The 58202-nt window shown below is 42.3% G+C and overlaps 2 protein-coding genes across 5 annotated transcripts; both read left to right on the forward strand.

The window, feature by feature from the left end:
• Positions 1–8133: 8133 nt before the first annotated feature.
• On the forward strand, positions 8134–10124 carry LOC308078443 (P2Y purinoceptor 1-like; the record flags this gene model as incomplete). The annotated part of the gene is made up of 1 exon (XM_080419606.1): positions 8134–10124. One exon carries the CDS (start codon positions 8134–8136, stop codon positions 9142–9144), a length of 1011 nt encoding a protein of 336 aa, XP_080275732.1. The 3' UTR covers positions 9145–10124.
• An 11748-nt stretch (positions 10125–21872) lies between these two features.
• On the forward strand, positions 21873–55302 carry marveld2a (MARVEL domain containing 2a). 4 transcript variants are annotated; one of them, XM_080418942.1, is made up of 11 exons: positions 21873–21937; positions 25176–25299; positions 28257–28523; positions 29859–30217; positions 31725–32217; positions 40282–40502; positions 42670–42708; positions 44445–44614; positions 47317–47488; positions 50540–50590; positions 53842–55302. In XM_080418942.1, exons 3-11 carry the CDS (start codon positions 28274–28276, stop codon positions 53959–53961), a joined length of 1875 nt encoding a protein of 624 aa, XP_080275068.1. In that variant the 5' UTR covers positions 21873–21937; positions 25176–25299; positions 28257–28273; the 3' UTR covers positions 53962–55302. The 4 variants fall into 4 exon arrangements, with proteins under 4 accessions (XP_080275068.1, XP_080275067.1, XP_080275066.1 ...); XM_080418941.1 differs by having other exon boundaries at positions 25176–25275; XM_080418940.1 differs by having other exon boundaries at positions 21878–21937; positions 25176–25228.
• Positions 55303–58202: the final 2900 nt, after the last annotated feature.

Below are 58202 nucleotides of genomic sequence, written 5' to 3' on the forward strand. Positions count from 1 at the left end.
GAGAGACATACCTGCGCTGATGCGCGATGCAGACACAGACAGGCCAGCCTGGACTGGTAACAGACCAGTGTGGAGAGACAGACAGCTAACTGTGTTTGGAGGTGCATTGCTTTAATACTGTTGCCAATCAGCCCACTGATGAGTGGGCGGAGGATGGGCAGAATGGGAGCCAACGCCCATCCTGCTACACATGCATATATCTATCTATATCTGCCCATCCAGCTAGCCATCATCCATCCATCTGTCAATCATTGATCAGTAGGCTTACTTACAAAGACTGTTGCTGTGTGTGTGTCCCTCCCAGGTTCACTATAAACACTGGCTACTATGGCCTGTCCCTGAACACGTCCCGTCTTCACGGCGACCGCTTTCTCAACTGTTTCATCTCAGCAGCCGTGGGGTTGCCGGCGTCCTTCTCCAGCTTGCTGGCGCTGCAGTATCTTCCCAGGCGGCTGACTGTGGTCCTCTGTCTGACTCTCGGAGGAGGAATGCTGTACTGCATTCAGCTGGTGCCACAAGGTGACTGTAGGGACTTTATCATAGGAACCTAATGAATGTTGGAAGTTACAAGACAACTCCTTCTCAGTCTAAAGATGAAACAAAATGTCATCCTTAACAGCATTCCATACAGCTTTGGGACGTAATCTTATCAATAGAGGAAGGCCAGGCTCCAAGAGCGGCTAACTTGGCATTAATGCCAAATAAAACCAATGCCAGTCAGAAGTGCGTGCGTGCGTGCGTGCGTGCGTGCGTGCGTGCGTGCGTGCGTGCGTGCGTGCGTGCATGCGTGCGTGCGTGCGTGTGTGTGTGTGTGCGTGCGTGTGTACTAATCATTGCAAATTTTGGATATACTGTACATTCAGTAATGTGAAGCACTTGCATGCACATATGTACACAAATACATACATGCATAAATATATACACACATACAGCATATCTAAATAGACACATGCATCTATTCTACTTTATTCTCTTCTATTCTTCTGTTTGCTTAGGTCTACCTAACCTGTCCATAGCACTGGAGATGCTGGGTAAATTGTGCATTTCCACCAGTTTCCAAGTGATTTTTGCCTACACCGAGGAGCTGTACCCAACAGTCCTCAGAAACACAGCTGTTGGCACCTGTGCCATGGTTGCCAAAGTGGGCGGTATCCTTGCTCCTTATGCCATGCAACTGAGTACGTTTATGTCCTTATACAGTGGTTCACTATTGACTTCGTCAGCCTAGGCGACCAGTATAGCCCAAATCATTCCCTGAGGGGTTGAAAGGTAGGGGTGTGGCTATGTCGTGAGGGGAGTGTTTTGTTTCATTTTTGTAATACAGTAAGTGGACAGTAGGTGGCAGAGGAGAGCAGAGGTGAGCAACTAGCCTACTGTAGATGCAGTTTTATTTCTTAAAAGCAGAAGTCATTAGAGAACCTATGAATGCAGACAATTTATAATTTAATTAATAAAACAAACTTATTTAAAACATTTGTTTGATTGAAACTTACAAGTAGCTCCTTATCAGTGGTGGAAAAAGTACTCAAATGTCTTACTTAAGTAAAAGTATCAATACTGCAATGTAGAAAAACTGTTACAAGTAAAAGCCCAGAATTCAAAATTGACTTGAGTAAAAGTACAATTTTTTTAAAATTTGAATATGAAGAAGAATAGCTACTTTAATTATTGACATTAAAAACAAACAATGCAATTTCTAATTACATTTACTCAAGTACCGTACTTAAGTAAAGATTTTAGGTATTTTTTACTTTACTAGAGTATTTCCAATTTCCAGTACCTTTACTTAATTGTATACATAGGCTAAAATGGCTGATCTACAAGCCCACAATTTTCACAATGCTATTTTCAAACATGTTACAGTGGTGTAAAGTAACTTGTGAATTTCCACCAGTTTCCAAACTATTTTTGCCTACACCGGAGTTACTGGCACAGAAAAGTGTAACAATTTGACACAGTACTTGGCAAATGGTCTTGCATTTCTATAGCCTTTATCCAAATAGCTTTACAAAGTGCGTTACATTCACCCATTCACACATCGATGGTGCAGACAACCATCAAATGACACAGGTCTACGGTTGGGATTTTTAAGATCTACATAGATGAATAGTTTGACTTATAGGCCTACTTGATGGCAGCGAAGCTTATCCCATCGTTCCTGACCCATCAAATCTACTGTTGCTGCTGCTGCTGCTACTATGGGAAAAGATCTCCCCCGACTCCAGCCTCCAGCTTTGTAGATTCTGCTCTATCTCGTGGGGGGTTCTGCTCTATCCCGGTGTGTGTGTGTGTGTGTGTGTGTGTGTGTGTGTGTGGGGGGGGAGGGGGGGGGGTTAGAAAATGTATTGATATAAATGTGTGGGAACCCTGTGCAGTGCTGCTGCAGGGAGAATCCCCAAGAATAGAAGCGTACCACCAAGTCAAACTATAATTTCTATCTCCATATGCAATAATTAGTTAATTAATTAGAAGTTTCCTGACAGAAGTATGGTACTTCAACACTTGTGAACTCCCATGCACATGCTGCATACTAAACTATTAAGTCATTAAAATGTGCTCTTCTCCATATGCAGGTATATACTACAAGTATATACCATATCTATTGCTGGGTTCTCTGGCTCTTCTGTCTGCCCTGGCCACTCTCTTCCTTCCAGAGACCTTTGGTCGACCTTTGCCTGAAACTATCCAGCAGATGCCTGTGAGAGAAAGGTATGCTCCTGGGAGAATTACCAGTCGTGATCTTGGAGATAAAGATAGAACATTTGTCCTACTTTTTGGTTCATGTTTTTAGGACGGGAATTATTTTTTTCCTAAATGTAAAAAAAAATAGCAAGAATAGCCAATCTACAAGCTTGTACATCTGCAAGTTATGCAATTTTTCCTACGAGGAAGTATATAGGGCTTTAGTGGTTATCTACATTTATACACAACACTAATCCTATGCCTTTTCTTTGCCAGGATAAAGTGTGCATGTTTAACGCCCGGGATTCGAACTCCGGTCTCCCGCGTGGAAAGCCAACATCTTAACCACCAAGCCAAAGGGAAATCCCCATGTCTCGGGGGAGATAGTAGACTTTCAGGCCATCAGGCTGAGGTTGTGAACCACTCTGTTATATTCACCCCCTTTTGACCTCCTGGGTCAAATGATCTTACTCCCTGAACCACATGAACCCTAGATTCCCTATTCTGGGGGGCGAACATTCGGTGAAAGCAGATCTACAAGTTCACAACGCATTGTGTTGCGTAGCGTTGTGAGCTTGTAGAACGGTTATTTTAGGTAAAGAGATCTGGTGTAGCGGGGAAAAAAGGAGGGGGCCTGGTATAGACCCTGGGGGACTCTGGTCAACGAAGTACATCAGGCTTAAGTGGTTAATGTAAATCGGCCCGGTTGCAATAGAGTTGAAAGGAAATCATGGAGAATGATCGGATTACCGGTAATTGTCAGGTTAAGATAACCTTTAGGAGTAGTTACAGAGGCTATATGCATCGCAATAAATACCAAGCAATGATTATAGCCTCTTTTTATTAAATAGAAACATGTTCACAGTTTTTGTGTGAATTACACTTTTGTACTATGGTGGATAAAATTCATATAACAGTCATTGTGGTATTTATTAATTGAATGTATTAGTAGATGCAACAATCATCACCTGTTCTTCCCAGTCAAACTCCTCTCCCTCGACAAACTCCTTACAAAAAGCAGACTCATGCATACCTATTTCAAACGTGCCGACTCTGTGTGAGTCAGTTATAGAATAAAGATGGTAAGGGATGACCATCTGATGTTATACCTCTGTGTATCATCATCCTGCCAGTATAAATGTGTGTAAGACTTTGGTGTCGGGGGGTTGGGGGAAGCTCTGGAGGGAGACTCCAGAACTCATTTTAAACAAGCTTAGTGCTTTACGAGTTATCCAATGTAGTAGACCTTGTATTGTGAATTGTACTTCCCTGTATGTACTGTTTCTCATGTCTTACTACATAAAGTACATCAATCAAGACACTAGTCTCTCTCTGCTGTGATGAGATCTACAATAAAGTATGGAGTTTGATTCCTGACATTGCAGTCCTGCATCTTCCTGATCTGTTTAACTTACTTAAAGTAACGTCCAAAAGCTGTCATTATACAGAAGGAGCGAGTGCATTTTCCGTACTCTGGGTATAGAGTCAAACTGATGCTGCTGAGTAAGAGCAGAGTGCAGGATTTTTGTTCATGCTTGCTTCATTTGTCACTGTCCAACCCACCTGTATCTGAACAAAGTGGATGTGTGAATATTTTGTATACATTGTTTAAAGGTCCAAAAATATTTTGTTCTTACACTTTTTGTTCTTACACAAAATAACGGATAATTCCGTTATTTTGCTTGTGTCACATGTATTTGAAAGTGAAACAATAAACTAATAAATAGAAAATATACTGTATTCAGTGTAAACATAATATGTTTAAACTGAACACTTAGTAAAAGAGGAGATTGTCATTCAGATCAAATTGAACTAAATCTATTTTTTAAATGTCTTTCTGTCAGGAAAGTCAAGCTCTTATTTTTACCCCATTTACACAAAAGATACTGTATCTTCCAGTCATTACCAGTACTATTTTACCCCGGTGTTAAGAATACGACATGACAGAGAAATACAGCCTCACCCAGGGAAGAGCTGCATGTGAGCGATGGTGTCAGGGAGCAGGAGGCTTAGACACACAGACACAGCTGTGAGACTCCCTATAGACCCCTTAACAGACGACGTCACACTGGCTCCAAATGAAACCCATTCTGTCAGGTCTCGCTAGGACGCGCCTCACTAGCCAACACACAAGAGGGGGTTGGGGTTAGAGGTTAGAGGGGGTTGGGGTGTGCCGAAACAACAGGTTGAGAATTGATTGCATGAAACAATCACCTGTGCATCCAGTCTCAATGTTGGTAAACAAATAATTGGTCTATTGTACATTATGATACAACTGAGATGTAGGTTATTGTTTAAAACCATCTGTTAGAACTTTTTTACAAATCAAAACCAAGGAAGTATTGTACCTGGCTCAAATGTTTCATTGAAGAGCGTGCAAGAGAAGGCTAAGTAATTACCATATAGTTGTCACAAATATTTTCTGTGTGACTGTGGTGCAGGAGATATGGCAGGATTTGATATGTAGAAAGTCCCTGGTTCCAATCAACCTTTTGGAACATTTTCACTCTGTATCTGAATGCTAAGTAATCAGTTGTCACAATGACCCTTGCATGTGTAGCAGGATGGGTGTCTCCCACTCCGCCCATGGCCCATCCTCCTCCCACTAATCAGTGGGCTGATTGCCTGCAGTATTTAGGCAGCGCTCCTTCTGCTCCTCTTGTTTGGTGTGAGTGTCTTCAGACTGGTCTCCTCGACCAAAGCTGGCCCGGTGGGCTTCAGCTAAGCCACGCTTGCCCACGCCGTGTGTGTGGGTCCTTCTGACGTGTTTCCTCCAAAAGCTGACGTGTTGGGCTTCAGTATTTGTTTGCTCACGATGCATCAGCGCAGTCCCTGTGTGCGGCTGTCTGTCTCCCCACGGAGAGCACGTCCCCTGCCCCCCCCCCCCTGGCTGGGTGTGTGTGTGACTGAGCCACACAGAGGTGTGCGCTTTGCCCTTGAATGCCATGGGCTTGGTGAAGAGGAACACGCTGCTGTTTCGCCGCCTTTGCCTACTTCACCACTGACCGACACCCCATGTGTAGCTGCTGCCATAATAGTTATTTTAGATATAATTGTTATTTCTTTATTGCTTGCTTGTTTGTTTCATGAGTATTATTTTTGTTTTAATTATTATTGGGAACATTTCGACCGGAAGTGTCTGTTTATTCATTGCCCGGAACTCTTTATATGGTCTTGTGTCAGTGGAACACCCAAGTGGTTGCACTAGTGCACTTCCTCCCATGCAGGTGGAGTCACGGGAGAAAGGTTCGTTACTTTGTTTGTTCATTGTCTCCGCCAGGCCGAAAGGCATGGCGAGAGAGTATGTTTTACCCTCCGTCCGTCCGTGTGTCCGTCCGTCCGTGTGTCCGTCCGTCCGTCCGTGTGTCCGTCTGTCACCAGCTAATCTCCGCCACCGTTGGCTTGATCGCAGCGAAACTGTGCACACACACTCCCTGGATGCCAATTCCGAACTTCTGCCCCAAATTTTTCACATGGGCCTTTTATAGCGCCACCAGGAGGCCGATTTGTGCAAAACATATTTTTTGACAGTACTCCTACAGATTTTGTCCAAAAATCTCGCAAATCGGTACACAGTATCTCTATAGTCATTAAACAAAACTTGTCTTTCAGATTTTTCATATTCCATCCTGATTGGCTAAAAATGTCTTCCACAGTTTGCAGGAGTGCTCCATTTTCAACAAAATGCCTCAAATCATGAACACAGCATGCAATTTCGGTGAAATTTTGCACGCGTATTTCCACTATGCCGAGGAAGAAATGCCACTTGAAATTTTCAAATCAGCCTCATGGTGGCGCTATAACAGGCCGATTCATGTTTTTACCTATAACTGCACCGATCTGTGTAAAACTTTGTATGCACACTCCCTAGAGGTCAAGGAAAAACCTTTGCCCTGCATTTTTCCCATCTGCCTTTTATAGCGCCACCAGGAGGCCGACTTATGTAAAACACATTTTTTTATATTACTCCTTCCGATTTTATCCAAATTTCACGCAAATCGGTACACATGATCTCCATAGTCATGTGATCAAGTCGGTTTTATTTTTCATATTCCATCCTCATTGGCTAAGATTGACATCTAAAGTTTGCAGTAGTGGCTTGTTTTGAACAAAATTCCGCAAATCATGAACGCACCGTCCGATTGCGGTCAAACTTTGCACGCACATTCACACTATGTTGAGGAACAAATGCCATCCTTTTAACATTGGCCTGTTATAGCACCACCAGCAGGTCTAATTTATCAAAAATAAATGTTGCACAAAATGCCTCAAACCATGAATGCAGTGTCCGATTGCCGTGCAAGGCCTAAGAACAAATGGTACCCTTTAAACATTGGCCTATTATAGCGCCACCAGGAGGCCACAATAACCTACCTGACCTGGCGGAGACCTCTAGTTTGTCCATGAATTTGGTTCTCAAGTCAATATTGTGTAGTGTGAACGTTTGGTTGATTTATTGATTTTATTGCAGTTTGTATGTTGCTGTACGTCTCTAAAACCTAAACCTACCAGTATGCAGAACAACCTGTGTCGTCTTTGGGACTAGAGGGAGTGACACCATGTTGTGGGCTTATTTTAATGATTATATTCTAATGTTGCGTGAAGCCCCCGGTCACACTGTTACAATGTGAATTGTTTTAATATTGTGTTGTAAGAGTCCTCACTAACTTTATACTGTTCTCCTTTTAGGCCTGGTGCTGGGGACCCAAGGTGGGAACAGCTGATGGCCGCTCCACCCCTTTTTACTTTTGCTGCTAATTCATTTTTGTTTGGTTCTATGCGTGCTGTGGTTTATCGGGGTGCCGCTGCCCTGGACGGTCAGTAGCCTATGAGAGAGAGAGAGAGAGAGAGAGAGAGAGAGAGAGAGAGAGAGAGAGAGAGAGAGAGAGAGAGAGAGAGAGAGAGAGAGAGAGAGAGAGAGAGAGAGAGAGAGAGAGAGAGAGAGAGAGAGAGAGAGAGAGAGAGAATTATTAGACAATCACCCAATTAGACATCAATGTGAAGACAATCACCCAATTAGACATCAATGTGAAGGATAGGAGAGAGAGAAGAGAGACAGATAAGAGGCCCATCACACAGTGCCATTGTTATTTATGAATAAAATGTGACAGATTTACTTACCATACGTTTCATTCTCAAACGTAACTTCAAATCTAACATTCATCCCACATGGCCGTAGGATGAACTCATACATCAAATCGTTCACACAACAGACACAGGAGATAGGCTCCTGTAACCCCATCGGCCACATGGCTCGGCAAGGCTTATTGGGTTATTTCAGGTCATGTCCGGTAGCATTTCCTGCTAACTGAAGTGTGGTGGCAATATTGAGAACAGGAAACTATTGAAAACCACATTTCTGTTCCTCACATGACTCATAACGCCACACAGCCTCTACAGAGACTTTCACTGCATCAACCCGTTGATCATTCTGTCTCGTCGGGAGGCAGAATGAACACCACCTCGTGTCAGGTTAGCCTCGGCTTTCCACATCAGTTCTTACCTGTTGTTTACATTGCAGTATTAATCGTTGGTCTGATTGCAAACGGCTGGGGTTTGAAATCCTTGTTCCACAACTGGAAGAAACTGGGGAACATCAACATTTTCGTCTTCAACCTGGGAATAGCGGATGTGTTGTATTTGCTCACACTCCCGTTTCTGGTGGTCTACAATGCTTTGGGGAACGATTGGATCTTTGGAGACGTGCTCTGCAAGATAACAAGATTCTGCTTCAACTTGAACCTGTACGGCAGCATCGGTTTCCTCACTTGCATAAGTGTTTATCGTTACCTGGCTGTTGTCCATCCAATGAGAGTCATGGGAAGAATTACTCAGACCCACTCTGTGATTATAACTGTAATGGTCTGGGTCTTGGTGTGTGTTCAGATTGTTCCAGACATGATGTTCTTCACTAAAACATCTATTACAAACGAAAAAAGGAAATGTTATCAAACTACTTCTAAAGATCAGGTCTCAGACTACCTGACGTACAGTCTTGGACGAACACTGACCGGCTTCTGCATCCCGTTACTCATCATACTGGGCTGCTATGGACACGTGATCGTAGTTCTCTGCACCAGGCCTAACATCGACAAGGTGCTGAAACAGAGATGCCTCAGACTGCTGTTCATTTTGATCGTGCTTTTCTCGGTGTGCTACATCCCCTATCACGTGCTTATGAACCTCAACATGAAGGCAAGGATTTTGGAGAAAGAAAGTCTGTGTCGGGAGTGGTTTGATGGAGTCTACATCGCTCATCAGACGAGTCGTGGACTTGTGTGTCTGAACAGTGCCATCAACCCCCTGATTTACCTCCACGTGAACGAAGGGCTCCACCATCGGCTCAGGCAACTGAGACTCTTCAGGCGGGTCCGGCTCTGTCGGGGTGTCGAGGACGCACCCGTCACCCCAACCCGGGAAATTCTTCTCACCACGGGTCTTGAAGTTGAACACTTACAGTGACTATTACTTCTCTGATGTTTCTGCTGTCTGTGTTTTTGTAATATACTGTGCGTTAAGTGAGAACAGTTTAGCAAAAGTAAAAGAAAAAAAATCTTTATTTTATTTTTTATTATTTGGAGCTTGGTAGATTATCTACATACAGTGTATATAGCATGTCAAATTAAAGCTTGGGAATGTGCTTTTGTGACACATTTGTGTATTTTGTTACTGGGACGATACTTGCTGTGTTTTTGGTGTGTAGAGAGCATCGTATGCAACCCCCTTAACATGAAGAGCCATGTTTTTATTTCCTTGATAGTCAGTGTGCCATATCAACATTAAGTTGATTATGACACCACATCAAAATAGAATATCTCCAACTGATTGTTCATAAATATAACAACCTTTTTTTTTCATCTCCCGGACTCCCTCCCCAGTCAGAGTTTGAATGGATGTAGAATTATTTGCAGGATGTCATTTGTACATAGATGTGAGGGGACTTAATTGCATTTAAAAATGTATATATTTGACTTTAAACCAAACATCCTCTCTCTCACACTTATGCCAGTGTGCCAGTGAGTACCCTCCCCTGTGCCAATGTTGGCACCTGTGCCTAAGGTTGCCTTATGGCATAGTCTAATACTGTACTGTACATAATGCTACCAGTTCAAGTACAGGAGTGAGAAAGTCATGAAAACTCTAGCAATTATTATATGACTATACAGGGTGTACTGTAATGTTTCATGTGGTTATCAGGCTATGAATTTTAGCTGTAACTTTTTAGCTAGAGACCCAAAAGAGACATTTTATGTCTCCCCAGGACCCAAGGGAGTGAAAATAGCCGATCTACAAGCTCACAACGCGTTGGTGATCAACGCGTTGTAGATCAGCTATTTTCACTTCACAAATTTTATTTATTAAATTATTTTAAAAAATGATACAATTTGTTTGTAATTTATGGGGAAAAAAAGTATTTAAAAAAATATTTTGAAAAAATAATATTTTTTTAAAATAAACAAAAAGGGGGGAGGGGGGAGATATTTACTCGCGACCCACACAAATGGGTCTGTGACCCGCAAATGGGTCCTGACCCACTGTTTGGGGAACAGTGATCTAAATATCTGAGAGACTGAGAAAAGAGAAGTATAACCCATAGTTATGCTTCACTGTATTTGCTGACACATTTCTGTCGGGTATGGCACAACCATTATGCTCACACTCACACATTGCATTGTGGCAAGCTGTTAACACTGGGCCCAAATAAAAATGATATACTTGGTTTGCCGTCTTATTTTTTTAAGAGAGATTTTCAAGAGAGATGATGTAACTTATTAGGCTACTCTCTGCAAACGATAACTGGTCTGCAACAGGTCTTAGAATAGATCACTAGAAACATACTTTCATACTGTGTAGACTCTAGTAGCAACCTATACATTTTCCAGGTCTTTTGTCTAATTTAGAAATGTTTAGTTAAAGTTGTTAGTAGCCTAGATGTATAGTTTAAAAACATCTACCAATATTTAGCATTGATTGATGATACTCATTATTTTATTCATTCCTTTTACGAATATAATTGATCGTAGCCCTGCATATGCATGGTATTGTAAGCTATTGGAATGTGATAAATCGGGTTGTTTTGTGCAAAGGCAATGCCAGACATAAGGGTTTTAGGGACTTTTTTCAAATTGAACTTGTATTGTCTGCAGTAAGCAAAGAGTGTGTGTGTCTCTAAACCGTTTAGAGTGCAGCTGACACACTAACACGTTTCAGTTGGGTGTGTATGGCTCAACCACAGCACTTCCTGCTGATGGTGATGAAAACCTGTTGTCATACCGTGTGACTTCTTCAATGAACCCATTAAAGGAGTAGTTCACCCAAAATATTGCTTATTTTCTATCGACTGCACACCGCATGAAGCCTTGAATTCTTTGAGATTTTTTTTGTTTTTGTAGCATTCCTGAGCCAATAATTTGATGACCGGGTGTATTTCCGGTACGAGACACAAAGAGTCTACTTTGAGTCTCCTACCGGATACATTGGCATCTTTCCGCCGTTCATCAAATTATTGGCTTAGGAATGCGACAAAAACAAAAATAAATCCATGAATTGAAGGCCTCATGGGGTGTGTAATTGATAGTAAAATAAGTATGTTTTTGGGTGAACTATTCCTTTAAGACAGGGAACGAATGTGTCATTTTTAGATTTCTTTGGCAATTCAAAAATAGTCGATATACAAGCTCATATAGCGCGGCACCGAGTGCCACACTATATGAGCTTGTAGATCTGCAATTTTTCAAAAAGCGTGAAAATGTGTGCAAATCTTTGAATATGTGTATTTTTTTTAAAGCGAACATTTGTAACTCAAATATATTCAAACTAAGGATTTGCACATATTTTAACGATTCCCCCCCCAAAGAAATTGCAGATATTACAAGCTCATAGTGCAGCACTCGGTGCCGCGCTATGAGCTTGTAGATCGTTCCCAGTCTTAATGGGTTAAACAAAAGTTATTTATAATATAATGTTTCAACTGGTGGCATCTATTTTTATATATATTTTTTTTTCTAAATACCATTTTAGTCACGAGTGTCTGCGCCTCGACAAAATGACACGGGTATCGGAGATGTACCGGAAATGTATTTAATTAATGTATTTTAAAGTTTAAAAGCATCATTTTGGGGTTCCTTGGCACAAAGAAAGTTTGAGAACCACTGGTTTAGAAGACATCATTGTGTAGAATTGGCCGCAGGTCTTAATGGGTTAAATAGTGCCAGCAGTCTAGCCACGCTACAGCGATAACATCGTCTAGTCTTATCAATACAAGTTTCAAACAAACTGCAAACTAGACATCCTCCACAAACTAGATCACAACTCATCATACTGGGCTGCTATGGACACGTGATCGTAGTTCTCCGCACCAGGCCTAACATCGACAAGGTGCTGAAACAGAGATGCCTCAGACTGCTGTTCATTTTGATCGTGCTTTTCTCGGTGTGTTACATCCCCTATCACGTGCTCAAGAACCTCAACCTGAAGGCAAGGATTTTGACAAAGGAACGTCTGTGTCAGGAGTGGTTTGATGGAGTCTACATCGCTCATCAGACGAGTCGTGGACTTGTGTGTCTGAACAGTGCCATCAACCCCCTGATTTACCTCCACGTGAACGAAGGGCTCAACCATCGTCTCAGGCAACTGAGACTCTTCAGGCGGGTCCGGCTCTGTCGAGGACGCACCCATCACCCCAACCCGGGAAATTGTTCTCACCGCGGGTCTGGAAGTTGAACACTTACATTGACCATTTGAATTCTCTGATGTTTTTTTTGTATTTAACCCATTAAGACCTGAGGCCGATTCTACAAATGTCTTCTAAATCCTACAGTTTTCTGAAAAACGTATGTTGCTATATCAGTGGTTGTCAAGCTTTATGATGTCAAGGACCCCCAAAATGATATATATTTGGCTGCCGACCCCCATTTTAAAATAGTTTGTTCCAGGGACCCCCCAGAAGCAAAGATTTGAGTTAAAATTGTTCGCTGTAAAAAAAAAACACATATTCAAAGAATTTGCAAAGATTTCCACAATTTTTCAAAAATAGCAGATCGACAAGCTCACTGTGCGGCACGAAGTGAAGCGCTGTGAGCTTGTATATCTGCTATTTTTGAATAGCCAGCGGTAAAATCTAAAATGATACAGATGCCTTCCCAGTTTTAATGGGTTAAGTAGCAAAATGATAGATGCAATGTCTTTCTTTTTAGAATATAGAGCAAAGATGTTGTGAGAATCACATGATCTATACATATCTGAGACCAGAGAGGACCCATAGATATGCTACTGTATTCACTGGTGTTGCTGTTTAGTCAGTGGTGGTGGTACTCAAGTACTGTACTTAAGTACCTTTTCGAGGTATTTGTAATTTACTTGAGCATTTTCAATTTTCAATACTTATACTTCTTCTCCACTACATCTCAGAGGCAAATATTGTACTTTGACGCCATTACAATTATGTTATTTAACTTTAGTTACTAGTTACTTTGTAGATTTAGATTATTACAAAACGTACATTAACCACTTCAGCCCTATATACATTTGGCCATTTGAAAATAGCCGATCTACAAGTTCATACTTGTAGATGGGACATTCTGCATAATGAGTACTTTCTACTTTTGGTACTTTAAGTACATTTTGATAACAATACGTTTGTACTTTTACTCAAATAAATGTTGAATACAGGACTTTTACTTCTACATTGTGGTATTGATACTTGTACTTAAGTAAATGAATTGAGTACTGACACATTAACCCATTTCAGTTGGGTGTATGACTCAACCACAGCACATCCTGCTGATGGTGATGAAAACATGTTCTCACACTGTGTAACCTTTTCAATGAAACAAAAGTGATTTTTAATATAATCTTTCAACTGGTATATTTTTCACAATAATTGTTCCACATAAATATGTATTTTTTTTTTTGACAGCTTCTCTAAATACCATTTTAGTCACGGAAATGTATTTAATTCATGTATGTTAAAGTTTAAACATAATATGTTTCAAATGTCATCAAGTAGAATATGGAGCAAAGACGCTTGAGAATAAAAGGGATTAAATCTTTGAGAGAAATATAGCTTTGACCCATAACTGTAGTTATTTACACCTACTGTACTCTCACTTTCAGATTACTATGGTGAAATTAACCTTCAATGTTTCAGAAATCTTTCATGTTTTCTAGTTGTTGATTAAAATGCTGAGCCTCTCACCCGTCACAATACAGGAAACTGAAACTAATGCCAGCTCACTTGCAGTGGTGTAAAGTAACTAAGTACATTTACTTACTTACAGTAAGTATACATTTGAGGTATTTTTACTTTAGTGGAGCATTGCCAATTTTCAATACTTTTACTTCTACTCCGCTACATCTCTGAGGACAATATTGTACTTTTACTTTTACTAGTTACTTTGCAGATATAAATTATTATTATAAAACATACATTAACCACTTTAGCCCTATTGTATACATAGGCTATTTGAAAATAGCAGATATACAGACTCACAACGTGTCGCATCGCGGCGGGTTGTGAGCTTGTAGATCGGCTATTTTCAAACATTTTAGTACTTTTAGTTTTGTATATTTACTTGAACTTTATGTATATTAAGTATATGTTTTTTAGGTGGTATTGATACTTGCACTCAAGTAAAAACAAAATTAGTACTTTTTCCACCACTGCTTACTTGTCTTCAGACACTTCTTTGCATCATTATTATTAAAAAATGATGCTACAGCCACTTAAACCATATATATGTTGTTGAACAGGGGTCCCCAAGGGATATATACTTGGACCCTGCCTTTATTCCCTCTACAGCAAATCTACAAGCTCACAACGTGTTGTGCAGCAATGCCGTTTTGAGCTTGTAGATCTGTTATTTTCTCTGAATGTTTGCCTATTATGACATGGCCAGAAGGTTGAGATGCTGCTGTGGTTTACACTTGAACAAAATGCTGATTAACTTTGTTTTCTTTGAGTTATTTTATTGACCAGATCCAAAACGATATGTAATAATAAACAATGTTATAAAATAATATAAATGTACAATATTTACAACATATATTTACAATATGAATCTCTGAGGTATAGAGTCTATAAGCCATTATGGAGGAGAAACGCCATGTGCACGACAGACAAGCTTCAAGTACTGCAGCCTCTCAAGCAGCTGCTGCTTGTCTGCCTCCAGCGCCTTGAGACGGCTCTCCAGAGCCTTCACAAAGACCTTCTTCTTCTGTCGGGAGTTTCTGGCAGCTTCCTTGTTGACCTCCAGGCGGAGCTTCCTCTTCTGCTTGGCGTCCATGACAGGCTGCTGCTGGCCCCGCCCTCTCTTCTTCAGCATGATGGCCTTCTGAGGAAGACGTGAGCCAGGGCTAGTGGCGGTGGCCATCATGTTCCCCTGAGAAAGGAGTGAGGAGCGAGGGCTCTGTGCGTTGGCCATCTGAGGAAGGTGCTGAGTAGTGGTGGTGGTGTCCATCATCGTTGTCCCCTGACGGAGGCTTGACCCGGGGCAAAGCAGTTCATATAACGCAGACATGCCTTCATCGACGTCGTCTTCTTCTCCTGCCGTGGCAGCTGGCGGAGTCATGTCACACCCTCTGGTGGTCACCTGAGGAACACTGGAGCCGGGGCTGTGTGCGGTGGACATCATTGTCGTCCCCTGATGAGGAGGGCCGGAGTCTGGGTAAAACAGCAGGTCATAATATGAGGCAGACACAGACAGGTCTTCATGGTGTCCTGAGCCAGCCTGCAGAGTCCTGATGTCACTACAGGGTTGCAGGTCATAATACTGCAAGGCAGCAGCATCATCCTGCTCCTCCATGGTGGTGTAAGTAGGACATACAGGTGACGACATGGATGGACCTGTGGTGGCATCAAGGACATGACGAGGTGTGGGAGCGATGAGCATCTTCACTGATGTTTCAGACGATGCTGCTGCTGCTATAGTGAGCTTTGAATAAAGCCTTAAAGTGTAACAGAATGGTAGTCTCTGAATCTCCTCCCTTTGGACTGTCCTGGACAAAGATAAAGTGTGACTGGCATCTTGAATTTGACTTTCACCTTTTTATGGGGAGGAACTGGCCAATCACAGCACAAGGCTCCTTCCATCAACAGCCCAGAGCCATCGTCCCATCGGGCAAACGAACCGTTGCCAGGGCAACGCTGGAGCGGACGCTCGTGCAGAGATCAACAAAAGGCTAACGCCTTTAATGGTGAAGCACTGCCATCTGCTGGTGGATTTATCTACTGTTTTCTTTCCCATGTGAACAAACCGTTTGGATCAATAATACTTCAAAACCAAAAGGATTCAATGAGACGTCGTCGTACCGTACGACGGTGTAGCTCGGTGTTGCTTGCTGACAAAAGACAGCTAGTTGGATCTGCATCTGATCTGCAGTGGTGGGCAAAGTACTCAAATGTTTTACTTAAGTAAAAGTATCATTGTCTGTAATAGCCTTCAATACTCTGTTACAAGTAAAAGTCTGAAATTCAACATTTACTTGAGTAAAAGTACAAAAGTATTGGTATCAAAATGTACTTAAAGTACCAAAAGTAAAAGTACTCGTTATGCAGAATGTCCCATTTCACAAGTTATCATTATGTCTAAAATGTATTTAAAAAATGAAAAAATGAAAATAGCAGATTTACAAGCTCACAATGATGCGACGCGTTGTGAGCTTTTTTCAAATAGCCAAAGTTTAAATAGGGCTGAAGTGGTTAATCTATGTTTTGTAATAATTATCAAAATCTACAAAGTAACTAGTAACTAAAGTTTTCAAATAATTGTAATGGAGTAAAACGTTCAATATTTGTCTCTGAGATGTAGTAGAGTAGAAGTAAAAGTACAGAAAATTGGAAATACTCTAGTAAAGTAAACATACCTCAACATTGTATATTAAGTACAGTAACTTAACGCTGAACTCTATGGTCATGTCTCTCTGCCTGCCCGTCCCTGACCACCAGGGGGCACTGCACTGCAAAGTACATGACAAACTACAGTACAGATCGGCTATTTGGTTATTATTCGGCTAAAGTGGTTAATCAATGTATGTTTTATAATAATATAATTTATATATGCAAAGTAACTAGTAAATAAAGTTTTCAAATAATTGTAGTGGAGTAAAAAGTACAATAATTGTCTCTGAAATGTAGTGGAGTAGAAGTAAAAGTACAGAATATTGGAAATACTCCAGTAAAGTAAAAAATATCTCAAAACTGTACTTAAGTACAGTACTTGAGTAGAGTACATGTACTCAGTTACTTTCCACCACTGCCAGTAGGCAATACACGCACACTAAGATCTTAACGTTACGCCTCTCTGGTAACCATGGTAACGGGAACCTGTCAACATGGAGGAATGACGGGGATGCTCCTTTTAAACGGAATGAACATTTATATTTCCACAACGTGTTTTTCAGACTGACTTAAGTTATCAAAGTGTTTTAAAGAGAGTTTTCCAAGTGTTTAATAATAAAGACTGAGCTGAAACGCTGTTTGAAGCTTTTAAAACCAGACACACGTTTTGCTAGCCCTGATCGATGAGTCATGGATGATCTTCAAAATAGTGTTTGGACTTTCTCCCCTTTGGTCTATTTATCTACATAAACGTACATATTTCAAATATCAAGTACTTAACTTATGGCCACGGATATTACAATTATATACGTTCCCTCAGAAGTGCCCGTATGTTCCGTATTGTTCAATAAAAAGTATTTTAATGTGATTGGTGCCATTGTCTCTGTATTTTCTCCATGTGCTTTCCACTACGTGACCCTATCGGTTGGGAGGTGTATTGCACTCTGATACATTATAACTCTATGAGAAAATGACCACCAATTGAATTATAATTCTTTTTATTGAACAATACGGAAAATACGAGTACTTTTGAGGGCCCTGACACAATTTTAACATCCGTGGCCATAGGGTCAGAACTTTATATTTGAAATTTGAACTTTTATTTAGATGTAGGACCAAAAAAGGAAAAAGTGCAAACACTATTTTGAAGATCATCCAGGACGGTCATGACAGATGACCGTCTTGTGATCCAAGGCTAAAGTTTGAACAGCTGATCATGATGTGTCACGGACCGGGACGTATCACGCTGACGTCACCATGACGTGGTGGTGGTGTTTGCTCTCTAAAAGGCAGAGAGCCACAGGTGTCAGGTCAGAGTGATTATTGCCATCATCATCATCACACCTCTCAAAGAGGATACAGCACTAGCCTACTTTTCATACTGATTTGATAGACTTTCCATCTGTTGTTTATCTTGCATCACCTGCTCTCTCTAACTGTAAGCAAAAGCACAATCTGATCATATATTAACGCTGGACATGATGGAAAACACGTCCAAAGACAAATGGCTGCCGGTTTACCCAGATAACACCGCGGCCACCGACAAGGTTCATAATATAGACGACAGTCTAACGAGCCTCGACTGGCTGCAGACATTCAGTATTATTCCCAGTCTGGAGCCAGAGAGGCGGAATGGGGTCAGTCCCAGTCCCAGTCCCCGCCCACCTCTTGTTTTGCACCCTCACAGCAGCACCTGTCTCAGCTTCCGACAGGGCAGCACCCACTCTCCATCCAGCCCCTATGGACTAAGCGGGGACGGGTACTACCCGTACATTCCCCTGCAGCCCGGTCTGCCGACGGGTACCGATTACAGCAAGACCGACCCCAGACTCAAACCTCTGTATACCTACGCCTCACTCATCAGCATGGCCATACAGGCCAGCAAACAGCCCAAAGTCGGCGTCTCCTACATCTATGACTGGATCTTGCACAATTTCAGTTATTACAAACACACAGAGTTCAACTGGCAGATGTCGATTCGTTACACCCTGTCGAATAACAAGTGTTTTTTGAAGGTGCGCAGGGGGGAGAAAGACAAAGGCAAAGGAGGCTACTGGCGGATCAACCCCCAGCACGCCCACATGTTTGTCAACGGCATCTACAACAGCAGGAAGAAGTCAGAAAGCTACCTGAATTACAAATACAACATCGGCCTCACACAGAACGGGCTGCCGCAGGACCGCGACACTGTGGCGCACGGCCAACATACCGCCGCGGTTCAAGGCCGTGACACCGCGGTTCAAGGCCGTGACACCGCGGTTCAAGGCCGTGACGCCACGCTACAAGGCCATGGGGAGGCTCATGGCACAGACATCCTGCAGGCGTCCATGACGTCCATCTTCGACAATGTCCCCGACGTGGGGAACTGCAACGAATTCGAGGAACTGTTTGAGGAGCTGGTTTCCACCTACTGCGAGAAGGAGGCGTCCGTGGAGCTGGGGCAGGGTGTGGTGGAAGAAGGGGTCGCACTACGGAACCTGACTTCCGGTCAGCACCACCACCACCAGTCCTATGGTTACACAGAACTGTCTGGTGCGACTCTGGGGTACCACATCACAACGGGAGGCCTCTGTGTGTCCCAGCAACAGCATCCACCCCAGGATCTGTTACCAAACGATCACCACCCACTGTACCACCAACTCCAGGACGCTTCCACGCCGTTCCCGCCACAGCCCAAGGAGGTGGCGGCGTACCCCTGGAGGGAGCAGTTCATCCCACTGACGTTGGATCAGGACTTCGGCCCGTTCATGAACATGTTACAATCGAATGTATACTTTGCATGACCTCTCCTCCTTAAGGTTGATTGATTGATTGATTGAATTCTTTATTAGTCAGAAGAAATGTAAACAGCATGTGGTAGAGTCAGACATTGTGGCTATAAGGATAACACAAAAATGTCCTGGGGACTTGTTTCCATTGTGGTCCCATGTATTCAATTAATCAACATAGCATAAAAAATTAACACACTAGTGCATGTCATCAACAAATACAAAACACTTTATATGTACAAAGGAGAAAAAGAATAAACGGCGGCAGTGAATGACCCCTCCTTTCTATGGGAATTTACCTACCTATTTTTTAGGCCAATTTAGAAAGAAACCTGGTTGCAGACTGATTTTACCATGAGCATCAAATCATCTGTCTACCAGCATAGCATACATATGATGAAATACTGCATTCATCTCATTGAACCTGCAGTTTGTCATTAGATCATGAATTCATTTGATCGTCACAGAGCTGCCTTCGGAGATTCCAGATTTTGGTTGTTTAATCTAGTATATATTAGGTTTTTTTAGTCGTTGTTGTAATAGACCAATTATTTGTTAACCGACATTGAGACTGGACGCACAGGTGATTGTTTCATGCAATCAATTCCCAACATATTGTTTCGGGGTGCGCTGGTTTCAGTTCATTTAAACTCCTCTTGTGTGTTGGCTAGTGAGGCGCGTCCTATAGTGAGACCTGACGGAATGGGTTTCATTTGGGTGCCGGCTGGTTCTTATCAGTGTGACGTCGTCTGTTAAGGGGTCTATTGTCCTTCCTACTATGCTATGGTAACTTGTGATGAAACCACTGATATTATTACAACAGTGTTTAGGTGGGTTGGATGGGAGGGTTAGAATATATGTATGTTCTGTTTGTAATGTTTGCATTGTAAAAATAACTTTATTTTTTACAATGGTGATTGTAATCTTGTACAAAGAGAGGACGTTTTCGGACTTTGACCAAAACGTCACATTTCAATTAATGCCCAGCAAATGTACGACAGTGTGCAGCTAATCACTTGTCTCAGCTACCACATAATTAACTAAATGTTGGTTTCAAATTCATAGCTTTTAGTTTTAACAAGGTGAGCACTCTCTACCCTACCAGATGGTCACCTTTTTGGATCCGACTGAGGACAAGGGATTTACAGGTACTACTGCTATCACAATCACAATTTATCAAACTAGAGCACTGGTTAGGTATGCATTAGGCCACGGACCCCACCCATAACTCTGGGTGGGGTGTACAAATGGAACCAAATGGACCCGTATAAGGTTCCATTTGGATCCTGACTATCTATCTTGTTCCAGTTTCAGAGTTACAGGCCCATAAGGGTCCATTTGGTTCCTAACTATCAATAATTTATCTGGGGACCCCTGGGGGTCCCTGGACCCCACACTTTGAGAACCATTTAACTAGACCGATGCCCATTGGGCACCAGCCTACTCTGGAACGATGCAAGTATATGGAGTTCCGTGTCAGGCATGCCCAAATATGGAGTCTAGGCCATATTGATGACATCAGCGCGCTCCGGTCCATATATGGGGATTTGCGGTGCTATCAAGGTTTTTTGGAGATCCACTGATCCGACCAACTTCCCACGTGGCGCATCACGCCCTCAGGTCCTCGCCGGTACGCACGCCGAGTTTGAAGTCGGTCAGTCCCATATATGGGTATGCCCATATATGGGCATAGCGGTCCAGACCTGTGATGTGACAATAATGTTGAAGATGGAGAACAAAGGACGGTCTATCTATCTTAAACATAAACGTGAGTTGTTACCTACTTCCTACATTGACTTCATTATAGGCTGCTCTTTTATTTTTATTACAGGCTATACAAATACTCATATTTGAACTACCCTGTCATTGTGAAAATAGCCAATCTACAAGCTCACTGCGGGCGTTGTGAGCTTGTAGATCGGATTTTTCCACAATATTTGCCTCTTGCGTAATATTTGACAATTTAGTATATTAAAAAGGTCTTAAAAGTCCTTCAATTGTAAAATGTGCAGATAGACCCTGTATACACTTTATACTCTATGTTGGTTTGTTTACTGTTGAGTGAGAGAACAATGTTGCACATTAAGCTAACATCATGGGGACCCCCCAAAAAATGTTGGGTCCCGACTCCCAGTTTGGGAACCACTAGCTGGGCTACGCCACACCAACATTTCAATTTCTGCACATAGGTTATGAGTATGAGGCCTCTTGAATCAATCTTCAAAGGTTTCATATAGCTACATCAGTCACAAGTATCAGTCCACTGAGGTGAGATCCAGTTTCGTGTCACAGAGCTCCTGGTCACCTCTTGGTCACACAGGTAGGGACATGTTGCACCCGACATGACGTCATAGGGATGGGCGATGATGCCCATGGTCACGTGGGTACGTCTGTAAGGTACACTGGGGATCCATTCACCTTGCAGGTTTGCACATCCGGCCTACGACGGATACGGAAACGGGTCTGTGTGCAGATATGAAAAAGTTCTAGGTCGTGACCGGATACAGTAGGCGTAGGCGGGCTCTAAGCCGGATGCGAGCCCTGAACAGCAAGTAGAAACGCTGGGTTTAGGTTCAGTCTGTAAGGAAACCTGTGGGTTGACGTTAGAGGGAAATGTGAGACAAGGGAAAAAAGAAAAGGGAAGAACAAGGTAAGCGGACATATCTATCAAAAGCCTATCTCCAATATTCCTATAAGTAATCAATACCTGATAATACAATTAACGGTAAAATACTGCTTAGTGCAGCTATAGACGTCAGAACTTTAAGTGTCGGAAATACAGCTGTAATGCAAGTGGAATCGTAGCCATGGATCACAGTACGACGCTCGTCCGTCACGAGCGTCATGGCTGCACTTTCTCCCCCTTTTTGGTCCCTACATCTACATAAACATTCAGATTTCAAATATAAAGTGTTAACCTCATGACCACGGATGTTAAAAGTACGTACGGGTCCTCAGAAGTACCCGTATCTTCCGTATTGTTCAATAAAAAAGCATTTTAATCCGACCGGTAGCCATTTTCTCATAGAGTTATGATGTATCAGAGTGCAGTACACCTCCCAACCGATAGGGTCGGGTAGTTGAAAGCGTATGAAGAAAATGGCCACCGATTGGATTAAAATGCTTTTTTATTGAACAATGTGGAAGATACGGGTACTTGTGAGAACCCGTACATAATTATAACATCCATGGCCACGAGGTAAACACTTTATATCTGAAATCAGAACGTTTATGTAAACGTACGGACCAAAAGGGGAGAAAGTGCAAACACTATGTTGAAGTTCATCCATGACGGTCGTGTTTCAGGGCTAGTGGAATCGTTACTCTGTAAAGTTAGTAGATTCGTATGATAAAGAAAATAAAGACGCATATAAACACGTTGTTCCTGATTATATAATGACTCGAATCACATCCCAACAAGAGAGACAGAAAACGCGATCATCCTAACTAGCCTAATTCGGCCATGAAACCAACAACAACAGTGGTGGAAAAAGTACTCCATTTGTTAATTTACTTAAGTAAAAGTATCAATACCATCGTGTAGAAATACTCTGTTTCATGTGAAAGTCCGGAATTAAAAATGCACATGAGTATTATCAAAATGCACTTAAAGTACAAAAGTTAAAGTAGTCATTCATTGTGCAGAATGTCCCCATTTCACACGTTTTCACATGTATAAAATCTTTTGAAAATAGCAAATACAAGCTCACAATTAATGCGTTGCATCGTTGTAGATGATCTTTTATTTTCAAATGGCCGAAATGTATATAGGGCTAAAGTGGTTAATGTATGTTTTATAATAATAATCAAAATACAAGTAACTATAGTAACTAAAGTTTTCAAATAATTGTAGTGGAGTAAGTACAATATTTGCCTCTGAGATACAGCACAACATTGGGATCCCCCTGTATTTGTCAACATATACTTCCAAAATGTTAATGAAGTCCACGATCATAACACCAGAGGCAGCTCCACGGATCGTGTTCAACCCAGATTTGGCTCAACTAAGGGAATGAACTCGTTCTCATGCTATTCATCAAAAATGTGGAATGCCCTACCAAAAGGAGTAAAGGAGTGTAAAACCCTACTCACTTTCAAAACTGCCCTAAAGATGCACCTTCAGGAGGCTGCAATTCGAAAATGGCCCCTGTCCAAGTCTTAACCTACCCCCCCTCCCCTTTTTCTTTTTCTTCTCTTGTACATATGTTTCACTCTTCATACCAGTAACCTGTAAGCTTATTGTATGACGTTCTGTATAGTAGTGTGTATATCTGTCTGTCTGTCTCTTATATGTCATCATGATGTGTGTGCATGGGGTTCTCATCTTAAACAAGCTCAGTGCTTAATGAGTCTTCCAGTTTAGTAGACCTTGTATTGTTAATTTGTACTTCCATGTACTGTTGTTCTCATGTCTTACTAAATAAAGTACATCAATCAATCAATCAGATGTAGTGGAGTTGTAAAAGTACTGAAAACTGGAAATACTCCAGTAAAGTAAAAATACCTTGCAAGTACAGTAGCCTACTTGAGTACATGTTTAGTTACTTTACACCTCTGGAAACCAAACACTTTGATAGGCCTGTTGCTTCTATCCCCTGCAGGCATTGGGGTAACTTAAGTTGGAGCCAATAGCAGATCTACAAGCTCACGTTGTGAGCTTGTAGATCTGCTATTTTCGGCGCGAGCACAGATCTGTGCCCCCTCTTGTTGTGCTAGAAAGCATTGCGTAATGCAGTGTTGCCATGTCTGCCTATTATAAGCGACTTTGGGCTTGTTTTTCTGTAAAGTATAGCTTGTAAATATTGGTTAGTTGTGGGTTGCTTTTGTTTGGTCTTGTTTCTAAAGTGTAGTTGTTTATTTGGGCTTGTTTCTGAAGTGTAGTTGTTTATTTGGGCTTGTTTCTGAAGTGTAGTTGTTTATTTGGGCTTGTTTCTAAAGTGTAGTTGTTTATTTGGGCTTGTTTCTGAAGTGTAGTTGTTTATTTGGGCTTGTTTCTGAAGTGTAGTTGTTTATTTGGGCTTGTTTCTAAAGTGTAGTTGTTTATTTGGGCTTGTTTCTAAAGTGTAGTTGTGTATTTGGTCTTGTTTCTAAAGTGTAGTTGTTTATTTGGTCTTGTTTCTAAAGTGTAGTTGTTTATTTGGGCTTGTTTCTGAAGTGTAGTTGTTTATTTGGGCTTGTTTCTAAAGTGTAGTTGTTTTTTTGGGCTTGTTTCTAAATTGTAGTTGTATATTTGGGCTTGTTTCTAAAGTGTAGTTGTTTATTTGGGCTTGTTTCCTAAATGTTGTTTAAACCAGTGGTTCCTCAAAAATTAATAAAAAACCAGATTAATATGTAATTTTCCACATATCCCCCATCTGAAAACATTTTGTGCCAGGGAGTCAGGGACCCCTTACCTCTTACCCCTCTTACCCCTTACCCCTTACCTCTGTGTTATTAAAATGTTTCTAAAATATTCCACATTTCACTTGTTTCTTCCTTCGATATTTATTTGAAAATAGCAGATCTACAAGCTCAAAACGCATCGTATCGCGACGCGTTGTGAGCTTGTAGGTCTGCTATTTTCAATTTGCCACTAAGCCAGCACATTAGAGGCGCGTTCGAAAATTACGCACCGGAGCACACTCGCCTATTAGTTTGTATTGGCCAGTGCGCTCAGTGCTGTATTTTCGAACGCACCCCTAGGTGTAATGCGCCCATGTGGTCTATTAGTCACTTGTTTTGGGCCTTTTTTTTGGTAGACCTGGTTGCTTATTTCTCTCGCAGAATCAGGCAACACTGATCGGATCAACCACTTCCATGTTTTCAGCAGCTATTGGATAAATAAGTAGGCCTACCGCCTACCATTAAGTACAACAAACAATAAGCCGTTGTCTTTGTTTCCCCTGCAGGTGGTTGCTGGTGTTCTCTCATGTAGGTTTTGCATTCTGATCTGCAAGCCAATGTAAGTGGAGTTGCGTGTCACTCACACTGCGTGCGCGTGTGAAAGAGGTATTCTGTCCAAAGCACTGTTGTGTATGTATGACTTTAAACACCCACCGGCCGCCCTCATAGTTCACATAAGAAACCCTGTTCTATTTGCTGGTTCACACACAGTCACTGATACATTTATGTGCCTTTTTGTTGCAGTTTTTCATTTTTTTACTCCTGGCTACTTGTAGGCTCTAGAGCGGCGGTTCTCAACCAGTGGTCCGGGGACCACCAGTGGTCCTTGAGGGGGTTCCAGGTGGTCCCCAGCTAAATGATGGAGAGTTGGTAACCAAATGGACCCTTATAGCTCTTTAACTCTTGAGAGCATAAAATGAAACCAAATGGACCCTTATAGATCTTTAACTCTTGAGACGGGTCCATTTGGTTTCATTTTACTCTCTCAAGAGTTAAATTATTGTTAAACGTCCTGCATTGCTTAATTGCTTAAAGTCCTTCACAATTAGAGAATGTAGAAGAATTGATATGTTGATCAACGTTTGCCTGTTATCTCTCCTATGGAACCAACATCAACACAACATGGATGGAATTGTGGACAAAACCTTATGCAACGACAACAAAATATTCTACGTTTTGGGCCTGAGACTCTAAATCTCATCAAACGGTGGTCCATGGCTCACATGCCGAATAAATAATGGACCTTTATGTGAAGAGGGTTGAAAAGCCCTGCTCTGGAGGTCTGCACATGCTTATTACAACAGCATACTTTGTTGTATTGGTTATTTAGGTCATGCATGGCACAAAAATGTATTACTGACACAAGCTTGCATGGAGGGTGCTTGGATAATAATTTCACTCACTATGGGCTACTACTATGGGGTGCTGGTGCTGGTGCTGGTATAGCCCCCAAATGTTCCCAAATACTCCTCTCCTGGTGGGGGTCTACTCTGGGCGGTGTTGGTGCTGGCTCAACCGTTTTTTTTGTTTAGTGACCGTTGCATAAAAAATATAGAATTGGTGGGTATCCTAATTCCTTCATTTGAGAGTAAGACGGTGTTAAATATTAATGTTATATGATCATGTCATGACATGACATAATGTTATATGATCATGTCATGACATGACATAATCATCTCTTTTAAGCTAGCACAGACTTGGGGTCTGGTTACATTTGATTCATTTCTGTTTGATTTCTTCTTTCTTTCTGGCTGTGCTTTGATACTGATGTGGAATGTATAAGAATTCATTGCCCTACGAGTCATTAATGGTGGCTGTCCACACCAAGAATTATAACCTTTAACGACAGCTATTTATCATTGTAAAGATGGTTTTAACTCAAGTGGACGTCAGAGTCCACACTACAGCTATAACAATAATTTGATTGCGAGTACTTTAACCCATTAAAACCGGCAACGCATCTGTGTTAACCACTTGAACCATTATTTTATACTTTGGCTATTCAAAAATAGCAGATATACAAGCTCATAGCCCGCACTCTGAGCTTGTAGATCTGCTATTTTTTTTTTAATCGTGAAAATGTGGGCAAATCTTTGAATATATATATTTTTAAAGCGAACATTTGTAACTCAAATCTGTGCTTCTAGGGGGGTCCCTGGAACAAAACATTTTGAGATGGGGGTCCTCTGCCAAATACATATCTAAAACTGTCTTCTAAATCCTAACAGTATGTTGCTATATCAGTGCTGCTCCAACTTTTCCATGTCAAGGACCCCCCAAAATGATATGTAATTGGCCGCGGACCCCCACATCTCAAAATATGTTGTTCCAGGGACCCCCAGAAGCACAGATCGGAGTTAAAAATGTTCGCTTTAAAACATATATATATATATTAATATATTAAAAGATTTGCACTTTCACAATTTTTCCAAAAAAAAAATAGCAGATCTACAAGCTCAGAGCTATGAGCTTGTAGATCTGCTATTTTTGAATAGCCGAATAAATCTTAAAATGACACAGATTGCGTTCCCGGTCTTATTGGATTAAGAGCTATTTGATGGACGACAGACACTGAAGCCAATCGAATTCCATCACATCGTTACTGTTATATATTTATAGTTATTGTTGTTGATGTGGACAGACGGCCCTTATGTGGGTAAACAATCAGTTAGCCAAATGAAAGTCTAAATTCATATGGTCTGTCGGGTGGAAACCTCATAATGTCCCAAAATGTTACTTTTCAGGATTCAAATATTTTTTTGGGCAAAAGTAGCAGATCTACAAGCTCGAAAAAAAAACGCGGTTCGAAACTACTTGTTTTGATGCTTTTGTGTGACGCTGTACTGTAGTATGTTAAAGGTTCGATGACATTCATTTTCACTTTTTTTATTTTTAATGTTTTTTGGGGTTTTTATGACCTCAATTACACCCAAAAAATCTTTGAACATTCAGTGGATTTTCTGTGGTCTGGGGTTTTCTGAATAATTAGGCTGAAAAGTAATCTGAGCTTGGCCCTTCGGCAGTGAGGTCACAGTCGATTAATCCCGCCCACTCGCCCCTCCCCTCCCCTATCCTTTCCTTTGGGGGGGGGCGGAGCAGAGGCGATGATTGACAGGCAAAATCCCTCACCAGCGACACCCGCAGGCAAAGATTTCTTTTTTCATTGCAGTTGAAAAGGCTTTAGAAATGTGAGACAAAAACACCTGCAGTGAATCACTGGAGTGGAATTTTCAGTTAAAACGTTTTGTACACGTTTGAAGGACCAGGACAAAGACTCTGAATGTGGTGTAAACATGAATGTCACGATACAAGTAGGGCGTTAATTTACAAAAAACACAAAAATGTAGGATAATATGGAGATTTCTGCCCGACAGCAACAATATAATCTGATGTGAGAAACAATCAATTTGACTCACATTGAACAAATGTGTGTGTGTGTGTGTGTGTGTGTGTGTGTGTGTGTGTGTGTGTGTGTGTGTGTGTGTGTGTGTGTGTGTGTGTGTGTGTGTGTGTGTGTGTGTGTGTGTGTGTGTGTGTGTGTGTGTGTGTGTGTGTGTGTGTGTGTGTGTGTGTGCGCGCGCGTGCAGGGCCCATCACCTTCCACATGTCCTATGGAGGAGGCTTCTACGGCCGCACTGAGCGTGCCCACCAGGCGCCCCACTACGACCAGGTCCCCAGCGGGACCCTCACCACCCTGCCCGGAGACCACTCCCACTCCCACAGCCTGCGGCCCCTGAGACAGCAGCCCGCGGCCCACCGCCTGCTCGCCCTGAGCGCCGACCCCCTGCCCGCTCCGCCCCTGCCCCACCAGCCCCCCGTCGGACCCGAGTTCGACCCCAGCAGCGGCAGCGAGGGTAGGCCTGTCGCGATTATTACGTAAACGTCTAATGGCGATTATTTGAGATAATCGCAGTTATTTTTGCATCATAATTTTTTTTTTTTTTTCATTTTTGCGTCATAATCGTTTCCATGTTGAAAGATTTTCACACATTTTAGAAATAGTAGATCTACAAGCCTGCAACGCGTCACTTCGTGACGCGTTGCAGCCTTGTAGATCTACTATTTTTGCTCTTTTTTTTTTTACATGTATAAAAATGATTAAATAATTATGTCAAGAAGTTTTGTATTTTTCAGTTATTTGTCATATCTTTTGATTACGAAGCCTAAAAGGCTTCATATGTTCCAATAATGTTTAATGCCAAGCACACAATTAAATCATTAAAGGGATAGTTCACCCTCAACATGATCGATCAGTCACCCCATGGAGACTTGAATTCATGGATATGTTCTAGTTTTTTGTCTCATTCCTAAGACAATAATTTGATGACCGGCGGACCTGGTATAGGCAGCGGTTCCGGTAGGAGACACAAAGGAGACTCCTTTGTGTCTCCTACCGTAACCGCTGCTTCCGGTAGCTGGTCGACAAAAAAATATCCATGAATTCAAGTCTCCATGGGGTGACTAATCGATAGGAAAAAAAAGTCATTTTAGGGGTGAACTGTCCCTTTTAATCGCAATTATTTGTATGACAATTAATGGTGAACTTAAAGGGATATTTCACTTTCAAAAAAACTTTTGGTCATTTTATCGTCTACTCAGGCTTTTGTGATCCCCCCAGACCGTTTTTAAGTTGCTTGATTCAGTATTTAGATATTTGATATTCATTTTATCAGACACGCCCCCTTCCTATACAAACCCATTATAACTTCAAACTCAATTTTTAACATGTCAGATTAATCAAAAACACCCGTCCTTGGTTCTGCTGACTCACCCTGCCCTCCTAATACAAGAGGGGGCCGTGTTTTTTCGATAACTTTTTTTAGTTATTTTTAATATTTTTTGGGGAAAACGAAAAAAATGTAATACTTTAAAAAAATTAAATAAAATAAATGAAAAAAGTAATCAAAAAACACGGCCCCCTCACGTATTAGGACGCCAGGGTGAGTCAGCAGAACCAAGGACGGGTGTTTTTGATGAATCTAACAGGTTAAAAATGGAGTTTGAAGTTATACTGGGTTTGTATAGGAAGGGGGCGTGTCTGATAAAATGATTATCAAATATCTAAATACTGAATCAAGCAACTTAAAAAACGGTCTGGGGGGCTCACATAAGCCTGAGTAGACGATAAAATGACCCAAAGTTTTTTTGAAAGTGAAATATCCCTTTAAATGTGTGATGGTGACTGACAGCCCTAAGCGAGGGAGGAGGAGGAGGAGGAGGAGGGGAGGAGCCGGACGCAGCGGACCCCGCCCTCGACATCAAACCCGTGCACCGGTTCATCCCGGACTCCTGGAAGAACTTCTTCCGGGGGAACAGCGGGCGGAGCAGCAGCACCGCCACCACCAAGCCCCCCCCCTGGCCCCCCATGCCTGACTCCTCCCCTTCCCCCTCCCCTCCCCCCCCCTCCTCCAACAACAACAACAACGGCGGCGGCGGCGTGCGCTGTTCGCCTCCTGCCTCGCCCTCCGTCCCCGGCTCCTCCTCCTACCGGGACCCCTACGGCGGGGGGGGGGGCAGCAGCTACAACTCCCGCAAGGAGCTGCTGCAGGTAGAGATGATAACTATGAATCTATAATCTATTAACTGACCTTCAGAATTTACTCCATTACATTTAGCGATTTTCAATAAATGTAATTCTTTTAAATTTTCTTTACATTTTTCTTTTCTTTTTTTCTTTTTTTTGGGCTAGTGAAAGTTACAGGTATGGTGTGTGTGTGTGTGATATCAAATTTTTACCATAATCACAGTAATCCTTAATCATATTCAAGGGCTTTTGGAGAGAAATGATACTCCATAGACCAATTATTTGTTTACAAACATTGAGACTGGACGGCACAGGTGACAGGTTTCATGTAATCAATTCCCAACAGAACAGCCACTGGAGGGAGGGGTTTGGGGGGGAAACTGCTTTGAATTGCTATTATTGTTTACACACGACAGAGGATTATATATTTCAAGAACGAGAGATCACATAAAACATCCTAAGCATTCTTCCTCCACACTGGGAGAAAAACACCAGCATCTGAAAGTTTGATGGGATGCATTTTTACATTTGAGTGCAGTGACCACTTACATTGGGGTTCATTTGGTGCCGGCCTGTGCACGCATACTGGTTCTTATCAGTGTGACGTTGTCTGATAAGGGGTCTATAGAGCACTGCAGAGGGGAGGTGTGTGTGTGTCTGTGTCCAGTTGATGCTCGTTAATGTTATTAGTCAGGGGATATTAGCAGAATATTTTCCAATCTTGGAATAAATTCCTTACCAAAAAAAATCTTCGCCAATGTGTTTGTAAAGGTGTCTAGTAACACATCTCACAAAGACTGAAATGCAGTTTCCCTAGGAGAAATTTTTGACAGCTCCTTAAAGTTGGGGTACCCACCATAACCTTGGTTTAAAAAAAATCAAAAAAAAAATCAAAATTTAATTCTGTTTTAAGTAGCATGTGAGGGGTCAAACTAGGGTGTTTTTATGATTCTGAATCCATTGCAAGCATTTGTTTTGCACCAAAACCACTCCTTGGGCTAAAAACGGCCATAGCCATCCTTTTCCAGGTATACTTTTTGTGTAAAAAGCCCATTGAGATTGGGCCGTTTTTAGCCCAAGGAGTGGTTTTGGTGCAAAACAAATGCTTGCAATGGATTCAGAATCATAAAAACACCCTAGTTTGACCCCTCACATGCTACTTAAAACAGAATTAAATTTAGATTTTTTTTTAGATTTTTTTTTAACAAGGTTATGGTGGGTACCCCAACTTTAAGGAGCTGTCAAAAATTCTCCTAGGGAAACTGCATTTCAGTCTTTGTGAGATGTGTTACTAGACACCTTTACAAACACATTGGTGAAGATTTTTTTTGGTAAGGAATTTATTCCAAGATTTTTTTAATATCCCCTGACTATATATACATCAAGGCAATTATGTTTCTGCACTCATTTTCGGTTTCGGACAAGAATTTTCCTTTTGATCCTGAAAAAGGCGCTTATCAATTAATCGATTGATTCGTCGATAAGGTTATCAATTAATTAATTAATCGATCATTTGCATCCCTAACTGCAGGCGCGAGAGCCCCCGGAGTCGCTGTCGGGCCGCACCCACCACACGGCCATGACCTACACGGAGCGGGTGGAGGAGTACCACCTGCGCTACGACTACATGAAGTCCTGGTCCGGCCTGCTGAGGATCCTGGGCTGCGTGGAGCTGCTGCTGGGCGCCGCCGTGTTCGCCTGCGTGTGCGCGTACGTGCACAAGGACAACGAGTGGTTCAACATGTTCGGGTACTCCTCCCCCGGCGGGGCGTACGGAGGCGGGTACGGAGGAGGAGGAGGAGGAGGGGGCATGTACGGGGCGGGCGGCGGCGGCGGCGCCTACTACACGGGGCCCAAGACGCCGTTCGTCCTGGTGGTGGCCGGGCTGGCCTGGGTCGTCACGGTGATCGTCCTGGTGATGGGGATGACCATGTACTACCGGACCATCCTGCTGGACTCCTCCTGGTGGCCGCTGACCGAGTTCGTCATGAACCTGGCGCTGGCCGTGCTCTACATGGCAGCAGGTGGGTCGGTCAGGAAAGCAGGTGGTCTTTCATCAACCTTTTTTCAGGCCCAGGACCCCCTTAGCTGAGAGAGAGATGAAGCAGGGACCCCCCACTAAATATTGTATAAAATGATGTTGTAGATTAAACCTTTTCAGAATCAGAATCAGTTTTATTGTCACATCACAGGTTTACAAGGTAAAAAAGTGGGTGAAATTCGTTTTTGTACATCGTTCCCATCGCAACGTTAATTTCCATAGAAAGAAGAGGGGGGGGGAGAAGAAGAGGGGTGGGGGGCAAGTGGGAAGGAGATCAAAACAAGAGAGCAACAGAAGGCCAGACAAGTTATCTACATATTTACAAAGTACCTGAGATAATAAAAAACTAAGGTGCCTGAGCATAGCAGCAATGTATGTATACTGTGCATGATATACTTATACTGTGCATGATATACATATGGACGTTAAGGTGCTTAGAGAAAAAAGAGCACAATAAAAAAGACAAAAAAAAAGTCAGTGCGTTATACATGGGATTAAGGTGCAAAAGGTCAGTGCGTGTCCACCTAGGGTGCACTGACCCTAGTATAATCCGCAAGTAGCTCCATGAGGGAGTGCAACAAAAAAGAGTTCATAGATAGTTTCATAGACTTGTTTGACAGACACTATCTCTACAATTAATGTTTTGTTTTGGTTTGTTGACCTACGTTTCTATTAATATGTTGGATTCATGTTAATGTGTATTTTCAGACCTTTAACCACTTAAACCCTCAATACCAAGTAAACTTAACCGTTGGCTCTGTACTTGGTCTGCTCTTTTTGCCCCTCTACACCAAACCGCTTTGCTGAAAAATAGCAGATCTACAAGCTCACAGCGGCTTGCACTGCGAGACGTTGCGAGACCTTTGCTTCTGGGGGTCCCTGGAACAAAATATTTTGAGATGGGGGTCCGTGGCCAAATTCATATCAGTTTCGGGGGTCCTTGACATGAAAAAGTTTGAAAACCACTGATATAGAAACTGGGATTTTGGGATTTAGAAGACATTTTGCAGAATCGGAACCTCAGGCCCTCAATGGGTTAACCGGAGCGACTTCCAGGTGTGAGAACGGAGGCTATAGGTAAACATCAACTGTAGTCAATAAACAACCCAATAAATACTAGTCACAGGGCAGAGAGAACAACATAGTAGTTCCTCAAATAAACTAGAATACCAAGTTAACAATTAATCTAGCATAATGATGTCTAAGCAACATGCTATCTAAATGACATGCTGTACATTTGTGGTCATAAAAAAAAAAAATCGAATTAACAAAAAAACATAAGAACAAGTTGACCAAGATATATCTGTAATAATCAACTAGCATCTGTCCAACAAAAGTCTGCTGTGATTCCACAGTTTGTTAGCCAGGAGGCAGGCTATATAGGAGGTGAACAGTCCTTTTGCATGCGGTTGGGGGAAGCCTCGCCCCGGCTTCCCTTATTGGGCGGGCGCTCGGGCGGGGACTTCTTTCCTCTACAATAGAAGAGTTAGGACGTCACATTCTAATACAGCCCGAATACCCAATTTCCGCACCGGTCTCAGTGGCGCACCTCGCTAATCATTAGACTCTAAATCCATTACCACTGAGAGTCTGGGTTCGACTCCCGCTTAGGACAGTACTTTTTCACACAACCGCAGACTACTTTTTTTCGTCGATAAAGTATAGTTTTGGACCATGACGGAGGCGCGCCGACTCAGCAGACCTTGAGGCCGAGGAGTCGCGCCCGAGCGCCTCCAGGCGCGAGTGCCCGCGGCGACCAGCCGATGGTCTGCTAGTCGACTAAGCGCCGTCCGAGTTATGTACCGATAGGCACAGAATCGTAAATGATGTTGTGGGGACTGCGTTTGCCCCAACTGCCACTCAGTGCACTAACATAGCTCGCGTCGCCAGGCTCTCTCCCCACCCGGCCCCCGCCCTCTTGCCTTCAACCACACGCAAAAAGGCCGTTCGCATATAGGAGGTGTGGAGGGTTGTCCGGGGTGTTTTAGGGAAAGGAGAAGAGTCTAGGACAGGAGTGGGCAGCATATTTGTCCAGGGAGCCATACTGACTTCCATAAAGTGAGTGAAGGGCCACACGTTGGACTATTGGATTGAAACTTGAAACACATAGTGCTGGATTATGTTAAAACTGCATGCATTTAGTAGACATGATGACGGACTACTTTACAATAGGGCCAACTCTTAGTTTTTTAGTTTTAGTTTAGTTTAGTTTTTACAGGTTTACTGTATCACTCACATTATCAAACATATTGCATTATATGCGTTATAAATATGAACTCAAGGCTAAATGACATGCTGTACATTTGTGGTCTAGAAAAAATACATCGAATTAACAAAAAAACATAATAACAAGTTGACCAAGATATATCTGTAATAATCAACTAGCATCTGTCCAACAAAAGTCCACTGTGATTCCACTGTTTGTTAGCCAGGAGGCAGGCTATATAGGAGGTGAACAGTCCTTTTGCATGCGGTTGGGGGAAGCCTCGCCCCGGCTTCCCTTATTGGGCGGGCGCTCGGGCGGGGACTTCTTTCCTCTACAATAGAAGAGTTAGGACGTCACATTCTAATACAGCCCGAATACCCATTTTCAGCACCGGTCTCAGTGGCGCACCTCGCTAATCATTAGACTCTAAATCCATTACCACTGAGAGTCTGGGTTCGACTCCCGCTTAGGACAGTACTTTTTCACACAACCGCAGACTACTTTTTTTCGTCGATAAAGTATAGTTTTGGACCACGTCCGAGTTATGTACCGATAGGCACAGAATCGTAAATGTTGTTGTGGGGACTGCGTTTGCCCCAACTGCCACTCAGTGCACTTACATAGCTCGCGTCACCAGGCTCTCTCCCCACCCGGCCCCCGCCCTCTTGCCTTCAACCACACGCAAAAAGGCCGTTCGCATATAGGAGGTGTGGAGGGTTGTCCGGGGTGTTTTAGGGAAAGGAGAAGAGTCTAGGACAGGAGTGGGCAGCATATTTGTCTAGGGAGCCATACTGACTTCGATAAAGTGAGTGAAGGGCCACACGTTGGACTATTGGATTGAAACTTGAAACACATAGTGCTGGATTATGTTAAAGGAGAATTCCGGACAAATTAAGTGTTATCTTTCATGTCTCGTTACTCACCTAGCGACGTAAAAAGTGGCGTTCTTTTTTTCCATATATTCCCCTGTCGTCATTTTTTAAACACCCTCCGTTGTTATAATGGGAGCGCGAGGGTTAGTGAAGTTCGTCTATTATAACCGACGCAATGTTATTTTTTTCTCTACTACGATTCATTGTAGAGTCTCATGATAGTCAAACATGCGCTGAAAATTCCTGCGAGCCTGCCGTTAATGGCGAACGATTTAACACTGGTTGCTTGTTTCCAGAATCTGGCAACACGAGTTGCCAGGTTCTGGAAAGAAACAAGCATCCAGTGTTAAATCGTTCGCCATTAACACATCCACCGCCAAGGGCTAATCTCATAATGTACTCACCAGTGCCAAGGTTTTATTGTTGTTTTTTGTTTTTTTCAGGTCGCCATAGGCCCCGTTAAAATCCTTTAGATTGCCCGATACACTGTTTGTAAACAACGGGCACATGTCCTGGTGTCTACTCGTCGAGACCGCGTGTCAAACGGAGCCGCCATGTTTGAGTTCTGATCGTTTATGTTAACATGGGAAATGCGAGGATGAAAAACTACATGTCCTGTACAGCTTTTACAGGGCTTTTTGTGTACGACTTAGAATGAAGGCAGACGGGAAACAAAAAACGTGATCGCACTTCCGGTCCGATCGGGTGGTGTTACACTGAAAATGGTCCCCCTAGAAAATTAAAAAAAAAAAAAATTTCGAAAAAAAGGAAAAAGCACCACAGCCCGTAGGCTACGGGATTGGCGCTTAACCGTTGGATTTAACGGCCCGTAGAACTACGGGCCCGGCGGTAGATGTGTTAACGGCAGGCTCGCAGGAATTTTCAGCGCATGTTTGACTATCATGAGACTCTACAATGAATCGTAGTAGAGAAAAAAATAACATTGCGTCGGTTATAATAGACGAACTTCACTAACCCTCGCGCTCCCATTATAACAACGGAGGGTGTTTAAAAAATGACGACAGGGGAATATATGGAAAAAAAGAACGCCACTTTTTACGTCGCTAGGTGAGTAACGAGACATGAAAGATAACACTTAATTTGTCCGGAATTCTCCTTTAAAACTGCATGCATTTAGTAGACATGATGACGGACTACTTTACAATAGGGCCAACTCTTAGTTTTTTAGTTTTAGTTCAGTTTAGTTTTTACAGGTTTACTGTATCACTCACATTATCAAACATATTGCATTATATGCGTTATAAATATAACTCAAGGCAGATTGTTTCACTGTTACATTATAAACATTTTACATTTGTGTACATACGGATGGAATATGGAATGCAGGTATGTACTCAAATGGTACATACTAATAACTAATAATTAATTGGAGTTCCCTCAAAATCATTAACATAATGCTGCCTTTTAAGATTTTTTTTTGGGGGGGGGGTCATTTTGTTCTTCTTTGAGGCCTTTGGGAGGGCCGGGTTGACATGGTCAAAGGGCTCTCTGGCCGTATGTAGCTCATGTGTGGTCTAGGATGTGTGGAGGGTTGTCCAGGGTGTTTTAGGGAAGGCTTCGGACTGCATTCCTGTGTTACCTGATCTAAGTGAGCGGGGAGGGTTGTAAGGGTGGGATTCATGTCTTGAAGGTATGGGGTAGGGGGGGGGGGGGGCTGCCATGCCTTTGGTTGCTTTGTAACGTCAACACCAGTGTTTTGTACTTGGTGTGATAATACTTTGAACACTGCGGGTTTAACACTTTCTATGAATCCAATGTATTATAATCTGCTTATAACGCGATATAATTACAGTTTTACGCACTCATAAATATTCATCATGTTCTATAACAATAATCACCATGCATTATAAAGCATTTTATAATTATTTAAGATGTCAAGTATCATAGTTCCTCATAATTGCTGGAGACTCACAGACATTTGTTTTTGCAAGGATCATAGTGTATTGTAATTCTCAGAGTTGTAATACATTATGTAATTATATAATGCAGTATACTCACTGTTATAATGCATTATAAAGTGAATTATATATTATAATGCAGTATACTCACTGTTATAATGCATAATAAAGTGAATTATATATTATAATGCAGTATACTCACTGTTATAATGCATTATAAAGTGAATATAACTTAAGTGGTCAGTGAACTAATGGCATTACTGGTGGAATAGGCAGAAATGCTTTGTGTTGCATAGAGTTGTTATACAGCAATTATGTAGTATTATGATACTCATAAGTCCTTTTAAAATGCTTCATAGTGTGGTATAATTATCATTATGAAGCGTTGAGTACTTATTCGTGCTTATAACTGTAGTTATATAGTGTCATGAACAGATTATAATGCATTTCTACTTGACCGTATAAGTAATTATAAAGTCCTTTATAATGTGTTAGTATGGATATTTATGACTGCTTATAGCTATAATGATAGTGTTTTAAGTAGATAATCATGCATTATAAGTATGTTTATAATGCATTATGGACATAGAAAGTGTCAACAGTAATTTCACTGGAATCACTAATAATAATAATGCATAACATTTATATAGCGCTTTTCTAGATACTCAAAGTCGCTTTACAGTAAACAACCAAAATAAGAACACTTTGTTGGGGAAAAACTAGTTAAAAAGGTAAAGAAAAAGGTATTTGGATTAAGGAATGCAAGTCAGAATTTGGTCAGAATGTATTGAGAGGATAGCTCCTTGAGATGCAGCATCTCATTTTAGAGGGGGTCCTAGGGGTGTGCCGATATATCGTCCCGCGATATATCGCGATACGTTTTCGTGACGATATGTATCGTTTTGGGGGGAAAAAATATCGTTTTTATTTTTTTTAATTTTTTTTTTCAATAATAATAATCAGGCATGCAAACAGCCCGAGGTGAAAGGGTGACGACATGTTTATTTTTTTCGGGTCAGGTGTCACACTATTTGTCAGGTGTCACACTATTGCCCTATTTGGATTCAAAACGGCTATTGTAGCTGAAAAGCTACAAGTTTGCATGTCTGAATAATGCAAAAACAGAATTATTTGTTTGCACATTTGCTTTTTTTCTCCCCCATATATTTTCATAATAAAAAAGTGCGTATCGAAATCGTATCGCAGTTGTGAGCCCAATATCGTATCGTATCGTTTCGTGAAATGAGTGTATCGGCACACCCCTAGGTCCTATACACATAAGTAAAACATTGCATACAATACAAATACACAATACACAATACACATATGTACAGATACAGTTAGCTTGCTCACCGTCGCCCACCCACACCCCAGCCCTCAACTCATTTTAAACAAAGAAATGGAGAATACAGTTCTATGACCTGTATCAAAAGTCAGAAATAAACTTAAGTACAAGGCAAGCTATATTAAAAGCATGAACAGGTTGTTTCGAGATGTGAATACAAGGAAGTCCTTAAGCGACAGATCTGAGAGAAAGAGGGAGATTGTTCCAGTCAAATGGAGCTTTGCAGTGGAATGACCTGCGTCCAACTTCAGAAAATATTCCTTTGGGAACAGTAAAATAGGGATGTTGTGTATGTCTAAGTGGATATGGTGATGTGTATGGTTTTAGAGACTGTTGCAAATATGAAGGACAGTTAAAGTGAACAAATTTAAAAAGGAATAGGTACCAGTAAAGTTGCAGTGAGTCTGAAAAGGTGGGTTTTAAGTGTGGTTTTAAATGTGGCGAGGGTGGGGGGGGGGGGGGGGGGGGCAGCTTTGATGTGAGCTGGGAGTGAGTTCCATAGGGTTGGGGCGCTGTCAAAGCCCTGTCACCCCAGGTTGGTTTCTTTGTCTTGGGGACCAGGGTGTCCAGGAGGTTGGCATCACCTGACCTGAGGGAGCGGGACGGGACGGGGGCGTGGCGTTGGAGGAGTTCAGAGAGGTAGCGGGGAGCCTGGTTGTTAACCCATTAAGACCGGGAACCGAACGCATCTGTGTCATTTTAGATTTGAGCTATAATCAATATTTTTATACTTTGGCTATTCAAAAATAGCAGATCTACAAGCTCATAGGAGTCTGTAGGAGTAAAATAAAAAATAATGTTTTGCAAAAATCGGCCTCCTGGTGGCGCTATAACCCATGTGAAACACGTGCTTGTAGATCTGCTATTGAGAAAAAAAATCTTGAACATTCGTGCAGATCTTTGAATACATATATTGTTTTTGAAACAACATTTTTAACTCAAATCTTTGCTTCTGGGGAGGTCCCTGGAACCACACTTTTTCATGTCAAGGACCCCCCGAAATGATATGTTTTTGGCCGCCGACCCCCGTCTCAAAATATGTTGTTCCAGGGAAATATGTGTTCAAAGATTTGCACAACAAATGTTCAAGATTTTTTTTTTTAATAGCAGATCTACAAGCTTATAGCGCGGCATCTTGAAATCTATTATTTACTGATTGATGGAGGGTGAGTCAGATCATTAAAGGTATCATGACATTCATGTTTACACCACATTCAGAGTCTTTGTCCTGGTCCTTCAAACGTGTACAAAACGTTTTAACTGAAAATTCCACTCCAGTGATTCACTGTAGGTGTTTTTGTCTCACATTTCTAAAGCCTTTTCAACTGCAATGAAAAAAGAAATCTTTGCCTGCGGGTGTCGCTGGTGAGGGATTTTGCCTGTCAATCATCGCCTCTGCTCCGCCCCCCCCAAAGGAAAGGATAGGGGAGGGGCGAGGAGGAGAGTGGGCGGGATTAATCGACTGTGACCTCACTGCCGAAGGGCCAAGCTCAGATTACTTTTCAGCCTAATTATTCAGAAAACCCCAGACCACAGAAAATCCACTGAATGTTCAAAGTTCAGATTTTTTGGGGTGTAATTGAGGTCATAAAACCCCAAAAAAAACATTAAAAATAAAAAAAGTGAAAATGAATGTCATCGAACCTTTAACAATGTAAAATTGCAACGCCCCATAAATAATCTCTTATTTGTTTTGTTTTACCAGGGATCATGTACGTGCGAGACACGACGCGCGGAGGCCTGTGCTCCTACCCGGTGTTCAACAACGGCATCAACGGAGCCTTCTGCCGGACGGAGGCGGGCCAGGTGGCCGCCATCATCTTCCTCTTCGTCACCATGGTGGTCTACCTCATAGGAGCCATCGTGTGTCTGAAGCTCTGGAGGCACGAGTCCGCTCGCAAGTACCGGGAGAAGTACGGCCACGAGGTAGGAGGTCATTGTTTACTGCCAAGGGTTGATTTGATTTGATTTATTTGATTTATTTATTCGCACAATAATAAACATTAAAAAGGTAACATTATTAAAAACAATACAGAAACAAGTGCAGGTGAGAAAAATAAACCCATAAAGGGCTTATAAAGGGTTCTCACCTAAAAAATTATAAACAAGTAGTTAAACATAATAATCAAGTTAAAAACATAATAATCAAACATAAGACACGACGTGCAGGGGGGGGTGTGTGTGTGTGTGTGTGTGTGTGTGTGTGTGTGTGTGTGTGTGTGTGTGTGTGTGTGTGTGTGTGTGTGTGTGTGTGTGTGTGTGTGTGTGTGTGTGTGTGTGTGTGTGTGTGTGTGTGTGTGTGTGTGTGTGTGTGTGTGTGTGTGTGTGTGTGTGTGGGGGTGTGTGTGTCGATGCCTACACCCCTGCCCGACCACTTCGGTCTGCCACCTCGGGGCGACTGATTGCCTCGTCACTCAAGGGTCCTTCTGGCCGATCCACACGGTCACGACTCTTTTCTGTTCTGGCCCCACAGTGGTGGAATGGACTTCCCACTGATGTTAGGACAGCAGAGTCACTGCCCATATTTCGCCGCAGGCTGAAAACCCACCTCTTCAGGAAACACTACCCTTCCTCTCTGCCTGGCCTACTTGTTGTTAACTAGTTGTACAAACGCTTGTTTTCTATTGTTGTATTGTTTGTTTGTTTTAGCTCATGCTCATTTGATTTAGCTATTTTGTCTCATCTGTTTAAGGAAATAGGTAGCTGATATATTGCACTTTTACCTTAGCGCTAGGTATACTCTTGGTTGCTTGTTTTTGCAGAAAATGCACTAAAGACTTCTGGTGATTAGTAGTTTTCGTTCCCTACCGTTGAATACACTTATTGTAAGTCGCTTTGGATAAAAGCGTCTGCTAAATGACTGTAATGTAATGTAATGTAATGTTTTGTGTGTGCGTGCGTGCGTGCGTGCGTGCGTGCGTGCGTGCGTGCGTGCGTGCGTGCGTGCGTGCGTGCGTGCGTGCGTGCGTGCGTGCGTGCGTGCGTGCGTGCGTGCGTGCGCACGTGTCTGCACATGTGTGTCAGTGTGTGTGGTTGTGTATGCAGAAGCTACGTTATATGGTAGAAGCAAGTGAAGAGGCTTGATTCAACAAGGCTGGCCCTCAGTCTATGTTTAAAGTTACTGAGTGAAGATGAGGAGTTGGCAATAAGTATGTGTGTATTTCCAGAGTAAAGAACCTCTGTCTTAAGGTTCCCAAACCTTTCAGGCCGTCATATTTGAACTGGGGTTGAGGCATTACATTTAGTTTGACTCAATTGACTAAATTGACTCAATTGACTAAATATTGTGAAAATAGCCGAAATACAAGCTTGTGAGCTTGTAGATCGGCTATTTTCGCAATGTTTGCCTCTTTCTTATGTAATATTTGACAATTTGGCCAATTTGGTATCAAAAAGGTTTTAAAAGTCATTAAATTGTATCTTTATAAATGTAAAGATACCCTGTTTATACTGCATCTTTCACGCCTTCAAACAGAAGTAGATCTGAGTTGTTCATTCAGATCAGTAAGAGAGGTTATTGTTTGTGATGGACATCAGTGGAGAGAGGGATCAGAGAAAGGAGGGATGAGGGAGTGAATGGATGGAGGGATGGGGGAGACCCAAACTAGTGAAAATAGCAGATCTACAAGCTCACAACGCTTCACAATTCAACCCGTTGTGAGCTTGTAGATCTGCAAATTTTTTTACTACTACTTAATTTATTTATTTTTTCTAATTCATGGAATTTCTTAGATTTCTTAAAAAAAAAGTATTATTATTAATGAAATACTTTTTTTTAATTTATTTTTTCAGTAACAAAATTAAGAAAAAATGATTACTTTTTTTGGTTGCAGTAAACGAACAAAAAAGTGATATTTACCCGCGACCCATAACAATCGGTCCGCGACTCACAAGGGGTCACGCCCCAGTGTTTGGGAAACACAAAAGACAATGGGGGGAATGGGGGGGGGGGGGTGGAGGAATGCCAGAGATAAGGGAGGAGTTGTTATCAGGCTTTACTGATATGAGGTGAGCAGCAGGGGGGAGGAGATGTTGTTATCATTCCCTCCTCAGCATAACGTTGTTCCAACTCCTTTTCTTCACACTTTCCCAGATGCAGCAGTCTGCTGAGGCACATGCAGCACGCATCACAGTAAGTATTTAAATGTCAGAATAAAACCTAAGAAACCATTTAGTCCATTAAAACCGGGAAAGCATGTCATTTTAGATTTTAGCTATATATATATATAGCAGATATACAAGCTCATAGCGCGTCACTTCTTTTATTTGTAACATTTGTAACTCAAATCTTTGCTTCGGCGGGGGGTCCCTGGAACAAAATATTTTTAAATGGGGGTCGGCCAAACACATGCATCATTTTGGGGGTCCTTGACATGAAAAAGTTTGATAACCACTGATATGGAAACATCTGCTTTTTAGAAAACTGTTAGAAGACATTTGTAGAATCTGCCTCAGGTCTCAATGGGTTAAAATAGACATATAATACCACCAGTACATTTAGTTATTACCGCTGCCCAAGCTATAGATATTTTTACCCGTCAGTCTGTCTGTCTGTCTGTCTGTCTGTCTGTCTGCCTGTCTGCCTGTCTGCCTGTCTGCCTGTCTGCCTGTCTGCCTGTCTGCCTGTCTGCCTGTCTGCCTGTCTGCCTGTCTGTCTGTCTGTCTGTCTGTCTGTCTGTCTGTCTGTCTGTCTCTGTCTGTAACTAACATATCTTTCAAAGTAATGGCTGAATTACCATGAAGTTAGCTGTGCACATTCACCCCGTGACCTTTCCACTAGCACCACCAATAGGTCAAACTTTAAAATGAGCAAACTGGGGAGACTTGTAGGCCTCATTGTGTGATTCTGCACTCTACTGAGTGTGTTCTTGTAGATTACATTCTCAGGTACATTTCGTCTGTCGGGTGGAAACTTCATATTAGATATACCAGTCCACGTAAGAGCAGTGAACAAGGAAAAACTGCATTCATGTATTATGCTCCACACAAATGGAACAAACTTCAGGACTCTCTGAAACTGGTGCGATTGGTCTCAATAGTGACATTCAGGGTGCTTCTTGAGGACTCACTACATAGAGACATTCAGGGTGCTTCTTGAGGACACACTACATAGTGACATTCAGGGTGCTTCTTGAGGACACACTACATAGTGACATTCAGGGTGTTTCTTGAGGACACACTACATAGTGACATTCAGGGTGTTTCTTGAGGACACACTACATAGTGACATTCAGGGTGTTTCTTGAGGACACACTACATAGTGACATTCAGGGTGCTTCTTGAGGACTCACTACATAGTGACTGCACCTGTTTCATGTAACACTGTTTACTGTTTTATTTGTCCTCACTGTATTGTCTGATTCACCGCCTTTTGCGATTATTTTAATGTTGTTTTATGCTTCTGCTTTTCTTTTTTGCTTTATTGTTAAATTAGTTGTGACATCGTAATGTGATTCAAATGTTTGTTATCAGGGCGTCCTTGAAAAAGAGAGCTTTTGCTCTCAATGGGTTTCCCTGAATAAATAAAGGAAAAAGAAAGAAAAGAAAGAAAAGAGATATGTCCAAAACTGTTACTTTTCAGAAAGCATCAGAAGTAGCAGATCTACAAGCTCGAAACGCGTAGCTTCGCAGCGTTTCGAGCTTGTAGATCTGCTACTTTTGATGCTTTTGTGTGACTCTGTAGTGTGATCAAGTAGGACGTTAATCGACAAAAAAAACACAAAAAGTCAGAACATGTAGATAAGAGGCTTCTTTCTGCCCGACAACAACAATATGTACATTATATGTATCCTGGTAAATCTTTCTCTGTTGTGTGTGCGTGTGCGTGTGTGCGTGTGTGTGTGTGTGTGTGTGTGTGTGTGTGTGTAGGCAGCTCCAGCTCCTATTTACAAAGGCCCAGAGCCTGTCCAGGGGTCCAAGGTGGATCATGTCCCGCCACCGGCCCTCCACCTCCACAAGGCAGCCCAGGCCAAGGTCCTGCAGGGAGCCATACCTTCAGGACACATCCCCAAACCTGTGGTCATGCCTGACTACATCGCGTGAGTCATCCTCACCACAACAACACACACACAGTCACACACACACAGTCACACACACCAATTAAATGAGTCATGCGCTAAAAATAGATTTGTTCAGTCAAGGTTAAGTGCAAAATGATTTAACACACATTGTAAGTTATTAACCCATTAAGACCTGAGGCCGCGTCTAAAAAAAATCAAAATCCTAAAAGAAATCGGAAAAAAAAACAAAAACAAAAAACACGATTTTTCAAAAATAGCAGATCTACAAGCTCGTAGCGCGGCACTCGGTGCCGCGCTATGAGCTTGTATATCTGCTATTTTTGAATAGCCAAAGAAATCTAAAGTGACACAGATGCGTTCTAGGTCTAAATGGGTTAAGGAGGTACTAAACACTGCACTGTGTAAACACATCTTATGTTCCTCCACACACTTGCAAATCTGGCCTCTACTCTACCATCATTATACCTACTAGACCATACCCGTGGGGGGATGTGAGCACCCAACGTGTGCAGTTTGGCTTATGCGCTGTGAACAGACAGTTTATCAGGGATGGAAAGTGAGTTTGTACTCTGTAGTGTGTACACACACACACGCACATCCCGTTGCCGCGCCGTGGAGGCACAGAACGCACACAAACACCCGCGCATATACAGATGTAACAGCTGGAGCCGTCCCCCGTCGCCAACACACTCACACACTCACACACTCACACACTCACACACACACACACACTCACACTCACACTCACACTCACACTCACACTCACACACGCACACACACACACACCACGGTACATCCTCATGCGGCCAGAGCCGTCCCCTGTCGCGAACACACACACACGGCCGTCGCGCGAACACAAATAATGTACATTCTGACACGTGCATGCGCACGTGCGTGTCCGCGCATACACGGCCGCGGACCCGAGTTGTGGTGCGATCTACCCCACACACACACACACACACACACACACACACACACACACACACACACACACACACCACAGAGCCGCGACGCAGACGGCAAGTGTAGCAGAATGGGTGTGTGTGGATTGGATGCGACGCTTGCGCAGTTTGATCTCCCGTTGTTTTAAAAAAAGCTAATAAACAGCTGAGATTTGATGAAATTGAGAAACGGGCTTCGCAGTTGCGTTCAGATCGTAATGGTCAATGGCCGTGTGCAAATTCAGACAGCGGCTTCGAATGCTATCAATTCATTGAATGGGAGATTATCACGTTTTATCAGACCTTTGAATGGGCGAGTAGGCGCGATTTAGACCTACCCGCGATTTGTCAGACCATTCATGGGGCGTAATCAGGAGCTACTGACCTACTTGGAGGCGGAGCAGTCCCCACAACAATATTTACGATTCTGTGCCTATCGGTATATAACTCGAACGGCACTGAGTAGGCACAGGCGAACGTCACACCGTTCAGGACGGCAACTCGGTCGCTTTAGCTCCCTCGGTGGTCCTTCACGGGGTGACAGTTCGCCTGTGACTGCGCGCCTCCGTCATGGTCCGAAACCAAAACCAAAACCGAAACTGAACTATTTAAGTCATCTCCGTTGGTAGGTCAGTATGTCTTGATAACACCCAATGAATGGTCTGATAAATCGCGGGTAGGTCAGTATGTCGCCTATTTCGCCCATTCAATGGTCTAATAAGAGGTGATAATGTCCCATTCAATGCATTGATATCATCCGAATCGGGTGATTCAGATCAATAGCTCCAGCCACTGAGGAGAACCGGGCACACATTTTTGCTCTCATTTTTTTCCTCTCACCACGGTCGGTTGGTCGAACACAGAGGTTTGTCAAATTATAGGAGGATCAGCCACCAGCAGAGGGAGAAGATTCTCCCAATCACACTTCCTGTACTTTTATCTGCATATCTTACTGTAAACAAGCAATACTATTTGCACTTTTTGACACAGAACGCATCTGTGTCATTTTAAGAAATTTAAAAAAAATAGCAGATATACAAGCTTGCAGATCTGCTATTTGTTGAAAAATCGTAGAAAATGTGTGCAAATCTTTTAACCCATTAAAGGAGTAGTTCACCCAAAAAAGTACGTATTTTCTATCAATTACACACCCCATGAAGCCTTGAATTCATGGATTTATTTTTGTTTTTGTGGCATTCCTAAGACAATAATTTGATGACTGTGTGTGTGTATCCGGTAGGAGACACAAATAATCTACTTTGTGTCTCCTACCGGATACCTTAGCCGGTAGGAGACGGGAATCAAATTATTGGCTTAGGAATGCCACAAAAACAAAAATGAATCCATGAATTCAAGGCTTCATGGGGTGTGCAATTTATAGAAAATAAGTATTTTTTTGGGGTGAACTACTCCTTTAAGACCTGAGGCCATTCTTAAAAATGTTTTCTAAATCCTAAAAAAAAAAAGTTTTAATATTTTTCAAAAATAGCAGATCAACAAGCTCATAGCGCGGCACTCGGTGCCGCGCTATGAGCTTGTAGATCTGCTATTTTTGAATAGCCAAAGAAATCTAAAGTGACACAGATGCGTAATATATATACTGTATATTCAAAGATTTGCGCGCACTCGCTATGAGGTTGTATATCTGCAATTTTTGAATAGCCAAAGAATGGCTGTTTAGAAGGAGGGTAGGGGAGTCACACGTTTCGATTGGCTGTTGGTGGTGGTGGTGGGGCGTTTCCACGTTTTTGTAACTTTCATTCCTCCGCCTTCCTGCAGTAAATACCCGACCGTCCGGTCGGACGACGAACGGGACCAGTACCGCGCCGTGTTCAACGACCAGTACGCCGAGTACAAGGAGATCCACTCGGACGTCCAGGCCACGCTCAAGAGGTTCGAGGAGATGGACGCCCTGATGCACAGCCTGCCCCAGCATCCTCACAACCAGATGGTGATTGGTCCTCCTGTTCTCTTCTACCCTGACCTCTCTGACCCTTATATATATGTATGTGGGGTTCGGGGGACCCCAAGGGGTCCTTGAGGGGGGTAGTACCAGGGGGTCGGTCCCCAGCTAAATTAAATGAATACAGCGTCACAATCATTTTAACACATTGAGTGCCAGGTTTTTTTTAAAACAGGGTACAGTCAGTGCCTGGATTTTTAACAATTTTTGAACCTTTTTCAAGTAGTCACAAAATATTTTCAGTGATCACCGTCCTCACGGTGATCCCCTCATTACACACATAGAGGTCTCGTACAATCGGGGGATTTTTTTTTAAACATTCGGTAATCCGTTCCATAGTTGCAGCCAGTTGAAAATAGTCAAAAATAGTCAAAAATACATAGTAAAAAGAAAAAGTACACAGGAGCCGAGATACAGGCTTTTGAAGTCATAAGTTAACCAGGAAGAGGATTGGAGTCTAAATCTTCGAAAAATGATATCTCCTGGTGCTGTGAAGGGGGGAAAAAAAGAAATTGGGAAAAAAAAAAAAGAAAAAAAAATCTCCTCGTTTGGATTATGAAAAACGGTCCGGACCGTTTTTGGCACTCAATGTGTTAACCACTTTAACCATTATTGTATACTTTGGCTATTCAAAAATAGCGGATATACAAGCTCATAGCGCGGCACCGAGTGCCGCGCTATGAGCTTGTAGATCTGCTATTTTTTTTAAATCGTGAAACTCTGTGCAAATCTTATATATATTTTTTAAGGCGAACATTTGTAACTCAAATCTTTGCTTCTGGGGGTCCCTGGAACAAAACATTTTGAGATGGGGGTCTGAGACCAAATACATATCATTTTGGGGGTCCTTTTAGAGTTTGAGAACCACTGTTTTAGACCTCATATTTGATTCAGCCCTCTACTGAGTGTGTGCTTGTAGATCGATGGTTCCCAAACCTTTTAGCTTGAGAGCCACAAGAGAAATTACATTAGAAATTGCCCTCATTGCAGACAGTCAGTTTAACCACTGTTAACAACTGTACGTGGACCGTTTTGTTTTCTTCCCGTCTACACCAAGCTCACGAGCTTGTAGGTCTGCTATTATGGGCTAATTAATGTTCCAGCAGAATATGGATGCTAGGGTTGATATGGTTAAGCCCTATACTTAATCGTGTGACAAATAGCAAAAACAAAAAATGCAGATCTACAAGCTTTTGTTATTAAACCTTTAGAAAATGTGTTCTTGACTCTAAATACAAAGTACATAGAAAGTCTAGTCATTATGAGGAAGTAACAAGTACAGGCGTTTGCATTGTGCAGCATGGGGAAAGAGATATCAGATAGCCTACAGCAGTGTTTATCAACCTTTTTTGTGCCAAGGCACACCTGGCATAGCCAAAAGATCCCAGGGCACACCTAGATATACGGTGTATATATATATATATATATATATATATATATATATAATTATATATCAGTAAAACTAATAATATGGCTAACCGTAAACTTATTTCTAACCTTATCCTCAGTAAAACAAACACAGGAATACAAGAACCGCTGGAAAAGAAATGGGGGCGAGCGTGTTTTGGGACGAGTTTTCCGGTTATATATCGACGCCCCTGCTGGAAAGCATCCCAGCCCAAACATTCACGTAACTAATAATTGGGCCGCGCGACCCGGAAATGACCGTAATAATCCTGAAACGGGAGCGAAAATATATAAAAAATAAAACCTTCTTAAAACGGCGCGGAACACCGTAGCAGTACTCCCGGCACAAAAATGGGCCGTTTGCCAGGGTTGATAAACACTGGCCTACAGTAATGGCACTTTATACTGTAGGCTAATTGGTGCTCTGCTGACACACATTTTCATTTTATTTGATAGTCTTTATTTTGAACTTGCAGGTAAAAATAAAACAAGAACCAATAACAATGAAAGACACAATATAAAAGATAAATACAATTAAGTGAACAAAACGGATAAAATGCGATCATTGATCATCCCCCACATGTTCACAAAGGAAGAAGCAAGAACGTATGATGAGTGGATGACTCAGAAGCTGTTTTTCATAAGGCTCTATAGCAGGGGTCTTCAACAGGGGGTCCGGGACCCCTAGGGGGTCCTCAGTGTTACTACAGGGGGTCCGCCAAATCTTTGTGTGATATGATTTTTTATTTTTTTTTACCTTAACCACTTGAATCCTATACCATCCCTTTTCTGAGGAGAACTTTAGCCAAAAATAGCAGATCTACAAGCTCACGTAGATCGGCTATTTTTTGGCAAAGAGGTATAGGAGTAGTGGGGGAAAAAAGAGCAGACCAAGTAAACAAAAAAAGTTGAATCTGAAACGCAATTTTATACGATATAGAGGGGGTCCCTGCTTCGTCTCTCTCTCAGCTAGGGGGTCCTTGGCCTGAAAACGTTGAAGACCCCTGCCCTATAGTGTCTTCTATGACCATTGTGAGGTCGTTCCCCTCCAGTTATGTGAAGGGTTCTGCAGTGGACCTGGAACCACCAGGTCCAGTAGGAACCACAGTGTGCGGCGCTCCCCAAAACAATTGTCTTGGGAATTACACACTCAGGACAAAAGACAGACCATGTGCTCATGAATGTAGTTCCCCCACCCACTCATATTTGGTTGTTTACCTCATTTCCCCTTTGTCCCCCGAACTTCCTGGTTCCTGCTGCATTTCCCCTCCACCCAGCCTCAACTTCCTGCTTTGTGTGCAGCTAGACGGTGCTTCATCCCTTTAGATGACCAACATGTATTCTATAAATTAACCACATGAACCCTGGTGTGTGGTGGCATGTCATTATAGACCAACATTTGCAACACTTTTCAAAATTTTCCTAAATCTTTCGAAAATAGCAGATCTACAAGCTCACAAGCTTGTGGATCTGCTATATCCGGTGTGTGCCATGGCTTCCATAGAAGACGAGACTTGCCGGCTTCTATGGAATCCAAATGACTGAAATCGGTCGTGGCGACGGGTTGTGAGCTTGTGTTAAAATGAGGCTTAACGTGACCTAAGTTTTAAGTCTTTATTTTTGTTGTTTTAGGAGTTTGATCGCATCAACAGAATACTTCAGGAGTTCCAGCGGAAGAAGTCGGTGAGTTGTTTCCCTCGCCTGTCTCTCTCCATCTGTCGTTCATAGCAGTGGCTGTTTGCTGGGCTTCATACTGTCTGGTTATCATCTGTCCTTTTAGAAATGGCCATGGAATATTGATCGTTTTGTGATATAAGGTTGTGACACCCGAGCAAAATGTCATCACATCAGAAGATGTGCGTTTGTCTCTGCATGTATTACTAAGTATTATGTTCTAATTAACCACTTAGATCCTCTACACTTAGTATAGATGGTGCCTGAGTTGCACTGTACTTGGTGCGTTCTTTTCCCCTCTACACACAGAACGTCTTTGTCAAAAACAGCCGATCTACAAGCTCAAAACACTTCCATGCTGCGACATGTTTTGAGTTTGTAGATCGGTAATTTTTGGTGAAAAGAATTGCAGAGAATAGGGAATCTGGGGTTCAAGTGGTTAAGAAATATACAGTATATATCAGTGTATATCAACCCTGGCAAACGTCCCAATTTTGGGCCGGGGCTACTGCTGAGGTGTGCCGCGCCGTTTGAAGAAGGTTTGAAAAAATATATATTAATATATTTTTTTACAATAATAATAATCAGGCAATCATGCAAACAACCCCGAGGTGAAAAGGGTGACAACATGCTGTTTTTTGGTGTCACACTATTGCCCTATTTGGATTCAAAACGGCTAGTGGAAGCTCAAAAGCTACAAGTTTGCATGTCTGAATAATGCAACAACAGAAATATTTGTTTGCATTTGCTTTTTTTCTCCCCCATATATTTTCATAATAAAAAAGTGCGTATCGTATCGAAGTTGTGTGCCCAATATCGTATCGTATCGTTTCATGAAATTAGTGTATCGGCACACCCCTAGTGTGTGTGTCTATATATATATACATATAATTATATATATATATATATACCGTATATCTAGGTGTGCCCTGGTATTTTTTGGCTATGCCAGGTGTGCCTTGGCACAAAAAAGGTTGATAAACACTGGTATATATAATAAAGTAAATATATTATGCATTAGTGGAAGCAATGTGTTCATCTGTTACTTACTGTAGATACCAGCCAGTTATTAGTGAGGCAGTTAGATGCTGTACCTATTAACAGAAGAAGGTTAGTAGATTGATTGATTGATTGATTTGTTTAATACTTTATTAACAGTTTGCAAAAGCTACAGAGGTAGAGTTATACAATAATGCTAAACGGATAACACGAAAAGGGGCTTTTTCCATTGTGGTCCTGTGTATTAAATTCATCAAGACCTATAAAGGCATACAATACTATACAATAAATCATCAATACTAGACATCAGTGGGGGGGGTGGTCATTTCTTTTGGCAAGCTAGAAGACTTGTCTAGGTCCAGTTGTAAATAACAGACAGGTGTTCTTTAATGGAGGTTTTGAAGGAGGGTTATGGGGGAGTCACACTTTGCGATGTCTGGTGGTATAGACGAATCCACAGACGCGTTGCCTGTAGCTGCCTGTAGGCGGCCATTGCTGCGGTGTCGCGTCCGCGGAGCGTTGACACCGCAGCAATGGCTGCGCCCAGGGCAGCGCTCCGTGGATTCGTGTATAGTAGGACATTCCACATTTTGGTGGCATAACAGTAGAATGAATTCATCCCCATGTTTGTGCTGAATCTGCATGGGGGGAAAGATCTGCTTCTATTACATTTGAATGATAATGAAATATCTGGTTAGTCTGGTCAGTCTTAACTCTCTCAGTGCCAGACCCCGAGTTATCCCGAGTTTTAGGGTTATACCCTCAGTGCCAGAACGAGAAATCCCGAGTTTAAAAAAGTGGAAAAAAGTGTTCAGAACCCAAGATATCATTATCTGAAGATTTGCAGCTCCATCCACTCTTTGTTTAACCTATAACTGAAAAAGGCTGTATCTCGCTTCCTAAGCACTTTTTTTTTACTTTGAAAAAAAAAAAAAAAAGTTGGCACAGTTCGCAACAATTTTTTTTTTCATTGGCACTGAGAGAGTTAATAGGAAATGTGTGCAATGCTGCTTCTAAGCTGTGCGTGTCTGTGGCGTGTGGCTTCGTCTCATGCATAACTAACATTACTGTGGACATCATGAAATACTGTTTCATTTTTCTGGGCGAGGGAAGCTGTGGGGAAATGCTTTAGTATCTGTGTTGGAATAGGCTTTATTTGAGGTTGCACGTGACACACACACACACACACACACACACACACACACACACACACACACACACACACACACACACACACACACACAGACACACAGACACACAGACACCAAAACAAACCGATTACTGGAAAACTGAAGATTTTCCACTGAAGGAAATCAGATTGTGTTTTGTCCTCAGTATGGTTTATCATGTATTTGGCACATGATGGCAGCTTGCCACAGTATTAGGCTTGGGATCCTTTAGGATTTGAACAATTCCCTCTTTAACGGACAGATTCCTTAACGGTTCCCTTTAGCGATTCCTATAGGGGGGTCCCAATGGACCCTTTACAGGTCTGTAACTCTGAGAGTGTTCAAATGGAACCGAATGGACCGTTGATGGTCCTTGAAATAAAAAAAAACGTCGGTATTGTAATTGTATTGTAATAGCAGACGTGAAGTCTACAAACCAGCTCTGACAGGCTGATTAAACCGGTTCCCGGAAATGGTTCCAAATGTGATCATGGAACCGATTCTGGTTCCTCCGGTTCCTCCCTTCCTTCCTACACAGTATCACACCTCAACATCTTCAGAGGAACACTGATCTGACCCCAGTGTTGATGTTGACGGCACATCTTGATAGTCTTTTGAATAATATAGTCATATTTTAGTCACCTGAAATGTTTTACTTTTATTATTTTAGTTTTAGTTGACTAAAATATCATATTTCTGGAGGCCCGTGATGGCATCGAAATGGCTGATTTTCACTTGGCTGCATGCCAAACATAGCTGATCTACAAGCTGCGACGTGTTGTGAGCTTGTAGATCAGCTATTTTCGGTCTGTGACAACCGCACGCACCCATGATGACTTGTCTTAGTTCTACTGGATCTCTTCTCCACAAAGTCCCTCCCAAACCTTTTAGTCTAGTTTTTATCTTTTGATGAAATTGTCAGTATATTTAGTCATAGTTTTAGTCAATATATTTAGTCTAGTTTTAGTCATCATAGCTTAGTTTTTATTTAGTTTTCCTCAGTGAAAAAAGGTCATCGACAGACATTTTTTGTCATAGTTTTAGCCGACGAAATCAACACTGATGCTCTTCCCTCTGCTCTCTGTCTTCCAGGATCCTACGTTCCTGGAGAAGAAGGAACGGTGTGAGTACCTGAAGAACAAACTGTCTCACATCAAACAGAGGATCCATGAATACGACAAGGTGATGGAATGGAACGACGGCTACGACTAAAACCCACCGGTTTCTCTCTTTAATGTCAAAGTCCACCCAGAACTCTGTGGAGTGTACAAATGGAACCAAAATGGGACCCGGAAGGAAGGGTCCGTTTTGGTTCCATTTGTACACTCTAGTCTACAGAGTTACAAACCCTGCAAAGGGACCATTTGGAACGGCCCTGAAGGAACCCTGAGGTGGTCCCTGGACCCCACTTTGAGAACCACTGACTGGGCTAAACTATTTTTGTTAGATCACTGGAAGAACAAAAACACTTAAGTGGACCAACTTCTTCTGGCCGATGAAACCCACTGCAGATCATCATCATCATCATCATCATCATCATCATAACATAATGGGAATGAAAGGATTGGACTTCTATAGAAGGATAACTATACTCACATCAACCGTTAGACCATGATTAGTTTAATGATTAGAATAGAACCTGCACACCAAGCTACACTTTTAGATGTATTTATTCATCAAAAGGGTAGACCTTCATTAATCCCCACGGGGGGGGGGGGGGGGGTGGTTTAGTTTCAGCTTCAACCAGTTTGTGTCCGGATAATCTGGGAATCCATCGGCAAAAAAAATACGGTTTTCCTTTGAATTTGCCTCTGGGGCCGGGGCACCGTCCACCGTGTAGAGACCGGATGTCGGCCGCTCACTCTCCTTCAGCGCTCCACTTCCGTTGGTGCGTCTTTGTTTTCATTCCTACTAACAACAAACTCTACACGTTGTAAGTTGTAACGGGAGTTGCCAACAGTCTTCAGAGATTAGTGTCCGGGTAGCTCAGTCGGTAGAGCTCTCGCCTTTTGTCTTCGGTTCGATAACGGGCACCGCCGGCTAAGCGTATTAGTGAGTAGCAGGGCTTGGGTGTGACAAGTCGTGCGGTATAAGTACTGGGAGCTGACGATGGGTGTGGCGCTCCATCTCAGCGCTCCATCTCCCAGGGGTCTATTAGCGCATCGTAACGAGGACAGACGCCCGCGTTCTCGGCTGATACCAATAATAAGCCTCTCCGACCTACTTAATTTCTTACTTACTTTTCACCCAGCTGATGGCTGCTCAGATGGTCATGATGATGAGTGCTCGGGGGGGGCTGTTAGCGGTGTCTTGCTCGGGGGGGCTGTGTTCATACCCCCTTTTTCTCCCCAATTTAGTCGTTATGCCAATTAATTCCTCCCCACACACATGTCTGTGTTGTCACTGCTGTCGTGACAAATATCACCTCCCTGCCCGGCAGTGGTGGAAAAAGTACTCAAATTCTTTACTTAAGTAAAAGTACCAATACTGCAATATAAAAATACTCTGTTACAAGTAAAAATCCAAAATTAAAAATGTACTTGAGTAAAAGTACAAAAGTATTGGCGTCAAAATGTACTTAAAGTACCAAAAGTAAAAGTACAAAATATTTGAAAATAGCCGATCTACAAGCTCACAACGCGTCGCGCTGCGACGCGTTGTGAGCTTGTAGATCTGCTATTTTCAAATAGCCTAGGTATAAAATAGGGCTAAAGTGGTTAATGTATGTTTCATAATATCATAATTTACATCTGAAAAGTAACTAGTAACTAAAGTTTTCAAATAATTGTAGTGGAGTAAAAGTACAATATTTGCCTCTGAGATGTAGTGGAGTAGAAGTAAAAGTATTGGAAATTGGAAATACTCAAGTAAAGTACAAATACCTCAAAATTATACTTAAGTACAGTACTTAAGTAAATGTACTTAGTTACTTTCCACCACTGCTGCCCGGCTTCCCTCCGCCGAACACGGGCCGATTGTGTTCGCATCCATTCAATGAACAACAAATTAATATAAATTCTTCACACTACTACAACATTACACCATCACAATATCCTTAGCCATTCCAAATGTATATCATAACCCCCCTCTGCCATTCTGACTTGGTCCAGCCCATTTACACTGGCCACAGAACCACTTGGTACATGTTAAGCTTTCAACAATCACTTACATTACCCATAATGCAGATCTCTGTTCTCTATCGCACTCATACATATTACACATTGCACTTGCCCCTCATGATTATCAGTCAATAAATACTTACAATCATAATGAATTAATTGTGCAAAATACAACAGTGTAAATTGCTACAAAGTGCCAAACATCAGTAACACTGTTACATGGTCGCACACTGAAAATAGCAGATCTACAAGCCTCACAACGCCTCACGATGTGGCGTGCCGTGAGCTTGTAGATCTACTATTACGACACCAGTATAAATCCGGTTTACCAGATCCAAGTTTGATCTGCTTCTAGTCTGTGGCTGTTCTAGAGAGACGCTCACTCTCACCAGTTCCTCCAGCTGGCCCATGACATGTATTTATTAATACAGACATATAAAACCATAGCCTGGTGTGTGAGTTCTATCCTTAAAACAATCAATGGATTGGATCTACAAGCTCTATAGCCTACAAGCAGTGGTACGTGTGCTGGCACTGATGTTTTTGTTGTTGTCTAATCTGTGTGTGTGTGTGTGTGTGTGTGTGTGTGTGTGTGTGTGTGTGTGTGTGTGTGTGTGTGTGTGTGTGTGTGTGTGTGTGTGTGTGTGTGTGTGTGTGTGTGTGTGTGTGTGTGTGTGTGTGTGTGTGTGTGTGTGTGTGTGTGTGGACAACTGGCCCTATTTAAACACTACACTGTATGTTGCACGGTCTAAAGCACATGGCCTTGGGGTCATGTCCGTCTCCACTCTAGCTTGTTAAATGGCACATAATCTGGGTGCAAAGTTAGGCATAATGAGGCTTAAAGGGATTGTATGGGTGTGTCTTGGAGGCGTGATCCCAAAGCCTATACCACTGTGCAAGGATGCGCTGTGATTGGCCAGTAGCCACTTTGAGAAAGTAGCCACTTTGAAAAAATCGTCATAATTCAAAATCGAGATCGCATAGGTGTCTGAATCGAGATTTTTTCGATTAATCGTGCAGCACTAGTGGCTGCAGCAGGATTGGATCACGGGGGGGGGGGGGTTGGGATTGGCAGTCCAATGCTCAGCAAGGCACGCCACCAGCCCAGTAGGAAAAATAGGGTTTTGGGCTTTATTAGAATGTGACAATGCCCCCACCGTTGGTAGAGGCAGTTCCGTGTTCGTCACAGAAGCGGGGTGTGGCTATAGCACAAGTGGTATAGGCTTTGGAATGATGATGATCTCCCAATGCCTTTAAGAGCCGGGTTTGCCTGTGTAACCTCGGTCGCAGTGCAATTCAGATGGAAGGATTTATGGAGGACAAGCAACCTTCGGCTGTTCTGGCTGAGGAAACGGATCTGCTCGCGTGTGAAGCTAAAGCTCATGAGCAGATCATCTATGGGAGCAGCAGGAAAGATCCGCTATAATTGCAGAATGTTCATCGATGATTTTTGCTGAATGTTTGCCTATCATGACATGTGCCCAGAATCGGGACGCTAGGGTTCATGTGGAACGTGGGTCATCAACGGTGTTGGTTCTAAACTAGCAACGCCACTTGGTGCAGTTGTGTGCCAGCCAGGTGTAAGATAGGGCCCAGTATAGGGCCCAATATGTCTGTGTTTTTGTTTATAACCGCAGATACAACCAAAGAAGATAATGCTCTATTTGTGTAAAGGCAACTTAAAATGGTCTAAAATATGCAACACATCATGTACCGTATGTATGTATGTATGTATGTATGTATGTATGTATGTATGTATGCATGCATGCATGCATGCATGCATGTATGCTACTGTGATTTCAGCGGTTAGCTGAGGCTCATGATGACTTTTACATTTCAAAAAAACATTACTGGAATATCCAAGTGTTTTATCTAATTACTGGAAGAAATGTGGTCAGATTTAACAAGGGAGATAGAAAATGAATATTATTATTTTTATTTTCAACTAAAATAAACGAGGCTGAATACTTTCTGTTAATATCTGCTGCCTGAAAAAAAAGAAAGACTTTTCCTAGTTTTTGTTTTATAGGATCCCTTCTATTATCTGAAACGCTATCATTTTTATTACAATGCCTTCAGGTATGTTTATTAATATCACTGCCTGCTTTACAATCACTGCTCAAGTTGATCTAAAACTCATCTACCTCTGTTGAAGAGGTTTCCAGCTGTAACTGAACTGCTGTAAACATTTTGATTTGCACGTTGTATTTATGCAGGTAACCATGAGGCTTCCATTTGTTGGGTGGGACGATGGGGGGGCATGCCTCTGCTTTTGATATCCCTCCTATCTGGTTATTCATTTTTATGGCCGGTGGGAATTATGTTTTATCCCTG

The sequence above is a fragment of the Gymnoscopelus braueri genome (genome assembly GCF_963280865.1).
Source record: "Gymnoscopelus braueri genome assembly, chromosome: 22".
In the NCBI taxonomy this organism is placed as follows: Eukaryota; Metazoa; Chordata; class Actinopteri; order Myctophiformes; family Myctophidae; genus Gymnoscopelus; species Gymnoscopelus braueri.

Bases quoted from the DNA above. Each gene is read 5' to 3' on its own strand.
- marveld2a (XM_080418942.1), top strand. From the start codon at position 28,274: ATGTCCTATGGAGGAGGCTTCTACGGCCGCACTGAGCGTGCCCACCAG. The intron at 28,524-29,858 runs GTAGGCCTGTCG...GGTGACTGACAG, and splicing joins CCCCAGCAGCGGCAGCGAGG to CCCTAAGCGAGGGAGGAGGA. The intron at 40,503-42,669 runs GTAGGAGGTCAT...ACACTTTCCCAG, and splicing joins GGGAGAAGTACGGCCACGAG to ATGCAGCAGTCTGCTGAGGC.